The sequence below is a fragment of the Calidris pugnax genome, unplaced genomic scaffold (assembly GCF_001431845.1).
Source record: "Calidris pugnax isolate Ruff unplaced genomic scaffold, ASM143184v1 scaffold54, whole genome shotgun sequence".
NCBI lineage: Eukaryota > Metazoa > Chordata > Aves > Charadriiformes > Scolopacidae > Calidris > Calidris pugnax.
Genome location: NW_015090864.1, coordinates 134,544 through 206,632, shown reverse-complemented (window position 1 = coordinate 206,632; position 72,089 = coordinate 134,544). Strand labels below are relative to the sequence as shown.

The 72,089-nt window shown below is 45.3% G+C and overlaps 2 long non-coding RNA genes across 2 annotated transcripts in view; one reads left to right on the top strand and one right to left on the bottom strand.

Moving 5' to 3' along the window:
* The window catches only part of LOC106889746, a 2,440-nt gene extending 2,410 nt beyond the window's left edge, over positions 1–30 (top strand). The window contains exon 2 of the long non-coding RNA XR_001412390.1: positions 1–30. This exon is cut by the window's left edge and continues 1,096 nt beyond it. This is a non-coding gene — a long non-coding RNA (uncharacterized LOC106889746).
* Positions 31–17,111: 17,081 nt separating this feature from the next.
* LOC106889688 lies at positions 17,112–53,159 on the bottom strand. The gene is made up of 5 exons (XR_001412381.1): positions 52,972–53,159; positions 42,486–42,585; positions 39,193–39,364; positions 20,944–21,364; positions 17,112–17,214 (listed from the first exon to the last, which is right to left on the bottom strand). It is a non-coding gene; the product is annotated as an uncharacterized LOC106889688 (long non-coding RNA).
* Between the last annotated feature and the right edge of the window lie 18,930 nt (positions 53,160–72,089).

Here is a 72,089-nt window from a genome sequence, read left to right as displayed (position 1 = left end):
ATAAATTCTGAACGAGAAAAAAAAAAAAAACCTAGAAAATTACCTCGCCATCCCCAAAACCTTACTTGCCAACCATATTTTAGGGTGACCTTTTTCTTTAGAGCAATTAAAAAACAGAAAGCAGAGATCAAGAGGTAGAGGATTGGCAGTCTTCTCTCCTGAAATGCTTCCCAAGTGACAACATCAGACTTTTGTATGGGTGTCAGCTTCTACATGAGGGGATTTAGGATGTGGTAGATATTTGGCTAGAAAAAGACACAGGATTAAAATGTTTGAGATAGACGGGATAAGCGTGCACTGGGTTTCCAAAATGCCTGGGCCTACATCCTCTGAGATAGAGATACAATATCCACTTGAAAGATGCTTAAAACAAGCTTAAACGAAGAGTGTTCTCCAAATAGGCAGACCTCAGGTGCCTACAACAGAAGACAAAACAATGACTTCACCAGAGAAGCAGCATCTATTTAAACCAGAGCATTACGACAGGCATGAGCCCTTCTAAATATAGAGTTGGGTGCTTCTTACCAGGCCAAGCTTTTACCTTTTTATTTTCCTCTGTCAAAATTAATCATTCTTCCTTGAGAGCTGCAGGGAAGGATGAAAATGAAGCCATTTGTTGTTAGAGGTGGAATGTTTTAAAGGACAGGTTGTATGAGGTAGAGCTGGCGGGAGAGGGAAACCAGCTGGTGGCAGAAGAGGAAGGACAGGAGTAGCCAAGCACCGTCACCCAAACCCATCCCCATGGCCCATCCCCGGGTTCAGAAACGCTATGTTGATGTCTTGACATCTGCATGAGCTGGGGCCTGCACGAAGAGACAGATCTGCTGCTAAAACTCATTGCTTCATCTCAGCAACTTCAGGGTGACCCAGCCACGGTGGTCACCAGAAGTGATGGGGTCTGGGCATTAGCAAAAGGACTTAGCCATTCCCAGAGGTCTGCCAGGCTCTGTCCAGGGAGTCTGTTTTTAAGATATTAGCTCCTTTTTTTCTAGTCTGAGGAGGAGGCAAAGGAGATGGGGTGCGTTCTACCCCCTCTGACATGAGCGCTTTCACAGAAGTGGTTTTTAAGGCCTTGTTTTACCTCAGAAGAGGGACAAAACTGAAAAACTAAAGGACGAAACTGTGATTTCTTTCTATGGGGACATTGCGGAGACATTGCCTTGTGTGTGTCGTCAGGCAGGCATTTGGTTTACATTCCTCCACTTCTGCTTTCTGTATGGACCAAAGTAACAAGCGGAAAATGATAAACCACAGGTGTATGTAAAAGGGAATTAAAATAAAAAGAAACCTTTATTGATTCTCATGAAATGGTTCTTCTGTGTCTTTTCCTCAGAATGGGACTCAGAGCCTTTAAAAACCCTTCAGGGGCACCCTGAAGATCATTGACTTCCAACCCTCCTGTCATGGGCAGGGATACCTCCCACTAGACCAGGTTGCTCAACGTCTTCAACATCAGCATCAGATAACATCCAGGAGAGAGAATGACCACCTTGCAGAAGGTGTTCACCCTTACAGAGCTCCTCACACTCATCCCAGGGAGATGTCTGCACTACCACTTTAGTGTGATGCCCCAGAAGGTCTGACTCCCATCCCATTCCCATTGCTTACACACAAGCAGATGTCACCCACAGGTTCTAACCTGAACTCTGGATCTGGCTAGAGATATGTGGGGTATAATCCAAATCTTTGCTTTCAGCCAGGCTTTCTTTCATTTGAATGGAGAGGAACAGAGCACACTGCACCTCTAGGTGTCCTGGCCTCAATTCTTTCCAAGCACAACATGGGTGACTTCAGACCCAGTACAAACTGGTAAATGAATGACCATGTGGATAACAGTTACTCAGACAATCAAGCTCAGTAAGTTTGAGTCTTAATCTCACATTAAGACTGAGTGTTGGCATTAAATGTCACTGGAATAACAGGGGGCATGGCATCTCTCTGGCCGTGGCCCTAAACGTCAGCTGGAGGATACAGCAGAAAATTGCAGAACAAAAATAAAGCAGTGGCAAAAGGCAAACTGGGCGAATCACCCTTTTGTCTCTCCCTAGTCCCGAAGCACCGCGCGCCTTCTGGCTCCGTTGTTTGACTGTGGTGACAGTGGCTATTTTGAAGGATGCTCTCATGCCACCCGACACGCTCACGGTATCGGTGTCACGGGGGAGCTCCTCGCTGCATTCACAGCTGTGCCATGCCTTCATCCCGCACAGCACAAACAATGTGGGGTGGTTCCTTGGAGCCCTGCCCTGGCCCAGAGAAAAAGGCTGTAAACTGGGCACGAGCAAATGCTGCTCCTCGTGAGCGTGAAATATAATCACAGCCAAACCTAACTGGTGGAGACCTTTGCAGAATGTCATCTCCACCGGCTAAACTGCGCAGTACTTCCAACCACTCTTGGGAATTCATTCCTCCTGTAACCTTTCCCCTCTCGTTTAGCCCTTCCAAAACCAAATGGTTCCAGAGTCCACAACTAAGCACTCAATTTTTGTTATACACAAGGCCCAAGTTAGTGGCCACTCTTGCTTCATGCAGCCCTACATGAGACTGGGGCCCTCCTGTGCTCCACAAACAAACTGTGGATTAAACCAGTTGATGCCAACTGCCACCATCCTTCATTGCTGGTTCCACACAGCTGCTTTCCTCCCAGGTCCCACACAAGCCAGAGAAAATGTGACTTTTTGCACCATCACGTTCTGAGGCACCTTGGGTAACAGGCTCACTACGCTGGGCTGTTTATGGGCAAAGGGTGAAGCAAGGGATGTTGGGATGTTGGCATCTCCTATGTTGGTCACATGCAGGATGTCAAATTACACAGAACCGTTTTGCTCATGAAGCAGGAAAGAAGATGACCAACACAGTGAGCAGTTCTCCTGCCATGGACTTCTGGTGCGAAGAGCTGGCAGAACAAAGATGGGTTGGATGCGTTCAGCCTGAAGTTGGGCCGAACCATAAATGTAACCCTCTCCCAGCGAGCACCTAAGCATATCTCTAGATACTCAGCCATTCTACTCCCACCCATGCTGCCAGAAGTGTCACTGTTAAGATGGTTTCTCTCCTTCAACTCTTTTCTGTGCTTTGAGCCAACAGTTGAACACAACCAGGGGCAGATTATCATGGAATCACAGAATCCTAGAATGGTTTTGGTTGGAAGGGACCATTAAAAGCCAACTAGTCCAATCTCCCTGCTGTAAACAGGGACACCTTCAACTAGATCAGGTTGCTCAGAACCCCATCCAACCCAACCTTGAATGTTTCCAGGGATGGGGCATCTCCCACCTGTCTGGGCAACCTGGGCCAGTGTTAGATTAGACCCAAATGGTCTTAGATGCAACCTAGGTGAACCCAGGAAGGGAGGTAATGATACCGAATCAAAGACAGGTAAAAAAGCCAGATCTAGATTGACACAGAAACATGCATATTTTTTCCTCCATGAAAAGCAGAACTCTCGGTCTGCTGCTGGCTGAGCAGTCAGCAGTTCCAAATCTCCTCAGTTCTCTCGAAGAACAAAAACTTTGCAAAGAATTTTCCATTTCTCCGTGCTCCGCTGAATGCCACAAAGATTAACAAGTAATATTAGCTCCACTGAGGCACCTTCATCTGCCCATGGAAAACAGAGGACATCTAAGCAGCCAAACTTTGAGCAAGAAAAAGAAATTAAATCCAAACTATGTCTGTTTGGAAGCAATCCCCTTTTGGAGAAGAGAAGGATTGATATGTGCCAAAGTGCTAACAGCTGGTTTTTATATGCAGGGCTGTTTAAATTTTCTGTAGGAGGAACACTGGATGCAAACGCTGGTGAAGGATTTATCTGAAGCAGCAGGTGAATTGCAAAACCACGTTTCAAGCTGGTTTGTGCGTGTGGGGTGAGCAAAGAGGGCTCCATCGAGTGGTAAATAGCGGCCACCTATGCAGCAGGATGTGAGCCAACCGGGCTACTCAGCGAGTCTGGAGTACATCTATCAGTTCCAGCATCAAAATAGCTCATGTAATACTTGTTGAACGTGCTTTATGGCCTGCTTGGGAGATAGCAAACTAGCCAAATCACCATCGTAAAGCAGGAACCTGTAACTCTCATTTTTAAAGGCTGCTCGTTCCCGCTTGACGTCCAGTTCCTGGTAGTTTGAGAAAGAATTAAATAGAGGATTCCTTCCAACCTTAAAATTCAAGCTTGATTTTGCAAGGTTTCTATCCAAGTCTCCCCCAACATTGCTGCAGTCCTTCCTCTCTCCTGAAGGAATAAGCAATCCTGGAGGACATCTTAGCCCATCAGAAGCTGAACAGACCAGCCCTCATTAACCTTTTTGGAAGAACCATGGTGTCGTTCTGGATATAAAGCCACACTTTTAAGCAATACAACCTCCAGTGGTCCCTTACTGTGGAAAGAGCCCAGATGTTAGGCTGTAGCTGGGAAATGATTCCTACCCAACTCTAGGAATTACTTTTTATCCATGACACCTCCAGACAAGACAAGACAAGCCAATCCTCTGGCTTCTCTCCCTTATCATGACCTTGTAATCTACATCTGAGTAGTAAACACTGAATATCAACCATTTCCATCACACAGTGGGGTCACAGAACAGGAAAGAAACCCTGATCCTGAAAACACACGAGACACCGGTCTTCTGAATAGAAAAATGGGAGCCATGTCTGAATGGGAGAGATGCCACCAACCACACCCAGCTCTTCCTCATGGCTTTGTTTCCTACTTAACAGGAGATAAACACAGATACACTGAGAGCTCAGTTAGAAGACAATATCTGCAAACTCTGAAGGAACCTGAGATGGGATCAAGAAAGATTGAGCCCACACGTGTAGTAAAATCTCTGAACGCAAGAAGCATTATAATACCGAGGTGAGATGAAGGGGGGCAGGAGAAAACATGCAGAGGAACTAAGTGAATAAATGTCCAGGGTGAGTCTGCTGGAACAAGAAATGTTTTTAGCAAACATGAGCTTCTCTAAAATGTCAAGCGCCATTTATTCACTTATGCCTAAGCCTGAGGAACATCTTGTTTAAATCACACACAACAGCACGGACAGACGCTGCACGCAAGTAAATCAACACAATGCCACTGAGCTCCAAGGGATGATGTTGATTTACACAGGCATATCACAATTTCAGTTGGTGGGGAGATTCTTAGGCTACAAGCCAGGATATGGTGCAGGAAAAGAGGGACAAGACTTAAAGGATACCACAAGCTGGAAAAGGTCTGTGACATGAAACAAGGTCCTTGCTGCTGAATGTAATCACGGCAAATGAGGATTAAGTGAAATCTTGCTGAAACTCTTCCCTCCTGTTTTTGCTGTGGTCAGCACATCAGCAGCTCCTGGGTGCACTCTGGGGATCTTCCTCCCATTTTTCAATGTGGAAGAGGTCCCTTTCTGCCCCAAAGCTCTTCTGTTGCCCACAAAGTAAGGTTGCAATGGGACAGGTATACCTGGAGGTTAAGCAAGCGAAGGCACTCCCAGAAGGTACACCTGGTTGCTGGAGCTCAAGGGTATCAATGAGTTTCATAAGCCTCAGAAGGGTTTTCCTCTCTATGTTTATCCCTACTCACTTTTCTAGACCCACTTCCTAGAGGTGCAGCTGGATGGGCATGGTCTGAAATTTCACCACCTTTTGATTTCAACCTGCACCTTCATAATGATGCTCACTCCCCCATGTGCTCCTCCGTGCTGATGGTCTTTGCCACATGCTCCACCTACAAAATCCCAGGCCTCCTCCTCCCTCTCCTGAAGGAACCAGAGAGGTCCCTTTCTGCCCCAAAGCTCTTCTGTTGCCCACAAAGTAAGGTTGCAATGGGACAGGTATACCTGGAGGTTAAGCAAGCGAAGGCACTCCCAGAAGGTACACCTGGTTGCTGGAGCTCAAGGGTATCAATGAGTTTCATAAGCCTCAGAAGGGTTTTCCTCTCTATGTTTATCCCTACTCACTTTTCTAGACCCACTTCCTAGAGGTGCAGCTGGATGGGCATGGTCTGAAATTTCACCACCTTTTGATTTCAACCTGCACCTTCATAATGATGCTCACTCCCCCATGTGCTCCTCCGTGCTGATGGTCTTTGCCACATGCTCCACCTACAAAATCCCAGGCCTCCTCCTCCCTCTCCTGAAGGAACCAGACTCTGGAGACATTCAAAACCCGCCTGGATATGTTCCTGTACAACCTGCTCTGGGTGGACCTGCTTTGGCAGGGGGGGATGGACTAGATGATCTCCAGAGGTCCCTTCCAACCCCATGTGATTCTGTGATTCTGTGACACAGCAGGCAACTGCCTGCTCTAAGTGGGGGAGTGTTTACAGAAATAAGCAACACATTACTTTTCATACTAATCAAACAGCAGCTGGTATTTCATTATGAAATTATTTTTCTTCTTCTTCTTGCAACACTACATAACGCCATATCTGGAAACTGGTGCTGTCTGTACTTCCCTGATCTGTATCTCCATTGTAAAACTTTACTTTCCTAAATGGAAGGTGCTGCTGTTTCTGGTTACTTACAGAGAAACAGTAGTGACTGCTGTGAATCATGCCCTGGGAGTGCAGAAGGGGAATCTGGGAAAGGGGGGACCGCACCACAGAATATAGAGGATCTTCAGGGTTGCTATAAGCGACCCTGGTGTGCAAATTCACTCACAAACTCATCAAACACTGCTTAAAAATTAGCCAACTTGCCTGCACTCTTAATAACTGCTTTGAATCAACAATCCAGAGTCTAGTCTATAAAACATGATCTCCTATTTTGCTGTTGGGAAGAAAAAGATCATATTATATTTGACTTCAGGTTAGACTTGAGCCATGTTTAGTTTTTTCTCCACAACCATGAGGACTGGAAATTTAATTTTGGTTTTGAAAGAAAGCTGGCTTCTCTGGTAACCACAGGACTTTCGGAGTGGAGTCCTGAGAGGAAAATGCCAGCTCTTGGGAAACCTGCAATAAACTCACAAGAACCAGCAATGCTGTCTGAAGGGGAGCGAGACTTATTTGGGGGAGTGTCTGGCAATAAAAAGCTGAAGGAAAAGAAGACACGAGTCTAATCCAGAGGGATCCATCCAATCCAACACAATTATTCTTGTTTATTATTATGCACATTTTTCTGGTCAGCTCCTATCTGCCGGCATGATGCCACTGAGTCCTAATCTGCACAGTGAGGAAAGCACATCTTTTTTGCATTCTGAATCATTTCCCCAGACAAAAGTATCTGTGAGTTTCGGGGAACAGGGTCTTAAGTTTCTGCAGAGAAATCAAAAGTTAGACATCTGGAATGCTGCAAAAAGACATGCTGAAAATATATCTTTCCCTCAGTCCCCCAGCTAATTATAGCAATGGTCAGAAGTTTGCCTACTCTAGGATTTAGCTCAGTCCTGCCTTGTTCATTCACCCCCCCACCAACATCTTCTATCACCTTGTCATGAGTTTGTGGTAAAGGCAATTTCACAAATCTTCACGTGCATCTGAGATCTTCCTCGCATTCAGCCTAAAAGTAGAAATCGACCCAAAATTCATTCCACGTTGACAAACACCCACTGGGCCTCAGCCATCAGAAAGAGATGCCACTCAAAGATGAGTCCCTCAGAGAAACCCCTTGGGTTTGTCACTGCTCCAGGGCATTACCTCTGCAAGCTCAGGTGCCTTGAAGGATCTTGCCAGACTTCTACAGGTGGTTTTTTTCATGCAGGGAGACATATCTCAGGACATTTGATGCCTCAATGTACTGAGGGTATCTGCAACAGACAAGAGTCCTAGAGACTCAAGTCATTGCTAACGTTTGCATTCGAAACACAGCATGATTACAAAAAACAACCTTCATTCCACATAGACCATCCTGTCTCTGGTTCCTCTCATGTAAACATGAATGAGAGACCCAGCTGCCCCTCACAGGGTTAACAATTTTATGTCAGCCAGCTTTTCTGAGTGCTGTCCCTCGAGTATGGCCATTTCTCTTCACAGACAAGTTTTTCAGACAGTACCCATCACTTCTTTTTGACTCAAACCACACTAAACTTCTCTTGTGGTTGTTCCTGGCCGGCCAAAGTCCCTTGTACAGGATGTTACAGCTCATGCTCGTATCTGTACTATCTCTGCAGTTACACGCTCTTATCTAAGTTATGTTGTTATTGGTTTCCTCACCACTGCTCAGTCTGGTTTTCAGCTCCCTTTGACTTCACATTATTGTTTCGCTCTTCGTACTGTCTGCTTTTTGCCCGCAACTCTGTGTGGGATGAGTTTCCCAAAAACGCCTCTCACGATATTGAAACAAAGAGTGTTGTCACCCCAGACACACAGCACGGGCCTTGAGAACATCATCCCCCTCATCTCCCCATTGCCTTTGAGAGGGTGAAGAAAGAGTTTGTTAGGCTGACACGGGCATTATCACCCCAGATTTACGTTAATGCGTTGCTGAGATGAATGGGGTGAGCTGCCTCTCTCCACGCTTCTGTTGCAAGCCCTCTGCAACTGCTGGCGCGGAGCTGGATGAATAATGGGGGTTTTGGTTCAGTGGCCGAGTTGAAAATTGAGGAGAAAGGAGGGTGGAAAGAATTCAGCAGACAAGATAAAAATGCTTTGTGACAATTGCTTAATTCTGAACTTTCCAATTTGGGTCAACCTGAGAAATTTCATTTGACACAAAACACAGTATTTCATTTAATCCTGGGGTTATTCAGCCCTGCTGTTGACACTCCAACTTTGAATTTAAAGCCACTTTATAATGAAGCATTCCGCTTCTGCAAGGCAAAAGCTGAAAAAGTTCTATTTTGGGATGGCAAAGCGACACAGCAATTTTTTCTCAACCCCATGTGGTGTCCCTGTAGGTCTGAGACATTTTTATTCATGTGTGCATGGGGTTTTCTTTTTTTCAGTTCAGGGCAGCCAGATACAGCCTCACCACTTCCCAGAGCAGTGTGTTTATAGCGTGAACCTGTGGGTGGGTGTTTTGTGACTTGCAAATACAGCACTAGCTGGTGTGGGCACACGATGCCTGTTGAGACAGGCACTGCAGGCCTTGTTGAGACCGGCACTGCAGGCCTGTGCCAAACCCCGCACACCCAGATGGCACCTCACAAGCCAGGCAGAGCTGAGACCCGGTAACACTTCCCATGTCTCCTACAAGTGCAAATTATCTCCCAGAAAGTGGTCTACGGCAGCACAAGATCTAGATGATGCACTTTGTTGCCTGCACAGAGCAGCCTCAGATGTGCACAGGCAGATGGCGGCCTATGATACATCATCAAGGCCATGCCCACTTGGACCAGCGCTGAAACTGGCCTCTGGTGGGTCCAGGGAGACCCTGTTCACTGGGAAATCAACCCTACAGGTCTCATGGGGAGTTCAGGAACTTGGACTTCCAGCCCCGCTTTGGGTTCAGCCAAAACACCCCCATTATCCCGTTAGTTACCCCATTAATTGCTCCATTCCTCTAATAGTCCCAGACCAGGAGGTAACGGAGTTGCAGAAAACCACAGTGAAATACAACTCTGCACTTCCCTGTGTCTGATACCAACACAGCCTCTGTTCTTCCTCCACATGACTCCGGTTATCTAATGTCCCATGTCCTTATGTGACAAGCTTATTGCACAATCCCAAAGAGGCAATGAAAATAAAAACATAAACAAGTATTTTTAAAAAAGAAAGAAAAGCCAAATCTGTCCTTTTCCCTGATGAAAAGGGAATGATCTTTAAGGTCCCTTCCAACCTAAACCATTTTATAATTCTATAATAATTCTATTTGCTGTTTCACAGACCAGAGTAAGTGGGAAATGCCAGGAAGCTTCCAAAATGTTGTCTGTAGAGGACAGGAAGATCTGGGAGCGGTTTCTTCAACCAGTCATGCACATTGCATGGGCACATACTTCAATGCCCTGGGTTCTGGAATGTTTTTATACTTTCTGCGTCAATTCAGAGAATCATAGAATTGTTTTGGGTTGAAAAAGATGTTTAAGATCATCAAGTCCAACCATTAACCCAGCACTGCCAAGTCCACCACTAAACCACATCCCTCAGCAGCACGTCTACCCATCTTTTAAATACCTCCAGGGGTGGTGACTCCACCACTGCCCAGGGCAGCCTGTTACAATGCTTGACAACCCTTTTGGTGAAGAAATTTTTCCTAATATCCAATCTAAACCTCCCCTGGTGCAACTTGAGGCCATTTCCTCTTGTCCCATTGCCTGTTCCTTGGGAGAAGAGACTGACTCCCTCTGGCTACACCCTCCTTTCAGGGAGTTGTAGAGAGTGGTATCCCCTCAGCCTCCTTCTCTCCAGGCTGAACACTCCCAGGTCCCTCAGCCGTTCCTCCCAAGACTTGTGCTCCAGACCACTCACCAGCTCCATCGCCCTTCTCTGGACACACCCCAGCACCTCAATGTCTTTTTGTTGTGACGAGCCCAAAACTGGACACAGCCCTCGAGGTGGGAACTCACCAGCACCAAGTACAGGGGGACCATCACTGCCCCAGTCCTGCTGGCCACCTGTTCCTGATACAGGCCATGATGTTATTGGCCTCCTTGGCCACCTGGGCACACTCAGCCACCTGTCGACAAACAACCCCAGGTCGTTAGCCCTCCTTTGGCTGTTAATGCCTTTATAGAAACTTCTTTTTTTATTGTCCTTTAAAGTAGTAATCAGATTAAGTCCCTTCCCCTCTCTGTTTGTCCCTCAAACTTCATCCTTTTCTACATTCATATCCTCTTTCTTCAGCTTCTAGGTAAATCTCAGAGCCCCAACAGAAAAGCTATCCCAAGATTATTGCCTCAGAGGAAGAGAAATGTCTGGCCACTGAAAAATGAAGTTCTGTGCCCTCACACATTTGAACATCCCTTTGAGACAGCACAACCTGCTTGTTCATTTTTCAGAAGATCTCAAAAGCATTTCTTAAGCAGTTTAACACCCCCCAAAAAAGTCTCTTTCACTGCTGATGGTTGAACTACTTCAGCTAAACCAAAATATTCCCTGGATTGCTTTTCCCTCTTTCGTCCCTCAACAGCTTTTATTTTATAGTGTCTGTAAAGAGAATTAACATCAAGATGAGGAAATTCGTATCTTTCTTGTGTTAGTTCAGGAGAACTACTCAGCTTTGGAGCATATGATGCTGCTGGGTGGGAAGATGAACCCTGGGGAACTGGGATGGCTCACCCAGAGTCCTGAGCCCTTTTATATCATTGGAAGGAAAAATACTTCTGAGCAGACTTGCCTGAATGATCTGAATGTGCTTTACAAGCTGTGTTCTTCCAATACAGCTGCAGCTATGTGGGCTGTGATAAACAGTGTGTCACTCACTGTGTAAAATTTTCAAGAAAAAAATTAAATTTGAGGGGTCCAGATTCAAGTTTGTAGGATCTGAATTACCTTCTTAGTCTTGCCATGGCCTCTGTGGGTGATCCCCGTCTCCTGCATCTTGGTTCCTCAGCAGTGAATGAGGGTCCTGAGCAACAAAGCTTAGTAGAGGCAAGAGCCTAATGGTGCAAGAGCCATCTCCAAACTGTTTATCAGGTACTTAGAACAGGTGAATCCCAACTCTGATTGATTGGTGCCAAGAAGCAGGAGAGAAATCAGTCTTAATCTCCTATGGAAAGCAACAAAGCAGGCCTCCATTTTCTGAAGTTCCTTCAAAATGACCTTTACAGAGTAATGAACTTAATTTACCTCAGAAGGATGAGCTGTTTCTTGTGTGATTCAAAGCTACAACCATGGGGATTACTGCCAAGGCAACTGCATGCATGGGTAATTCAGTAATTCCCTCCACAGCCTGCCTGTGAGCTAAAGTCCATGTGAAGACTCCGAGTGCCACCGAGGTGTGTGGCGTTGTGGACTAACAGCATATTTTATGATGCCACTCACCTACTGGAGATGCCAGGTCCAAGCAATGGAGAGAATTCAACAATTCTCAGTGTGATGGCAAAAAAAAACCCCAACAAACAGCTTTACTGAATGCATCCAGCTTGGGTTCAGGGGTCATTCAAAGTCAGATGAAGATGCCAGCCCTTTCATGTTCTGCTGGCTGGGAGGTGGCTTCTCAACCAAAATCTTAGGCATCATCACAAAAGAAGGGGTTTTTGGCAAGAGGCAAAAAGCTGAGAGCCACTGCAAGCCCCAGTGGTTTGCAAAAACAATTTGATCAGAAAATAAGGCTTGTGTTTCTTCCAGTCTCTAAACTGACCACAGAGAGTGCACTTAGTTAAAAGCCAGGAAGATTCCTAACAGAGATTCATTTTTAATGATCTCATAGAATACTATAAAAAAACTGAGAAACAATTTTTATTATTATCATTATTATTACTTTCAGTACGGCATCAAACTCTCCGTGACTCTAAATCAGTGCAATTCTGGGAACTTCAGCTACAGAAGTGACTCACAGATTTTAATAAGACTCGATATCCTTCCAGAAGATTTATTGCCATCAAAGCCAATGTAATAGAGTCAGCGCAGAGATGACTGTGAAACTGGAAGGACAATGGCAAACATGAGGTCAGATTTGAAGATCTCATTATCCCATCTCCCTTTAAACCCTACAAATCTATAAAAGGTTATTTGGAGGTTCTTATTATAGAGACATAACACTATTTCTTTCTTTATTCTCTGCCCAGACAACTCTCTTACAACAGGTGATAAACAACCGGCCTTCATTATCATTTGATTGCATTACCCTTTGGATCAAATCCAATTATATGAGCATCTTCCTTCTCCAAACATCTCTGATCAGTTTATTCTTTCTGAAATTATTCATTTCCTCAACTAACGTCCTCTTCCCTGGTAAATAGTATATATTTACATACATCTTCAGCCGCATTAGCCTTCCACTGGCCAGGAGACACTTGTTCACCATCCAGATTTAAGCACATGTCAAGGGATTGCTCTCTGCAGTAAAGTGAAAAGCCTTTGTCATCATTCCCAGTCCTTTGTATACCCAAAGATCTTTCCAAACAGCTCCCTCTGTATATCTCTTTGTGCTGAGTGCATTTCTCTGTTTACATCAAGCTCAATCCATAGAGGAGATTTCGAAAAACAAAGCAGCTAAAGTCCCAAATCCCTATGAAAGCTTGTAGAAGTTAGTTGTTTTCTTTGCACCATTGAGATTTCCCCAGAAAAAAAATATTTACTGATGACATTCCACCAAGTCCTCTTTCTCCTCATACACATCAATCTGCCAAGCTGCTTGCATGAGCACCAGCTACTCTTGTTTCTGAATAAGTCTATAGAAGGTCAGCCCAAAAAGCCAACTCCATCCTGGGATGAATCCCCAGCAGGGCAAGGGGGAGGATTCTGCCCCCCTACCCTGTTCTGGGGAGACCCCCCTGCAGTGCTGCCTCCAGCTCAGGGGCCACCAACAGCAGAAGGACATGGACCTGTTGGAGTGCAGCCAGAAGAGGCCACGGAGATGCTGGGAGGGCTGGAGCCCCTCAGCTGGGAGGTTGGGCTGAGAGAGTTGAGGGGGTTCAGCCTGGAGAAGACAAGGCTCCAGGGAGACCTTATTGTGACCTTTCTGCACTTAAAAGGGGTTTATAGGAAAGACAAGGATAAACTTTTTAGCAGGATCTATTGCAACAGGATGAAGGGTAATGGTTTTAAGCTGAAAGAGGGGAGATTGAGATGAGATCTGGGGCAGAAATTCTTTGCTGTGAGGGTAGTGAGAGCCTGGCCCAGGTTGCCCAGAGAAGCTGTGGCTGCCCCATCCCTGGAGACCTTCAAGACCAGGTTGGAGGGGGCTTGGAGCAACCGGTTCTAGTTGAAAATGCCCCTGCTCATTGCAGGGGATTTGGACTAGATGACTTTTAAAGGTCCCTTGAAACCCAAATTATTCCATGATGATCCCATGATTCTAAGCAGTCAAACCTAATGCAGACCCGGCCATATTTCCCTGGGCATCTTTGCATTGTCCAGGACAGTGTTAGCTGGTTTGGGCCAAAACCATGCCAGATCATGCCAAAATTTGTATAATATGGGAAAGTTCTTAGGACTGTGTTCTGGCTTTGTTTCACCAGCGTTAAATGCAGTCAGATCAGCTGGGAGTGTAATTTCGTCTGCGCTGACCAAATAGCAGGTCGGGACTCAGATCTTCCCTTGTGTGACTTAACTTGCAGCCACGTTTTAAGGCATTAAGTCTGATGTCCACTGCAAAGCACTCTGCAAACAGCTAATGGAAAGCGCTCATGGAGGAAGCTTAATAAAATCTCAGCTTATCACAGCCAGGAATAACACTCTTCTTTTTCCCCAAAGGGGGAAATTCTAATGCTTTTTTATTATAAAACATATCTTGGCAAAAAAAAAAAAAAAAAAAAAAAAAAAAAGAGGATAATTACGTGACTGTAGTTGGGGAGTTTGCAGATAAAGAATAGAGAAAAATATTTAGAGCAAATGAAGAGCCAATTAATGGCTAATTTGTTTGTATCATTTAGCAAGCCCTGCTGAGCACCTGGGGGATGCTATTGCAAGGGAAGCCAGGGACGAGCTCTCATACATGTAAGCAGATTAACTTTCCTTTGCCTAAACCTCATGCATTTTGCATTACTCCCCAGGAGGAGAGATCACGGGTTCATGTCCCTAACTTCACCTTGCCTGGCAGAACGTTGTCATCCTTCAGGAGGCAAAGGAAAAGAGGTTTGTTTGTTAAGTATGATCGGTCTCCCACCGAGATCCTGGGATTCATCCTGCGGTCGAATTCCCCCCCCTGCACACAGAGCCAGGGAGGAAGAATTCACCCAACCTTCCTTACAGCCAGAGGATGGGTCTCGGGCACATCTGTCATCTCCATCCCTCTCCATCACATCTCATGTATATCAATGTTCTTATATCTATCAGCTCTGAGACAGCCTTTCTGCCTGCGCCCATCCATTCTCCACATTTGTTTGTTCTTCAAGGCGTGAAAGTGCTGTCTTTTAACTGAATAGTTAAAATAATAGTTTCTTTTTCTTGTCCTGAAGCCCCATGCACAGTCTGGATCCTTCATGTTCTCCCACACACGCTGTGTTAGATGCTGTATGAACCCAGAGAATAATGACAACGCTTCGCCCAGAGATGCTGGGCTCCAACAGCCAAATGCACCGGTGACAACACAACAACTGTAAATCAGAACGTGGGTATTATAACCACCAGCCTCTCATTTTTCCACTCTGTTGATAAGGCCCTTCAATATGGACTCTTGATCAGGGAGGGGAGTGAGAGGACAAAGTGGAATGGTTTTAAACTGAAAGAGGGGAGGTTTAGATTACATATTAGGAAGAAATTCTTCCCTGTGAGGGTGGTCAGGCATTGGCCCAGGTTGCCCAGAGAAGCTGTGGCTGCCCCATCCCTGGAGGGGTTCAAGGCCAGGTTGGAGGGGGCTTGGAGCAACCTGGTCTGGTGGGAGGTGTCCCTGCCCAGGGCAGGGGGTTGGAACTCAATGCTCTTTAAGGTCCCTTCCAACCCAAACCATTTTGTGATTCTATGACTCTTGGCTCTTCCCAAATATTTGCATTTCCTCTCCCAGCAAATTAGGTTTCCCCAAGCCCCTTCCACGGTGACAAATCTCATGAAGTCCCACAGGTGTGTTCTCTTCTTCAACCAGAAGACTAACTGCACTCAGACACTTGGTCTGAACTCAAGCATAGTGCCCTTCAGCAGTTTATGTGCTACTTTCCTGACAGTCATCTCTCCCTTCTTGAGACGTTGCCAGAGTCTGGTGAAGCAGCAAAGCTTCCTGAAAGCATTTGTTACACCCTCAGCAAGAAGCACCCCAAAGTGACAAGTGTGACTCGTTAGATGTAAGACCAGCAGCCAGAAATGAATGCCTCTTTCCCAGGGAAAAAGAGCAGTGAAAACAAAAGAGAATGAATAAAAATGAGAAGCGGGGATCTAATGTAGTCACTGAGTAATTATAGCAACAAAAGCGTGCACCAAGCTGAGAGCTTCCATGGAAGAAAAAGCTGAATACTGAGGAAAGCAGATTTCATGCCTATTTGCTGCAGGTCTCCGTTCTGCTGGGTATGTAACCTGCCCAGAATGTCCCATGTAAGAAGAAACCACATACAGGCAAGTCTTTTGCATTTCTCCAAAGCCCCAAGAAACCACTCAGATTCCCAAAATATGGGCTGATTGCATTCAGCAGTCTACCTCCAGCTCAACCTCCACCCACAGCAGGGTATGAAGGCACAAAACCAGAGGGAACTCTGCGGGGACCACACAGTAATTTCACCTTCAGATTAATTGCCTCCCTGAAATGGCCATTTTCGGTTGCCAGTCTCACCTTCCCAGCTAAATTTCCACCGATTTGATGATGCTGCAAGCATCCACCTGGATTTATGAGTTCCAATTTGAGAAACATAGTGTTACTAATCCAGTGAGTATAATCCCTTTCCTTTAAGTCCCGCTTGGATTAATAATAATGGAATGGAAAGAAAGATATGAAAGTGAATGGGTTTTTCTTTTGGTGTAGTTATAAAACAGAGTTTCTGGCTGTTAAATGCTCTACAACTACTTCCTTTTTTCTTTTGTTGCAAAATTCACTGTCCTGTCTTTATTCTAACTTCATTAATGACACCGTAAAATAACCTCAGAGGTGAAGGAGTTATATTAGTTGCTTTCAGCTCCCATCATGCTACCTTGCCATGCACTGTGAAACACCATATTTCACCCCAAAACTGCTGCTGCTTTTCAAAGAGCTGCTGTGCCTCTAAAAGAGCCCTCATTATCTGAGCTTTCTACCAGCTGAAGTCAATCAATCCCCCTTTTTTTTTTGACAGGTATCGCACGTCTCAGATTATTCAAGAGAAGCAGCAGCCTTTCCTTCAAATCAGTTTAACATTTCGAGAAAAATTCTGCTGCCAAATTGAAATTCACTGAGAATGAGACATGTTGTTTGTGTGGAAAATAATCTGGCTGACTTCATCTCAGGAGGAAGCCACGGTGCTGGGGTATGTTCACGTGCAGCACGAGCCACATGAAGCAGAGCACATCCTTACCTGATCAATGGCTGGAAAATGGCATCATGCAGAGCCAGTGCTGGGCTGTCTTCTGAGCTCCAGGGTATTCATCTGGTGGATTTCTCTCTCATCTGGGGACAGTCCATAACTTGCCCTTGGGTAGCACCTTTCCACTCTCTTCGTCAAGCAGCATGTCCAACCTTCAACCAGGAGAAAAACTCCAGACGTGTGTTTTGTGCCACGCAGAGAGCCTTCAGGACAACTGTTGGGTGAACACCCCTCATGTCGTTGCTTCCAGGATCATCAACTCTTGGATTTGGAGTGCTGGTTGGGGTGGTGGGAAGAGAAGAGGTGAGAAGCAGGGAGAGAGGAAGGGGTGTCCCACAGTGTCCCGGGATACCTGGTTAGCAAAAGTACTGCCATCCCACCAGGTCCTTAACCATAAGAGGAATAATTTAGTTGTCTGGAATGGGACAGACTGAGTCAATTCTTGGAGAGCTGAGGAAAGCAAGTGAGATATTGTCAAGGAAACAAGGGCAGAGGTGGTCGATGGGGAGACCATTCTCAGCACAGCCAAGCACCACGGAAGACAGCATCGTGATGAGAGAGGGGAAACATCAAAGGACTGCGTGACAGTGACCATTAAATCCTCTTCCTCCTTGGGGTGAAGTGACTTTATTCATCCTGCCAGGAAGGGAGCAGGAGAGCATCAGCTTTTGGGGTGGAGTGAGACACACCCAGCTGAGAATTAACCTCAAAGATATGACTTTGAAGGGAAATATGGAAAAAATAAAGTAAAATGTCTACATTTATAAAGTGCAACGGAGCTTGGAAGAAAGGAAGGTGCAAAAATCAATTTATTAGAGGGAAATCAACATTAAAAAGTATCACTTGCTCTAATTTTGAAGCAAAGTCTCTGTTTCCAGGTCTTTGCAAGAAACTAGTGGGTCTGTGCCCCACCACTCCATTTCTAGCCTGACACCTTAATATAAACTCATCTGATGGCTAAAACAAAGATATTGATGTGATCTGAGATGCTTTGGCTGCAGGTTCAAGTGACATCCTGGCTAAACTCCTAGGGGCATAATCGTCCAGGAGAGGGCTTTATGGGTCACTGTTCTCCTGAGCCTTCAGAGCTTCATCCTCCAGAAACTCCGTGCCCCCACCACAAATTATATCAATGATATCACTTCAGATTTGATGGAGCCTCTCTGTGCAAAAAGCTTTCAGCTTTGGCAGTACGGTTAAAAAAAAAAATGTACAAAAAAAGATTACCACCTTATTTTATTGGATTCCAGTTGTATCTTCAGGGTGAAAACGTACCTTGTGAAATTGAAAGGCACCGATTTGATGTAAAAACTTAGTGGAGGCAAGTTATTGTATTTTTTCCCTAAGGGTGCTGTGTCCAGCCTCAGGCAACTTTATCTCAGATGCTAAGGAGTGAAAAGCAACCTGTGTCTTCTCTCCTTCAGAGCTTCAGAGTCAGAGAGGTATTGTTTAAAATATGTTGGCATTTCCATAATAATCTCTGGTTTCCAGCACTGCTTTCACGTGACCTCTATATTTTGTATACCCATAGTATTGTTTTGAAGTGAGAGTGAATCTTTCTAGTTCAGTTTGTTTATATTAGCATAATTTGTGGATTCTGGACTAAGAGGATTCAGAAATGCAGCACGCCGCATCTGGTCTAGAAAAGAGTGCACATGCAGAAGGTTTTGTGATGGATAACAGAGACTTTCAGACTAATTAAAAACAATACCTAATATACAAAATATTCTAATTGAAGAGTGAGCTTCTTTCTTGCAATTAGCCCCACAAAAAAAAAAAAAGGATTTAAAAAAAAAGAAGAAAAACCCACTTGTATTCGCCACTCATTTAATTGGGAGGCTTTTTTTAAATGCAAGCTGCTGTGCATTCTAGATCTAAGGCCTCTGATTATCTGCAATTACACACAATTACTTGATTAGATGTGAGGCAGACGTAGCCTTTTACTGGAATCACAGCTTTCACGATTCACAAGGTTAAAATGAGTATTGCAAGTTAAACAGCATTAATCACTTCAGACCAGCTACTCAGAGCAGGAAAAATTGACCCAGGTACCTTGACTTTAGTAAAGCTGCACTGGTTTATACTGGGTGGAGAATCCAGTACCGGTATGATAGCCTGATTAAAAGTCATCTGATACATAACAAATCAGAGGCTCTTTGGTCTACTGTGTTTAGGCTTTGCCTGCCTTGAATCTGCCTCATTGTTTATTATCAGAATGATATAATTAAGCTTATTGGATTACCAGATAAAGTCCTCTCTTGCAATGAGCTGGAATAGCTAAACCGTCTGCCTGGTAGTATTAAATGAGTGTGCTGAGTCATATATCTGCATTTGAGCATGCAGACCATTACAGAGACATTACAAGGTCTCTTTTAACCTTTCCACTGATTTAAGATTTGTTGTCCTATACTCATGGCATTCATAAGATGAAAAAAAGGCCACGGAGCGAAGCCCAGGTGACGGGTGTCTAAGCAGCACATTTCCATGACTAATCCTCACCCAACCATTGTTGGAGACACCTCAGGTTGTGGAGGCACCCAGCTTGGTGGGGTGGCACCCACACTAAGTGGTGTCTCATTTACCCCACGAATTCCACCACACTTGCAGGGTGAGAACCCAGCTTTCATGTTCTGGTTTGTCTCCTGGAGAGTCCTACTTGTCTGTCCAGGTGCTGAGAGGAGTCCAGCCTGGGCTGCAGGAATAAATGGGCACTTCTACAGCCATGTCATTATCATCTCACTTGCTACTGAAAGGCAACAACCTCCGGAGGGAGAAAAATGCAACTGGTTCAATCATCCCCAATCAACTTCATTCAGAGCTTTGGGTGGGGGAGCAAAATGAAGTGACAAGCTGTGAAATACCGACCCAAAAAGTAAGAGGAAATTGCACTCAGAGGGGAAATATAACTCTTGCTTTCAGGTGGACTTGCTGGAATAAATGAGCTGGGAAAATTTAGCCTTCTCTGTACCTCATTTGTACAAATGAGGTATTTAAATTCTTTTTGGTTGAGCTTTAGGGGTGCCTTTTTTGAATGCAGTCAGTTTCTGAAGGCCTTTTGCCTTGGGGTCCCTGAGTTATTTAGCTCTTCGCTAGTTTTTAAAGGGAGGATTAAATTTATGCCTGTCTTAGTCAAAGAGCCTTTTCAATCTCCTACACATTGTTTTCCCCATAGCAATGAAAGGAAGGACCAGGCAGCCCACAAGGTCCAGTCCCTCCTATCACAAGCAGAAGTACCCACCATCCTTTCCAAAACTGGTTGAGCTCCATGTGACCATAATCTGTCCTTGGTTGCTTCTGTCTGAACCTGTTCCAAAACATCCATTTTCTACCTTTTAGAGACCTTCTAATTTCCCCTCTGAATTGATCTGTGCTTAGTTTATCTTCATTTACCCTTGTTTTGATGTTATCTTTGAGCTTAAATAATTGTTCTTTCTCATAGACCTTCATATTGAAAACCACAGTTATATCCCCACTCTGCACTGGTTTTGCTACTCAGAACTGGTGTCATTCTCAGTTTTGACCTCCCCTCTTTTGCCAGATCTTATGTTGTCGAATCTGATCACCATTCCTAATTCAAAGGCATCTTCCTTGACCACAGAAGACAGCAAGGACAAGAGACAGGAGTCCCAAACACTTCTTTCTCATACAACACAGGTCTTCAACAGATGGATACAGTTCACCAATTACTAGATTATGTGGATTGCGTCAAAAACTATGAGGACCAGACAGAACCAGGTTCACCTCAGTCTTTTGTGTCCCACCGTCATCACACAAAACACAGAGGTGGTCTCACCACGCCAAGCCTGAGCTATGGCTCAGCAGAAGGACCCCAACCACGCTTACATGGCTGTCGGGCAGCTCAGACATGGCGATATTCCTTCATGGCTGACCACCACCTAGAACTTGGTAGAAAAAGCCAACAAGCACATCCAAACATGGCCTCCCAGTAGTGCATTGGGTGCTCCCTCAGCCCTGGCATTCACGGGCATTTCATCCCATACCTACCTTTACAGAGCCAAGCATGAACTTCTGAAGGTGGATGCACTGGTTGGGTTGTGAAGGTCAAGTCACCCAGTGCCTAGGAAGTCTTAATTCAGGGGAAAAACATTCTTTCCTGGCTTGCTTTCCATTATTTTCTCCTAGGTGTCCGTCTTATCCTCAGGATTTCCAGGGGCCCCACGCAGAAAACAGGCACAGTCAAGATTTATCAAGCTGTACTTTAATTTAAGCAGGCAAGATCCTCTCAGCTCCTTCCAAACTGGATCACACCACACTTCATTCCTCCCTCCTGGGCAGCTCTGGCTCTCTCCCCTTTTTTTTTCTCTCTCCTTTGCCTCGCATTCTCTGCAGAAGGGAAGGAACATCTGCTCCTGCCCTGTTTACAGCTTCAGCGACACTCTGCTTCATGTTTTTCTCTTGGCCAAGCCTACAACACGCCATAAAAAAAAATGAAATACGGTCAAGCGCCTTTTTCTAAACAGGACAAAAAGTACAAATCCTGTCCTTGGAGACACATAAGCACATAAAAACACACGAGAGAAGGTCAGTTGTTAATCCTGGAATTACCCCTCCTGCTCCTTAAGAGCAGCATTGTCTTCGAATTCACTAGGGATGGGTGCTGTGGCCGAGGAGATGTTAGCACAAGTTGGAAGTCAGCTGTGAGGAATTAAAAGGCAGCAGAGGCAGGAAGAGCTAATAAGCTTTCCCACAGAGGTCTTGTGGTTTTAGGCACTGGGCCCCAAATCAGCTCAGCACACGCTGTGCTCAGCACGTGCTTTGGTGCAAAGCAGAGGAGTTTGGGACATTTAACTTAACGTTTTCATGATTTCTGCAAGCGCTTTGCAGATGTGCCCTCTCAGATATTTTGTGTGTGACACTTTCATACCTGTCTTTTGCCTCTCTCCCATTTCACAGCCAGACCATTGCTTCAGATATAGACACCAGGGTTTATGTCCTCTCTTAGTCTACAATGCAGCTCAGTATGGGGTCACCAGGCCCTCACGTCGTCAGAAAAGGGTCCAGGTCATGGTGAGGACACATCACTGAGTCAGAGCTGTGGTAGAGAGGAGCAGATCTGCACAGCACCACCATGGTCTGAAGCATCAAGGAGAGTCCTTGGTCAAGCCCATAATGCTTGAGGAGCATTTCCACATCTTCTCTCAGGTGCTATCTAGACCGGTTGGTACCAAAAAAACCATCTCCATTGAACTTGAAAGTCAAGGATGTGCCCTGAAGCTCTTGTTTACACTGGCAGATATTAATCCTAGTTCCTGATAGGAGTCCAATCTTCCCTCAGCTATGCCGACGTGCCCACCCATAGATATCCAAAGGGCCTCAGCAACTTACCCTGACCTCCCCCTGGATTTGAAGGGACATGTCTGTTTAGGTGAGACCAGGAGAAGAGTTTGCAGTAGCAAAAAGTCCCCATTCATGAGGGCACTGGGCTTTGTCCATGCTAGGAATTCCTCCAAGCCATGCTTTTAAAACCACGTACCCTGCAGGAAGCAAATTCTTTTTAGCAGTTCTTTCTTTCTCCTGGCTCATTTTCCTTCACGAGTTCTCTTGCATGAACAACTAACTGGAACAAATTAATAGACTTTTTTATTTTTTTTCCTAAGGCAACAAGGGACCATTAGATCATTTGAGATGATTGATTTCCCATATAACACAGTGTCACAATACAGGGGTCTCCTTCAGCAATCAGTTGGCTCCCTCCTACCCATTTCTTGTCAGAGGCACTGCTTTATGCTTCCTGGGAGAGCTTCTCTCTTTTTCCTAATATTTGACATAACTAATCTCTTTGGTAATCTTTGTACATGACTGTGAAATAAGCCTCTCCGCTTCCCAAACTTTTTTGGGCTTCTGGAACCCCAAAAATGGGGAGAGATGAGGGATGAGGGCCAGGTTTGGGCAGCCCGATGCAGACCTTGGCCATGGCTGTTGAAAAGAGTTCAGAGGAGGCCATGGAGATGCTGGGAGGGCTGGAGCCCCTCTGCTGGGAGGGGGGGCTGAGAGAGTTGAGGAGCCTGGAGAAGAGAAGGCTCCAGGGAGACCTTGGAGCTCCTTCCAGTCCCTCAAGGGGCTCCAGGAGAGATGGGGAGGGACCTCTCTTGAGGTCCTTGCTGCCAACAAAGCAAAAGTCGCCCTTTGATTTCAGTGAACTCCCAAGTAGGTTCTCATGACATGGTTCCAGAGGCCAGCAAAAGTGGTAAACAGCTTGCAGGAACCAAAAAAAAAAAAAGAGGGGGTAAAAAATACACCCAAAACCCCTATCACCAACTTGAAGTGTGAACCCTTGTTTACATATAATACCTTGATACCCAGAGATCGTTGTCTCTGGGCCTGGAAAGAAGATGGGAAGACAGCTTCTTCCCATCCTTAGAGATCCTGACTTTCTCAGCCACCATCCCAGAAAGCTCCCTTCCTGGCAGCAGTCCCTGCCCACCTAGGAGTGCCAGGAAATAGTGATTAATTAATCATCACACTTCATGACTGTGAATGGTGTAAATCCTGTGAGTTTGCAGCTCTTTGCTCCCATTTCCTTATGACCCTCAATTTCCAGATCAACCAGAAGTCCCTGGGAAAGAAACAAAACACCTAGAGCATCTCCCCTTAGATGGGGTACCCCCCATTCTTGATAGTTTTCTATCCATTCCCTTTTTAACTGCTTCGTGCCCCAGGATTCTGAGTATCCAGTAACTGAGGAAGATGGATGAAGATTTACCTGCGTCTCTACTGCTCTTCTACCACCCATCCCCTCCAAAAAAGCCCCTTGTCCATGTTAACTGCCTGTACTGAGCTGCAGGAGCTGATGGGGAGAGCCAGAGCAGCCAATGCTCACCAAGTGCCACACACTGGTGTGGGGGGAGGTAGATTTGGGCTCCTGACCCAGACAGGCAGCAGTTCAGCCGGGCTAATTTCTCTATAAACACTTCTATTTATGCAGTGATTTCACCTAAAGGGCCTAAAAGGTGATCACCTCACCCAAAGAAGACATGGAAAACAGGAGAAATGTATGGTGTGCTGAGAGTTTCTGTATTTCTTTACTGTCTACAGAAGGAGTCCAGGTTGACAAGCTCAGCTGGAAATGTCTGGACTGAGAAGAGATCAACCTGATCCCAAATGATCAAGTTCCACCAACACCTGGGCTTACATGGGCTGTGTTCCTGAGGCAGCTGGAGGGCACAGCAGATCTCCTGAGGTCTTTGCAGCCTCACACCATGGAAAGCCTTCCTGTTCTGCCAGCTAAAGAACTATGCACCTTCCAGTCCAGGCTTTCAAGTCAGTTCAGGCTTATCAAAACTCATTCCTTTGAGGCAGCTTTTGAAGAAAAGCATCCAGTCCTTTTTCGTATCAAATTCCAAGGTATCCAGCAGCTAAAAGGACACTTTCTCTATTGTTCCAAGACACATCAAATCAACCTGGTGAGATGATCACCTCCTGACCTCTGGAGGTTGTTCCTGCAGAGAAGAGCCTTTGTAAAGCTGGAGGATTGTTGCTAGTGGTGTTGGAAGGGAGAATTTGAACCCATTACTATTCCTACATACACTTCAATGCTATATAAAGTTTATAGTTTTTAAGCCTGGAACCCAGGGAAGCTGAAGGTTACATGTGCCTCTTCTCAGTAGACACAAGCTGAAGAAAAGAGAGGAAAACCTGAGTTGGAAATAAGGAATTGCCACAGTTTTGTGAAATTGAGCTTTTTTTTTTTTTCCTCAGCTTACTAAATTTGGTGTGAAGTGAAATAGAATTACTTGGCTCTACTGCTGTTCCGGCCAGTTTATTTATTTTTTTAAACCTAATATGAAGCCCAAGTCCAATTATAATCTCCTTCCCTGTGCTCTCCCCCCGCTCCCCAGCCTCCACCCAGAATAAATCACAGCCCTGGTCTTTAACAAGAATGTGAAACCACAACTCTGTTCTCCCAAACTGAGAAAAAAACAAGAAAAAAAAAACACAACTAAAAAACCCAACAAAAAAAAAAATTAAAAATTTAACAAGAATGTGAAACCACAACTCTGTTCCCCCAAACTGAGAAAAAAAAAAAGAAAAAAAAAAACCACAACTAAAAAACCCAACAAAAAAAAATTAAAAAGCTAAAACTTACCAATGAGGCAGGAGGAAAAATGCTGACAAAATTAGCACAAATGGTACCAATTATCAACCTCAGCCTTTGCCAACCACTAAATCATCCATAGAAACCAACTTCACACCTCATCTTGCTGCTGGGGATGTAAATGCAAGTCCAGCGTGGTAGCTGGAGTCCCAGCAACTCCAATTTTCCCCTTTCCAGGTCTAGCAAGTGGCCTGCACGTTTGCTCACCGGGAAGCGACAGTCTCTCCCCTTCCAGCACACCCTGGAAAAGTGCTGATGCTCTCCTCCAGCATCATTAACACTTCAGCTTGGATCCTGAAAAGCTTTCCATGCGAGGGCTGGGGAGCCTGTGTACACAAACGAGGAGCTCCACATCTGTGAAGGACTCACAGAAATCAAACGCCCAAAATATAGCTGTGTGAAAGCGTGAAGGACACAAGCCAAGGAGGGTTTTTAATAGACTTTTGGCGAACTGAACTTCCACTGAGCTTGGCAGGGTGCAAATACAGATCAGGACGGGCTCCACAAAAGGCAGACGCGTGAAAGAGACTACAAGAAGTTATCAGTCAGCACCAAAGGCAGCATTCAGTCTCGTGTGCCAACAACCCAGATGCTATCTGCCTACTGGATCAAAGCGAAGGAGAATTTTGAGGATTAATTTGATGAAACGGGTACAAAACACTTGCAGGACAAGGAATTCAGGCACGGAGCAAACACGCAGAGAGGGAATCAAAGGAATCTACATTTATCAAATATCTTTGGTTACCAAACGTGAGCTGTTCCACAGCATCTACCCGCGCAGTGATCTACCCCCTTAGCAGATGCAAAGCAATTCAACACAGGTCCTCTCTCTCAGAAGGAGTGAGAAATTACCCCATCTTCTCCATACGTGCCAGAATTAGGGGCCATCCATGAAGGAGGTCATTTCAAAGCAATAGATGTGTTAAGGCCAAGGTAAATCATGTCTGGAGCAAAGTCCATACACATAGCCTTCTATCACATTAGAAGCAATGTTCTCAAACACCATCCAGTCCTCTGGGAATTCCCTTCTTGACTGTTAATGTCGCGTGGAAGGTCCTCAGATCAAAAATCAGAGGGGAAGCTCAAAGCCAAGAATCATGAAGACACGGTATAAAGCCAAGGATCAACAAGACAGGGTTAATGGAGCATGAGAGAAAAATCATACTGGAAAACCAGCTCTCTGACCAACTGGGCACTTTCCAGCTCATATTTGAATCAAGGCAAGAAGATTTCTTGTGTGCATTTCTACAGAAGGTGTCCTTTTTTTCTCCTTCTCCCACATCTTTCAAATGACATGAAAAAACAGAAGGTCTGACTGCATTGGAAGTCCCCTGGCATTTTGTTTTTTTGTAGGACAAGAGGTGTTAACCCCACTGTCTTGGTCAAGTTCCAGCTTGAGCAACTTCACTCATCCCGTCAAAACCCACCATCCATTTCAAGGGGACGCAGTGTCCTCCCAGAGCTGTAGATAACTCACCACTTGGAGAGCTGTCCTCACATGAGGATGCTGGGTTATCTAAATTTTGCAAAGTTGGCCATAGGTCTCTTCTGTAGCTGGTGGCAAGAGACTGAGCACTGGATTAGTTTTAAGCAATTCAAATTTTATAAAAGGGAAGCTTATGGGCTGAGATACAGTTCACCATTTCAGATCTCTCATCTTAGAGGCTACATGGAAGTCCCTACAGGTGTTACATTACCTGAGGGAGTCTCAAATGGCACCAAGGAACTGTGTTGTGACAGCTGAATTACACCTTAATAACCTAAATTCCTCTTCCAGTCAATGACAATGCAGTTTATCTAAGCAGAAGTGTCTTGTGCCTTGGTCCTCTCTCCTATCTGAGGACCATGAAGTGTCTCAGATGACATTAGCCATCAGTGCTTAGGAGCTGAATCATTAACTGTCACTAATATCATTAGTAGTGTCACTAGTTGTTGCTTATATCCCATGCACAAGTAGGTGTCCTGCTGACACCTAAAATCAGCGCTCTGCAACTGGAGACAAATCCCACCTGGGTTAAATCCAGACCTTCAGGCTTCCTGCAGAGTCAGCAAAGATGGAGAGGTACTTCCAGGAGGTGTTTTGTGCACTTCTTAAGGTTCCAAGCCAGACATGTTGGCTGAAATCACCTTTGTGGGCTTTTAAGCTGAGCTGGCTGACTGCAGTGAAGGTGTGAAGAGCGCTCACTTGGACCACGAATGGTCTACAAACGAGGAGATGCAGCCAGAGAGTGAACTATTCCAAATGGACTGACAGAAGGACATCTGACTGTGTCCTAAAGTACCAGAGCTGCATGATATCCCTCACCTTTACCCTGGAGAGAAACTGCAGGGTTTTCTTTTCTGCTGTTGGCTCAGAGGGAAGAAAAAGTCAACAATTCACTGCGAGAAGGGTATATGCTGGAAGCGTTCCACTGCATTAATGTGCAAATATTTGTTTTAACTGCTGTTTCAAAGCGGATATAGCTTTTACAGGACAAAACGTCCGAAGGAAGGTGGAAACGGAAGATTTTTCAACTTTAGCAGAGTGAAACTTTCCATACGTTGCCAACACATCCTCCTCCAGCACGAGAAACCCGTTTGTGGTGGTGACACAACCCAACCTTCAGTGATGGGCCACATAACTCACTTGTGCTGGGCCACACACACATGTGAAGGTCGCCCCCCAGCCCAGTGCACCTCCCCGACAGATTTCCTATTGTTGGAGGCAACTCCATCCTTCAGTGAGGAGGGGTGAGGGTCGCACAAGAAAACCAGTGGCTGCTCCACAAGCAAACACCGTAACGTTCTTTACGACCCCTTTGGGGTTCATAACCACATCATTTCCTCTCCCCTCCTCCTACCAGCCCTGCACTGGCCTCGGGGGACGAAGCCAAACTGTTCCCTGGGAGAATATCACAATAGGTTATTGAAATGAAGAAAAATAAATGCTGGCACTTTTTTTTGGTGTGTTTTATTACTCTTTTTCTTTTTGCTTGTGTTGCGGCAAATGCTTAATTTATAGCGGGGTATGCTGCTCACTTAGAAATTCAGTTTGGGTCTCTGTCAGGGAAAGAAAATGCCTGGCATTCTCCTTCCTGGGACTAGTCAAAGATCATAGAATCATAGAATGGTTAGAGTTGGAAGGGACATTAAAGATCATCCAGTTCCAAACCCCCTGCCCTGGGCAGGGACACCTCCCACCAGACCAGATTGCTCCAAGCCCCCTCCAACCTGGCCTTGAACCCTTCCAGGGATGGGGCAGCCACAGCTTCTCTGGCCAACCTGGGCCAGGCTCTTAACACCTTCACAGCAAAGACTTTCTTTCTGAGACCTCATCTGAATCTCCCCTCTTTCAGTTTAAAACCGTTACCCTTTGAGCTACCGCTCCACCCCCTGATCAAGACTCCCTCCCCATCTCTATATAATGCATCTTGTTGTACAGGACAGGGACCTCACCTCCACAGCCACTGAAAAAAATATTTTTTTTTTCATTTGGGAGTCATCATCTTCCATAAAGGGAGGCAACGTAGAGCACAACACTCAACTGATGTCCCAATGTTATTCAAAACAAACGGATGGGACACAGATGAAAACGGGGTGCAAAAAAAATGCAGCCATCATTCTGCTTTCCAGAAATACTCCAACATTGCTGAATTCCAGCACTTTGCTTGGATAAAAATGTCCAAATGTAGAAATTTTCTGACAAAAAATTAAAACCTGCTTCCAGAGGACACTGTGTAGCTAGTAGCCCTACGAGCTCTGAAAGCAGCAGGTGTAAAAACGAGCAGCAAAGCCAGCCCCACTCGTTGGCAAACTGACTTTGCAGAAAAATCGGTCAAAAGCGATGCGTTAGCAAAGCTGGGGTAAGAGCCGTGTCGCTGAAATTTTGCTGAGCAGTTTTTCTGTACAAGTACAGCTCAAACGGAACGGCTGCTACTGAGTCCTCTTCATGCTCCAGGGAAAAATGATCTACGCTCAAGCAATCACCAGCCAACTTGGCTGAATAAAACAAGGACCTGCAAGAAAGCTATTTACAGGCAGGAAGGGCAGCAAAAGTGGTCTGTAAATTATTCCTGAGCCCTACTTTGCCTCGTCTTAATGTTTTTCCTGATGCTTGTCAGTGTGTTAAATATACCAAATCCCCACAAAAATAGGCTACTTAGAGATGTGAAACTGGGCCTCGGGAATTCCCACCTAGTTGCTTGTGGTGACACAGCCTGCTCAAGGACATCAGTTGTCCAAACTGGGCAACTGATCAGTTGTCCAAACTGGACAACTGATCCAAGGTTCAAGGACTGTCCCAAAACCATCCTGTTTAAGTCTTATCACAGACCCTGGCAGAGTTTTTTGCTCAAGGTATCAAGCATGGGATTGCCCATGCCAAGGGCTGTTCCCAGTTGAGAGTGGGGATGAGGCTTTTTCATGGGAGGGAAGGTGTTATCATAGAATCATGGAATTGCAGAAGGGTTTGGTTTGGGTTGGAAGGGACCCTTAAAGGCTATATGGCCCAAACCCCCTGCAAACTTCTTAGATTCATAGAGTAATATGGGCTGGAAGGGATCTGTAGATGCCTCTGGTCCAACCTCTGCCCAAAACAGAGCAGGTTGCTCAGGACTTTGAAGCTGAGTGTTGAATATCTCCAAGGAAGGAGGTCCCAGAAAACTTTCCAGGTGCCTGTTCCGGTATTCGACCACTATTATGGCATAAAATATTTTCCCAATATCTAATCTGAATTTTCCTTCTTGCAACTTGAGTCCACGGCTCCTCATCCATCCGCTATACCCTTCCCAGAAGAGTCTGGATCTCCAGCCTGTGTCTTCTCTTCTCCAGGCAGAAAAACCCAGGTTCTGCAGCATCTCCCCATACATCCCGTGCACCAGCCCTCCAACCATCCTGGTAGCCCTTCACTGGGTTCGCTCCAGTGCATCCATGCCTTTCTTAAACTGGAGAGCCCCAAACTGGGCAGTGCTCTGGCTGTGGTCTCACAAGTGCCAAGCAGGGGAAGGATCACTGGCCCTGCAGTTGCTGGATACAGTATTGTTGGTGCAGCACAGTTTGGGGTTAACCTTCTTTGCTCTGAGGGCACCGCTGACCCACATTCACCTTCTTTTCCACCAGGACCCCCTCGTTCTTTTCCATAAATGTGTTTTCCAGCTCAGCTGGCACCCAGTCTGTGCTTTTTGCTATTACAAATAGAATAATTACTTGTTCCAGTTTTGTTCTCAGAAATCTCAGTTAAATTGACTCATCAATAATTCCTTCATTCATCTTTCTCTCCCTTTTTAAAGATAAGTACCGCATTACACCTTTTCCTGTCTTCAAGTACCTCATCCATCTTCTATGTGCTTGCTAGAATAGTCATTACAAGCTCTGCAATTCCACTGTCTGCCTCTTGAAATATTTAAGGATGAAACGATGGCATCCAATTTGAAATTCTCTCATGCGTTTGAGTGTTGAAAGTGGCTGCTTCCTTATTCTAGACCGAGATCTCACTCCCTTATCCCTGGCTTTAACACTGCTCTCTGGCCACAGCCAATATTTTTAGAACAGACTGCACAAAAAGGGCACTTCAGCCTTCTCAGCATCATCCATCAATCTCTCTTCTGCACCACTGGGTGCAGAAGAACCAGCTGTCTCTCAGATCTTGGCTTTATTATGGCAGTACATACAGAACCATGAAAGCAGCTGTGAAAGCCCACATGTTTGTGGTATTCCCTCGGGGGAGACACATGCCCCTTGACTTCACGAGGTGTCCTGCTTTCTGAATTTGTCCCTACACCATTCAGGCAACGCACGCTGGAGGGATGTTCTCAGCTAGAGCTGCACCAAACGCTTGGGGGTGGAAGAGGCAGTGCTCTCCATCTCCACACCAGATGGGACACAGATTTGAAATATCCAGATTTAAAGTACCAAGCCTTCACTGAATTCTTTGTTGTGTTTGCTTGTTTTCTTCCCCCCTCCCTCTTCCCCAGAGTGGAGATATAATTTAATAACCCAGTACGTAATTAGGAACATGGCTAAGGAGATTTTGGGTATCCGAGTTGCATCATGGTGATGTTCCCTTGAGCAGAGCTCCTGCCATCCTTTTCAAGTCCTATTGCTTCATCCTCGCTTTGGTTATTCACATGGCTCTGGAAATTCCCATTGGCTCTGGTCACCAAACTGCACGACTCAGCAGAAAGCTTCTGGAGCAGGTCCCACCATTCTGTTTGTCCATGCATTGTGATGGTTCCCATGCCACCAGCGAGCAGTAAGTTGTCACTCCTGAATTTATTCTCCATCTGCCTGCCAGTGGGGGAAGAGCCTGGCATGCCCATGTGTGCACAGACACAACTGAAACACATGGGACAACAAGGTGCTCCAAAAAGTCTCTCTAAAGCAGAAGAATCTCAGAGGGGAGAGCCAGCAGCACATCAACCCCAGAGCAGCACCAGGACACCAACCTGGGACATGACAGAACTTCTAACGTGAACCTCAGTGGAGACATGACCCCCACATCTTCCACCTGAAGACCCTTCATAAGAAAGAGACATCCTTGCAGCCAAAATTCATTATCCTGCCAACCTCACCACACACCAGCTGCCACCCAGGAACAGGTTTCTTCAGCTAATTACTTCTAATTGCAATGTTCCTGGTTCTGCTTCTCACTCTGTATCCTAATAAGGATGCATGGAGTGAGACAGAGAGGTTTCTCACATGTCCATGCACAAAGATGTTTAGCCACCCTCGAGAAGATGCTGGGAGGTTTCCAGAACCCAACAAGAAAACTAGGTCCACAACTGAGGACTTCTCTTCTTCCAGAGCCTGATTGGTGAAAAAGGACTCATTTTAAACTTAAAGGGATCACTAAAACCTCAACTGCTTAAGCAACATAAGAAAATGGAGCTAATGGTTTTGGTGCTTAATAAGCTATTTTTCTCCTCTCACAAACAAGAATTCAAGATTTCAGAAAAAGTTGGTGTTTCTATCAGAAAGAAAAAACATCCACCTTTTCTTTCATCAGAAAAAAAATAATAAAATCTGGCCCAAATCTTACTGGATGAGCTGCTAACGCTTCGGTGTGAGCGTGAGCCAGCCTCTCCTTTCTTTGCATCAACATTCTCTCCCTCTCACACACACACACACACACACACGTGTCCTGGCTCAGCACCACAGTGGGTGGGCTCGTACAGACCCAGAAGATGAATGCAGAGATCCAGACCTCAGAACAAGCCCTGCTTACGTCTGTGTGTCTCAGGAAAAATACTGAGTGGCTCTTGATCTAGAAATGAGATTTTCCTCTTTCTCCTCACCTTTCCAGCTGGCTTTTGCAAACCAGAAACCTGAGCTGATCTGTTTGTCTTCCTCTCAGTGTACTTGTGCTTACCCCCTTCTTTTCCTTGAAAGCTGTATCTCAGATGTTCCCTCGTAAAAGGTGTTCTGGGATGTTCAGCTCTCTGTGTGCTGATCCTGCTGTACAGGAGGTAGAACATGATTGCCCTCCAAAATCAAATGTGCAACAGCCTCGTGGTGGCTCTACATCATGTCATCATGTCAAACTGACTGCATTTACCAGATATACATCTAGTGCCATCTAACATACCTTAGGATGTCCTCTTTAACCTCCAGCCAGCAATATAAAAGGGAACAGAAGTCTCATAAGTCCTGTGTCACATTTGCTGGGCCCATATAGATGTCTGAGATACCTCAGGGCATCTTAGAATGGTTAGAGTTGGAAGGGACTTTGAAAATCATCCAGTACCACCTGCTGCCCCGGGCAGGGACACCTCCCACCACACCAGGTTGCTCCAAGCCCCATCCAACCTGCCCTTGAACCCCTCCAGGGATGGGGCAACCACAGCTTCTCTGGCCAACCTGGGCCAGGCTCTCACCACCCTCACACCACAGAAGTTCTTTCACAGCAAAGAATCTAATCTAAATCTCTCCTCTTTCAGTTTAAAACCATCACCCTTTGAGCTACCACTCCACCCCCTGATCAAGACCCCCTCCCCATCTCTCCTGGCTGGAAGGGACTCTAAGAACTCCCCGGAGCCTTCTCTTCTCCAGGTGGAACAAACCCAACTCTCTCATCTTAAACACCTCCTGCTGCCCTTGTGTGGACAAGTGAAGAGAGCCCCAGGCCTTAGCTGGTGAGAGACCTCTCCCTGTCTACCAGCAATGGGAGATGATTGGCTTCCACGTGGTGTCGGAAGCAGGAGCTGAAACTCACCCTACATGTCTCCTAATCTCCGTGGTGTCTTTACCCCTTGTTCGCTATTGTTAAACGTGCTGACACAGAACCAGGGAGGGCAGAGTCAAATTTGATGTTATTTACTGTCAAAGGAAAACAATTTCATGCAACTCCAATTAAGCTGTCATAGTCGTGGGGAAAAAAAAATAAAAAAAAAATAAAAATAAAAAAAAAGTCTCGCCTGTTCTGCTCCAAGTCAGAGACAAAATCCTCAAGCACTGTCATCAGCAACAGAGTGAACTGGGAATCATTTTTCCCTCCTGCTGGCTCCTCTTTGATGCTTCTGGGAGACGGCAGCGTGGAAGCCGGGTGGAAACCCCTCTGCTTGCCGCAGTTGGTAAATCAGATATCTTAAAACTGCAGCTGGAGTTGCAAATTCGGGATAGCCACTCTCCTGGCTGCGTTCTGATTATGTCAAATTGCATTTGTCACTCTTTAATATCCCAGGCCTGCTCCTTTCCAGGCTTGAGCTGGCTGCTTTATCAGCCACTGCAGGCAACGCAGTTTTAACTGCAGTTGCTCTCAGTTTGGGAATTTTCTTGTTTAAGGGGGTAATGAAAACATATTTAATGTAACAGAGTGTCAGATGGTACAACCAGGCTCACATCTTCAGAAGAGCAAGCTCACTTTACCCCATGGAGATCTATTCTTCCTTAGGGTATTGTGAGTATTTTTCTCCCATTAAGTTAAAATATTAAGAAGTGTGAATTCCAGCTTGAGTACCCTTCCCCATCAGTGATGTCTTCCCTTTCAGTGGTGTGGTTTGACCATTAAGGACAGTGAGGCATCAGAAAAGGTGCCCAGAGAGGTCGTGAAGTCTCCATCCTCTAGAGTTTTTCAAGACCCAACCAGGCAAAGCCCTGAGCAACCTGGTCTGGCCTCAGAGCTGACCCTCCATTGAGCAGGAGGTTGCACTGGAGATCTCCTTTCTGAAGCCCTTTCCAGACTGAATTATTCTGTGATCCCTATGCCCTTGTTTTGTGAACGTTGTCCTGGAACAACCTGCATCCAGTCACCTCTCCCAGCATCTCCTGACCTCCCTTTCCCCTCTCTCTCCCCCATGCAAGAGTAGCACACTTGAAGGGCCAGTGCCACGCTGCCTAACGAGGGCAAGTATATGAGGAGAAAGAGCTTTAGTGCCTTCCCTGGAGAATTCCCCCTTTTGTTCAGACTTTAAGAGGTGACAGTTTTGTCCCAAATGGCCAGGATTCGAGACCTTTCTGAAGCAGGCAACGGGCAAGTGCAACCAGTCTGGGCTCTCCTGCAGGAGAAGAGAGTAGGCATTCTCCTGAGGTTCATCCTGTGCCAATGATTATCTTCCACTGAAGCACAGGCTTAATTTTAAGCACACAGGGAGCTTCAAAGCAGGGACACTTTCCCAACACCTCACTTTTACTGCAACGTCAATAAGAGACCAACATCTGAAACTCCTCGGGAGTCACTAGGTCATCTCATCAGCCGTCTATGAGACTGGCTGTGAAATCTTTAATATAGATCTATGAGACTGGCTGTGAAATCTTTAATAGATCATAGAATCACAGAATCCTTTGGGTTGGAAAGGACTTTAAAGGGCATCTAGTCCAACCCCCCCTGCCATAACCAGGGACATCAGGTTGCTCAGAGCCCCATCCAACCTGGCCTTGAACACCTCCAGAGATTGGGCAGCCACCACATCCCTGGGCAACCTGGGCCAGGCTCTCACCACCCTCACTGTGAAAAATTTCTTCCTCATATGCAGTCTGATCTATACTCCTTTAGTTTAAAACCATTACCCCTTGTCCTATCACAACAGGGTCTACTAAAAAGTCTGTCCCCATCTTTCTTATAAGTCCCCTTTTAGGGACTGGAAGGGGCTCCAAGGTCTCCCTGGAGCCTTCTCTTCTCCAGGCTGAACCCCCCACAACTCTCTCAGCCCCCCCTCCCAGCATCTCCATGGCCTCCTCTGGCCCCACTCCAACAGGTCCATGTCTCTCCTGTGCTGAGATCAGTTGGCCAGGGTGGCATCTACCTGCAGAATCAGCATCTCATCACACCATCCAAGTGGAACAATAGCAGGAGAGTTTCTGGGTGGTCCCTCCTATAGGACACAGTAACCGATAGGAGGAAAAGCTGCCAAGCTTTGGGAAAGCACAGACCCTGCAGGAAGCTGTTGAAGGCTCTGTGGTGAATACACATGCCAGCTGAAATTTATGTCCTGGGTGGATGGGATTTATTACAGCAGTGGTACTGATTAGGTTCAGAGAAAGACAGTGGTGCAACTCACACGCCTCCTTCCCGGAGGAGGGGAAGGACCAACACACCGCATTCAACGACCAGCATCCCAGGGAAAGCAGGCACATTTCTCCAGGGCAGAGGGATAAGGGACTTGAAGGGAATGAAAAGGTATGAAGCACACCTTGGATCACGGCTCTTCACCCTCCTCTTCACAGTCTGTCCCCAGATCTGTTTCAGTCCTCAGCAATGTCCCACAAGGTCTGCACATGAGTTAGGGCTTCCACAGCCTACTCCATCACCAGTAATAAACCATCTCTCTGTAGAGGTGAAGAGGTTGTTGTAGGGACTTGCTGGTGGCAAAGTTAACAGATCATGCAGAGCCAGGGCACTGGAATACCCTCCTGTTCCTGTGCTGTGCCACCCTACCTGGCTTCTGCAGAGACAAAGGCCAAGTTGCAGACACATCAGAGCCAACCACAAGCCAGACCACTCTCAGCATCCAGTCACCCTTGGTTTTTGATGTGTGTTCCTCTCCGTTCTGGTGTTCCTTGTCTGAAATAGTGATGAATTTGGACCTGCCTGATGTTCAGAGTTTCCCAGGACTCAGCTCTCCTTCTGCAGTAGGGTCTTCCTCTGTCCTTTCCCAGAATCTAGCTCTCCTTCTGCCCTGGAGCCCTCCACACTAGGAACATCACATTGTATTGTTTACCTTACCTGTGATGTGCCTGCTCATATTGCCAGCTACATGCTGGTCCAAGCTGGACCACCCTCTTAATGTACCTGCCCCATACCCAGCCAGCCAAGCCCGTGCCACAGAGCTCACAAAGCAAGAGGAACATCACCAGCAGTCACCAAAGCTTCTTCTAACCCATCCAGCTGCATCCATCCTGGCCCTGTGATGCTCAACGCGTTACTTTCTGGAGCTATTTGTTCATCCTGCACCCTGTGCTTCATGTCCTTCCTTCCAACAAGCTGTCACTCTCAGGCTGCCTCCGAAACAAGGCTGTGAAGCAAGAGGAACCCAGCTTTGCCCTCCTTCTGCTTTGACATTTAGTTGACTTGTTTGCCCTTAGCATCCCATCATGTGACGAGGAGCAATGTATAGCCTGTCATCAGAGGGAGAGGGGAGATCCTTCAATACCCTCCTCTTCCCTTTCGCTCCCACTGAAAGCCACCCATGTGGATTTTAAGACTCATTTCCCTTCAGCTCTGCAAGCTATCAGTCGCCTATGCCCATATGAACATTGTTCTCTCTCTCAAAGAGGGGAATAATTGAAAGCCAGAAAAGGGAGGAAAAAAAAAAAAAAAAGAAAGAAAGAAAGACTGAAGGGAGAACTACACAGTCTCAAAGGGATTCACTCGAAAACAGGCATCCCCCTCCAGGGCTTGGACTCCGTCCCAGACACGAGAGTGGGGACTGGAAGCCTACCACCCAACAGGATGGTGGCCTGGGTTTTGGAGCACCCTATGAGGGACACCACGACTCTTGGACTGATGGGCTTTGTTCTGAGATCCCAGGCTGCATCCCGAGGCATCGAGGGAAGGGGGAAAGAGACAGGGTGCTGGCAAAGCAACCAGATTTTAAAACCAGGGGAAGCAAAAGAAGTGGGAAGCTCTGCGTTGCCTGGTGTAGGAGGCTCAAAGAGTCCCTATCAAAGACTATGCAGCCACAACCTCAGATGTTCATTAACATATTCTGCTAAATCATCAGCATATGCTAACTGCCAGTAAAAGCACACAACGTGCTACGCACCAGGAAAACAGCTGCTTCTTTTGCCTAATCTTCCTCCAAGCCCAGAGATACAGCAACGATGTTGGGATATCTGTAGGATCTCCCTCCCCAGGGGAGTTTGCCCTGTTTCATCCCTTCATTTTCTACTTCCTCCATTGAATGACCAACAGTTTGTGCCTGACTTGGAAGTCCTTCTTCAACCCTAGGTGGACATTTGTGGAGCTCCCACAATAGACACAACCTGTTTCTACCTGTTCCTGCTTGTGGCAATCTCCACACCCATTGTCCAGGCAGGAGTTTCTGCTACAACCAAAGTGGTGAGCAAAATCTGGTAAGAACCACACTTGGTGGTGGTGGAGCACCATGCCTGTGTCCTGGGTGGCCACACAAGACTCCCCTCACCCAGAGGATGCTACCCATCCAGAAGGCAGGGGCTGGTACTCACCCAGAACATCACCCCTTATCTTCTAAGACTTAGAAAGTGGGATTTGCCTCGTCTGCTTTTAAGGGAAGGATGTAATTGTCTAAATAGTGCCATAGTGACATGTTGGGGTGTTTGCAACTTCTCCATGGGACTGTAAATATGGCTTAAGACCAAAGGAGGCCACTGCCTTTCCAGAGCCATAGCTGAAGGTCAGGAGGGATAAGGCACTTGGATACCCTGAAGGGCTCTTAGATTCCTTGTTTTGGCAACTGAACGAGGTCTATGGGGTAACATTTTTTCTGCCAGTGACACTGGCCTCACCCTAAAGTCAGAGGAGGGAAATCAGCACTTTTAGAGTGTGATTAATTAGTCTTATTTCCAAACATTGACATTAAGATGAGACAAATCATATTATCTACTCTATGATTCCACCAACTCAAACTCTGAAAGGGAGTGGGGCTCCTCATCATTACTGATGGAAAGGTCTCTATTCCACATGTTTTCCTTTCCTCCAACAAATACCAACCCCAACTCCTCAAACCACGTCCTTAAGGAGAACCCCTTTTTTCATTAATTTCTGCTTCATCCTACACAACACACAGCTTCTTGCTCAGGACAGGTTTAATTTCCAGAGGTCATGGGCAGATGGTGACCAGCATGACATTCAAATTTTCTCCACCCCAATCAACACCTTCTTTACAAACCTCCATAAATACCAACCCCAACTCCTCAAACCACGTCCTTAAGGAGAACCCCTTTTTTCATTAATTTCTGCTTCATCCTACACAACACACAGCTTCTTGCTCAGGACAGGTTTAATATCCAGAGGACATGGGCAGACGGTGACCAGCATGGCATTCAAATTTTCTCCACCCCAATCAACATCTTCTTTACAAACCTCTACAGAAATCTACTTTTGGTTTACTATGGTCCCAAATATCATAATTCATTTTAGGATGAAGAAAATGTGGGGTTTTCAGGATTGTGACTGGGAAAGGATAGGACAAGGGGAAGCTTAAAACATTGTTTCTTTGGTTTTTTTTGTTTCTGTCACCAGAAACTCTGAATTTAGGTCATCATGAGCCCCAGCTGAAAACATGTTTGCAACCTGAGGACTTCTTGAGCAGAGGGAGCAGCTCATGTAACCTGGTTCATCTGGCATTTCACCACGGCTGAAGTCAATGGTTGGCATATCTGGTGCTCAGACAGAAAAGCCTCTTGCCAGGAATGCACATGAAGAGATTTTTTGTTCCTTGTAATAAAAATTTAAAAAAAAATAAAAAAAAATCCAAACCTCTGAAACTTCTCAAATGTCAGCTCCACGGTAGAGGCTGCTGTACCACCATAAAACAGAGCAGCTTCTCAGGAGACAGAAAACAATTAAAAGAGAGAGAACTACATTTTACTATCTCCCACCAAAGGAAAATAATCTCAGCCTACAACAGATTTGTTTTGGCAAACTGTAGCACAAGAGGAAAAAGAAAAGAAAGAGAAATGGGATAACATACAGAGAAGTCTTAAGTGTTTCTGAACAATTCTGCTTTCATCTTAGCCCCTACCTTCATGATGCTGGAAACCTGGAGTGCATCCCCCTCTCTCTTCTCCTCTCCGGATTGAGGAGTCCCAGGCTTTTTTAGTCTCTCTTCATGGAGAAATGCATCCATCCTCTTGAGCACTGTAGCTCTCTATTCTTTTTCTTGCTCCACTGCATGTAGGTGTGCTCTGGTCCACCTGTAGAGACCAGAATTGTGTACTGTAGCAATGGCAGGACATCTCATAGCAGTAAATGAGGACATATAGTCCACCTTCTATCTCATATCCCCCCCTCTTCTGTCTACCATGGTCATGAAAACCTCCAATTACAGAAGTTTCTCTGTTTTCCCAGCTTCATATCAGTTTAAGGTTCACCTCTTTATTGCTGTGAAGTGTTTCCTAGAGTCTGCCAGATGTCCTCTCTACTGCAGCTTTGGACCATCACTTACCAGGAGACATGAGTAACAATTCATTCCTTCAATCTCTGCAGCTGCCTCAGAGGTGTTTGAAGACCGTTTACACATCTTGTTCTTATGTCATACTTTCTATACAAACCAGCCCTTCAGCTTTTACTCCTGCTTCAAGTTTTCTCTTCTTTGGGATCTTCCCTGGAGCAGGATGTTTCACAGCTTTGCAGCCCTGCAGATTCTATGTATTGCCATATATTCCATCTCCTGGTCCTTCATCGCTTTTTACAGATAGCGGCTACTTGGATGTGTCAAGACGAGCAGCACAATGACAACTGCAAGGTCTAAGGTGACCACAGATTTGTTACAATAATCACTGGTTCAATCACCATTTGTAGGATCCTTGAATTACTTGATGGCTGCTGTCATCAGCTCCCCTCGTCTTCCCAGGGCTCTTCAAAGAGGACACAAGTGCTAAGCTCTGCATGTAAATAAAGGTCTGGGCACATAGTGTCTGTAATAAATATCAACCATTACAAATGATCCCTTGTGTGAAACAGATAAATACATATACCCAGCCAAGCAAAGATAGACTATTTGGAAGACTGAATCTCTGTCTCCGCGGACAAACTGACAGACAGTACATCAAAACCTCTACCCCTTCATCTGTTATTCATAAAATAATTTATGAGAACAAGACTCTCGTCTACAACGTGCTTTTTCATTGCCACTTCATGAGAAGTATTCAGCATTTGACCTGTTTTGACTGGCATGATTGACCCCATCCTACCAACCCAGCTCTTGCAATAAGCGAGCAGTAATATTTAAACTCTGATGGGATCGTAATGGTTGTCCATTAAACCTTAGCAACCAGTTAAGGATCTGACCTGCCAGTATTGTAAAGAAACGGCAGGAAAATATTTGTATTTTAATTCTTTTTATCGCCCTATGTTCTGATTGATGCATTTTGAGAGTGTCTTCTACCGCGTCGTGACCTCTGTTTAGTCAGAAACTGAGAAGAAAAGATTCAGTAGCACATTTCTTCATAATGAATAGTATCTTTTTCCCTGTGGTGACCCGCTGAAGTTAGTGTTCTGGAGGGAAAACATCAGAACCTGGTGCAAAACAGCTATACAATCTGTTTTACTCCCACTGAACCATATTCAACCCAGATGAAAGGCAGCGACATTATTTCAGAGATGCATGAGTTCTCAGAGAACAGTCCAGGCTCTGCATAAGAGTTGAAGACCTGGCCGGGCAACATCTGTAATGTAGAACAGCTGCTCTAAAAAAAATGTTTTGCTTGAAAGAAAGTGACGGAGCAAAGAGTGAATGCATTGAGCAGAGCCCGACTTGAAGTTGCTGCCTTCGTCTACGCAGGAGCCAAAAATCTTTCAAAATCGCTCTTGATGGGGAAACCACTGAACATTTTCACTCATTCATAAACCCAACAAATTTCTCTGGGGCTTGGGACCCACTGAGAAACGGCTTCTCCTGTTCCAAGCACTGACTTCATTCTCTACAGGCAATTATAGTAATACGGCAGTTAAAAAAAATACAGATCAATCAAGTTTGAATAAAAGTATGTTAGTCCCGCTACGGTACACATCCAGGCTGTTCTGAACAGACCCAGAAATCAGCACATTTTCCCCTAATTCTTTGGCCCCCATGCCATGCCATTGCCATCACAGGATTGAAAAATTAATAATGGACAGGTAGGTATCTCTAGGGCACATTCTCCATATCCATTTGGACAAAAAAAACCTCAACAAAAAGCAACTAAAAAAATATAATTTTTAAAATACCCACATAAGCAACATAATTTTCATAGAATCATAGAATGGTTTGGGTTGGAAGAGACCTTAAAGTCTCCACCAGTGCCACCCCCTGCCCTGGGCAGGGACACCTCCCACCACACCACGTTGCTCCAAGCCCCCTCCAACCTGCCCTTGAACCCCTCCAGGGATGGGGCAGCCACAGCTTCTCTGGCCAACCTGGGCCAGGCTCTCACCACCCTCACACCAAAGAAGTTCTTCCCCACAGCTCAGCTCCGTCTCCCGTCTTTCAGTTTAGAATCATTCCTCCTCAAGTTCTTCCCCACATCTCATCTCAGTCTCCCATCTTTCAGTTTAGAATCATTCCTCCTCCTCCTCTGGCTCCCCTCCCTCATCCAGAGTCCCTCCCCAGCTTTCCTGGAGCCCCTTGAGGGACTGGAAGGGGCTCCAAGGTCTCCCTGGAGCCTTCTCTTCTCCAGGCTGAACCCCTCCAACTCTCTCAGCCTGTCCTCACAGCAGAGGGGCTCCAGATCCTTGGAGCATCTTTGTGGCCTCCTCTGGACCCACTGTTGCCAAAACAACTTCTCCAATCCATAGGTTCCCTGCATCCTGCATCCATGGGCAAAGAAACTCCTCAGGAGGGATCATGACATACAGAACTGGCACTGGGAGACCCATTGAACCGTCATTTTTGACATATGGGGAGGACCCCTCACTCTCTCTCCATGTGGGTTTGTTTGTGCTTTGGGTTTGCTTTTTTTTTCTAGGGTCAATAGGATGGAGGAATTTAAGCCATCCAGGCAGTCACAGCTTCATGGGGCTGTAAAATGATGAAGTCTGCAAGGCAGAAACGGGAGGGATTTAGTGCTCAAGCCTCTCAACAGGCTGAGACCACAACAGAGACGTTATCCCGGACAGAGGAGAAAGCAGTGGGTAAGTTGCTCCCAGGCACAACCATGAAGCAGCAAGCTCCAGGATTGCATCTGACAGGTCCGTCCATTCTCCCTCCCAGAATCAGCTTTTTGTACACATTTTCCAAACCAAAACGGACATAAAAACTGGAAGAACACAACTTTCATGAGACCTCAGTAGCTGAGTGCTTCTCCAAGTTGATCTTGGTCACCTCACACCTCTCACCTGGCTGTTGGATCAGGCCTTGGTTTAGTCAGAGGAAGGACCAGAGCAGAAAATGCAACCACAACCCGGTTCCTTGGTGCCACACACACATCAGCTGTGTCTGGAAAAACAAAGAAAGCAAGGCATGAGCTTGAATTCTTTCTCTGATACCTCTGTACTGCTTAACTGGCCACCCTCAGACCCCAAATTATATTATATTATATATTATATATATAGCAGAATTGTCTGCTGTAATGATAGAATTAAAATCTTAAAAATCTAAATAAAAGAACAAAACCACACCAATAAAACCATACCATGGGCATGCTTTTTTTTTTTTTTTTTTTTTGTAAAAAGAATATTAACAATTCAGTAGTATTGATCATCACAGCTCAAGAGTGGAGCCCGTGGGTTTTTGCTACCACCGGGGCAGCTTTGAAGAGGCAAACACCAAGCAGAGCTTCCCACTTTGAAAACCAGCAGGAAAGAAGCCCCAGGAGACAGGAAACGAGATGTGTTTGTAATAAAGGCAGCAGAAAAAAGAGCAGCAGAGCCATTTCAATCTCCTTTCCACCCTGAACATCCCTGCTCTCCCATGGTCAGCAATCACAGCAGCCAGGAGGAGTTTTGCAACTTTCCCACTCGGTGAAGCAGGACCAGGGAGGCATTTTATGGAAATCTCCTGACTTTCCCATTGTGCCTCTCCATCACCCGTGTTCAACAGGTCGTTGGAGAGAAATAATCCACGGAAATGGCTGCTGCCCACTCTCTAAATGGATCAAGATAATAAATAATGCACATTGATTTCTGGTGTTGTTTTGGCTTTTATTGCATCATCTATTAAAAATAGCTTGTCTCTGTATTGGATTTGTCCCTTCAGATATCCCCCACGATTAGCTGTTTGGACTGTGAATTTATACCCCGTGGCAGAATCACTGTCTGGAGAGAAAATAGACAGGTAAAAAATACTTACTCACGAAGTACAATGATGTATTAAAAAATATTGTAAGCTGACACAAATACCTTCTGTAGGTGGTAGTCAAACTTGAGCTGTGGGGTTTGGTGTTTTACTGCATGATCCACGGTGCAAGAAAAAGACTGTGAGAGCAATGAATCTTGCACCCTTGGCTCTGGGTGGGGTTAACTCTTTATCCACCTTTCTTATGCCTTCATTTATAGATGCTGAGGTTCAAAAAGCAGAGTGATCTTTCCCTCACTGACACAGGACTGAATTCAGCCACCGTGATTCCTCACGCCAGAGTCATTTAGCAAAAGTGTGAAGCACGTCCCTGTTAAAGCAGGGGAGGGAGGCTGCTGTGTCAGCACGTCTTAGAAAGGTCTAGTTTAATTATCAAACAGGTTCCTGGAGAGGAGGTGATGACATGCTCATCCAGAGCTCAAACTGAGATGTTTCTACTAGGGAAAAAACACAGAAGGAAAAATATCCCAGAGCATCCTTTCCAGTTCATTAAATCCATAGCAAAGAAATAAAACGTTGGTACGATCCTGCCCACTGTCCCCAAGTCCTGTTTTGAGACAACTTGGAGGGTCATCAGCAGACCTGTGCTCTCATTTAATGCACCGAAAGCACCCCAAAAAAAACAGTGTTTGGCTCTGTCCCAATTCCCACCCGGTGGCACCGCTGAAGGGGTGGGGATGAGTGTAGAGAGAAAACCCAGAGTGCTGTGACCACAGAAGACATCTGGAGGGCTGCCATCAGCCTGTCCCCATCTGCTGGTGGCTGATAGTGGAGATCCCAGCACTCCCGCTGCTGGAGACACCCTTGGGGGCATTCTGATGAGCTCTCAAATTGTTTTCTTCCCCTCCAATTAATTAAACAGCTATCTATGGCATCCAGAGCAGCAACATTTTTAATCTAGCATGTCAAGGCAGCCATCTGTCCTTCCTCCCCGAAGCTATTGGAACTTGTCCTGTTACAGATAGGGTAATGCAATCACGGGGAGACACTATCAAATGGATAAACACGTTGCTGCTGTGTGTTTGGCTCTTCCCTCCCTCCTTTCTACTCTCTCAGTCCCTTCTGCCATTCTGTAATTGCTTTCCCAGGTTTTTCCCTTTCTTTCCCCTTCCCTTCCCTTCCCTTCCCTTCCCTTCCCTCTTCCCTCTTCCCTCTTCCCTCTTCCCTCTTCCCTCTTCCTTCTTCTTCCCTCTTCCCTCCCTCCTTTCCTTTCCTTTTTCTCCTCTTCTCTTCACTTTGCTTCACTTCTCTCTCTCTCTTTTCCTCCTTTTTATTCACTTTTTTTCCCCACTTCATTCAGGCATTTCAGCCCACTCCCTTGTAGTTCCAATTGGGAAGTTGGCACTTCCCAATTCTCCTCCATGGCCAACGCTCATCTCTGCACTCCCAACACCTATTTTCCCTGCTCAGCTTCTCTGGGCAATTTCTTTCCCATCTTCCAGGGGTTCCTCCACTCTCTGGGGAGAGGGGGTGAGTGTCACTATATGGAGCAAAGCAGAAAGCACGATAACCTGGCTCTCCATTGCCTACAGGAAGGGTCCAGATGCCCCTATTCCATCTCCTGCTGCAGAAACTCCTGTACGATGGTGGTTTTTTGTTTCAGCTGAAGACCAAGACTAAATAAAATTAGGAGTATTCAGGTTCCTGTCATGGTTCATTTCTCTCCCTGTCCATCTCATCTCAGGTGCTCGAAGGGCTGATGATTGACTGCATGAGTTATGCAGTCAGAAAGACTGATGTTCCCACATCACGTCCTGCTATCCCCAGCACAAGCCTAAAGGTAGTTCTCCCAAAGACCTAATTTTTGGCATCGCTGACTGCACGACTACGTGAACGCTTGATTTTCTTACATCAAAGTCTGCTGTCACTTTTAAGGGTATTTTTCATCCTCATGCTAAAATGCTTAAAATCAGGTATCCTACACGAGCAATATCCATCAGATAGACTAAGAACACCATTCATGTATGTAATTAAGTACATAAGTCCCAGTAGGGACAGGACCACCAGCAGTGGGGTCCTGGGCTCCCCACGTGAGATGAAATGGTCAGTACAATGAAAGCTTTAACAAAAACCAAAACGTGGCCTGAGTTAAGCCAATCAAATATTTTTTTTTTTTCAGCCCTGGAAAGAGAAGAGATTCTGAGAAATTAAAAGGATGTTTCAATGAAGCTTTTCCTTTGGGCAAATTCCTCCACGTCCTGACCTTTTCCTTAAACACATTTTAACCAATTTGCAGCTTCTGATGTAAAATTCTGCCTGGAATTTCCCCCTGCAGGTCTAATGGAGATAGACAAACTCCATCCTACTGGTGGAAAAGCAGTAACATCCCCCTCCATTTTATACATTAAAAATACAGAAAAAGGGAGATTAAATCTGTGTTTACTTTGCCTGTTAAGACTAGTCTTGATTTTGAAGCGGGGAGCATATGGACCCACTGCTGTAGGTTCCTACTCCAATGGGTGTCTGGGCTGGTAACAATGGTAAAACCCTGTCCCATGCCTGGAAACTTCTCCTGAATGTTCCAGCCTCCAAGAAAAAAAACCCCATCTGCATGACGGATAGACCCAAAATAGCCTTTACCTCTCCAGCCTGGCTTTAATCATAAATTCATAGAATCATTTAAGTTGGGAGAGATCTTTAAGATCATTGAGTCCAACCATTGAGTTGTAGAGACCGAGAAGGTCTCCCCTCAGCCTCCTTTTCTCCAGGCTGAACACCCCCAGATCCCTCAGCTGCTCCTCACAAGTTCTCCAGACCCTTCTCCTTGGTCTCCAGACCCCTCACCAGCTCCGTTGGCCTTCTCTGGACACGCTCCAGCCCCTCAATGTCTTTCTTGTTGTGACGAGCCCAAAACTGGACAAAGCCCTCGAGGTGGGGAGCTGAAATGTTTTGGGGTCAGACTGAGCAAGGCACTCAAGCCTGAATTTAAGGTTTTAACAATTTGGAATGAGGGGAAGGCAATTTCAACATGTGTTTCAGAGGGGGTTAGTGTTCCCCCGCCCTTATGCTATCAACTTTCCCAGCTACTGCAACAGTAAAAATCATATCCAGACTGCAGAGGAAATCATGCTGGTCTTTGTATGCCGGACCTTAATTCACACGAAGTGTGAAGCTAGGTGCAGAAAGATGGTCATGAACTGAGTTTCTCAGGAAGCAAAGAAAATACTTCTGGGGATAAAAAAAATGATAATGGGAAAAGAAAGGAGAGAAAGTTCTATCAGGAAGGAAAGGGGGAGACCAGGAGATGGAAAGTGAAACACGATCAATTAAAATTTCCCCTGAGAGCCCCAACCGCTCTTTCCCTGGAGTAGAAATTGGAGCTAGGGGCTGCCTTTTAGCTTGCAAGCCTTGGCTTTCCTTCAGCTCCCTCTATGCAGCCCTTGTCCGATTTATTGCACTTGTGGAACTGATTAGTCCATAGAGGAACAACCGTCTTGAAAAGGGTTATTTGAAACTCCAGCAATAATCACCTTATTCTGAATTCCTCTATGACTCCGAGAGGGCAATTGCAGGTCTCAGCACAGGGAAGGAGCATTTTATACACTAATAGCATCAACACAAAGCAGTCTCACCAGGTGATAGGGTTCAGTGGATTGGGCACATGGAAGAAAAGAGGTGAGCCATTTTACTAGCAATAAGAGTGGAGGGATGATAAGTACTTCTGGAGCTCTAAAAACCTAACACGGTGCTTCTGCTAAAAGGTGACACTGCACATGGACCATCACGTGGGAGCTGCAAATCCCAAGTGTCACAAAAGGCACCCCCCTTCCTTCCTTGTGAAAAGTCCTGGTCCTGGAAACCCTGGGCGTGAGGAGGGTGAAAGAAATAGAGATGACCCAGATGACCTGGAAGGCTCCAGCAGAGATGATCTTTCATGGTCCATGAGCAGCTCTGAACAGAGCACCTCCCAGCCAGTTTTAGCTCTGGGGCTGACAAAGAGACTACATGTGGCCACCCAACTTGGCCTGACAATATGGATTATTGTCTAAGGCAAGGGGGGGCCATTCTGGTCACCTCCTGTCCACATCTGCTGGGTCCTGACTCTCTACATCATTTCAGAAAATAGCTAAACCCATGAAAAAGGAAGCTACAACAGATGATTCATATGTAGCCTGGCTCTTTAGTTGTCCTGATGTGAACACCAGTCTCTGCAGGGTTCAGTCAGAAGGTTTTCCTTCTCCATGATATTGCTCTGTGTTCACCCCCTGCATGCCCTCTGTAAAAACAGGTCCATTCCAGTGTGAGAAACAAGATAATTTCTAGTCAAAGCTAGAAATCACCATTTTACTCCCTTCACTGACAGGGAAGCAGAGGGGAGGGAGCTTTGGCCCTTGTTGCTATTGGCAGACGGGGTGTTGCTCCGAGTATCAAAATTCAGAATAAAAGCAAAATTAAAAAAGGGAGAAAAAAAAAAAAAAAAAAGAGGGAGAGAAAAAAATGCCCATGATTGATTGGAGTGATAAAAATCAGTTAATTTGAAACTTGGCCTGCCTTTGTGTCATGCCTGCTCAGAAATTCACCCTGGGTTCGCTCCAGCCCCAGCCCAGGTTTGTTTGAAGTGCAATCCAGTCCTGCCCGGGACTCGACCAAATTAATGTGGAACTGCACAGATTGGCCCTGCACCACTCGGGTTTTGGCCCAGGTTCATTTGAAAGCCACTCTGATCTCTAAGGACCTGGGGGAGGCTATTGGGGAGGGGGGAGATGGGAGAGGAGGCATCACCTTTACCTGCTGCAAGCCAAAACAACCAGCCTCATCCAGCTTTATGTTCATTCTGGAGGGTAACAGAGATGCCTTTTGGTTTTTTTTTTTCTTTTTTTTTCTTTTTCTTTTTTTTTTCTCCTTTTTTTCTTCTTTTTTTTCTTTTATTTTTGGTTTTTTTTCCTTTTTTTTCTTTTTTCTTCTTTTTTTTCTTTTTTTTTTCTTTTTTTTGATGGAGGATAAAGGGAAGGGAATCAGTTTCAAACCCCACATGGCAAAACGATGACATACTCCTTTGCAAGAAGTTAATTATTTTTCCCAAAGCCTCCCATGCTTTCCATTGGCACCGCTCTGGGCTCTGCCCTCCTGCTCTTTGAATTGCCATACCTCCTTGATTAACTCTGTCACAAGAACGAGCTCAGCTCCAAAGCTGGGGAAGTTAAACCGGCTGGATTTCATAAACACTTTCGCAGGCTCACAAATCTTTCGCCGGAGCTCAAAGGGAAATTGATTTGTTACATAAATCTCAGGATAAGCTCGGCGTTTGGGAGGCTTCCTGCTTTCATTTTATGAAACGGGGCTGGGCAGAGGCACAGGTTGGTCTCCTGGGACAAAGGCTTGTTGTGGAAACCCATAAGCCGTTCTAATTGCATTAAAGCACCTGCCTTCAAAAAAAAAAAACCATCAGAGCTGAGGGATCAAACACTTAAAATTTAGGAAATGCCAAAACTAAGGTCGCTGTGCAATAATGTTAGGCAAATAGGGATTATTGGTTTTTTGCTTTGCTTGCCAAAGTTAAAAAAGAAAAAAAATGAAGTCCAAATGAAAACAGATTATTTGTTTGACTGGGAGGGAAGGGACTGAAATCAATCCCTTGAAATGGGTTAATGAGATTAAAAATAAAAGTCTTAAAGACTTCATTTGGGATCAGCTTGGAACAAAAATTAACATATTGCAGAGTTATTGAATCTTCCCAAAATAATGTCTAGCTTTGAAACAGAAACATTGCTTCCTCCTGACATTTTTCTGTTTGAAATGGCTGAAAAATCTTCAGAATTTTTCAGCTGATTTATCCCGTGTGCGTCCCGTGTCCCGTCTTCCATTTACTCACAGACACCCCCACAGACTGCAGTTTCCAACCAATTTGCTATTTACATCCCCAATGCATGTGGTTTTAATTGCCAACATCTATCTTCTGTGTGAGTGTGCATCGCAGCTTAACGGAATAAGAGGATTTTATGCTCCTCTGGACCAACATTTGGGGCTCATCACCTATTTTTTGCAGAGCAGGGATAGGGCTTGCTAGAGAAGAAATTGTTAGAAGTGTCCTTTCTTCTCCTTGTTTGTTGTTGTGACACTTCTTTTTTGTCACCAACCCATCCCTACTCTGAAGATGGAACACCTGGGTCTTCCCAACATCCCTGCAGCACTTGTTATACTGATGCCCGGGCACTTTTAAAACAGGAATCCATCATCATGATGCTCAGGAGCAGAAAGGATGCCACCGCAGCATCCTACAAACCCAAGGTCCATCCAGTAAACCTGAGAGCATCTGCTGGCTTGCAACAGATGAGAAAGGGAAATCTACAGGTGCTCCAGGAGGGATTTCTCTCTCTGAAATTTAGATACCTTAAAATTAGCTGTCAAGTCAGCCTGTACAGACTCCCTCTGCAATCAGCCAGCTATTTGAGAGGACAATCATACCTTTTGCATGAGAAACATATTCTACGATGAGAAGAAAGACCTTGTTGCATTAAGAAATGTGAATATCTAGGCTAGAATCACAGAATAATTTAAATTTGAAGGGAGCCGTGGAGGTTGTCTAATCCAACCCCTTGCCCAGAGCTGGACATGCTGTCAAAGGTACTTCATGTTCATGTTCCAAAGAGTCTACGTAGTGAAGACAAGAGGGAAAAGGGGTATTCTCCATTATACCCAGAGCAGAAACAAGGATGAACGTTGCAACCTGCCTGCAGAAAATGGCAGTTACATCTTAGTTATAAAATTCTCCCTTTATCATGCAGGCAATACCAGGCTGGAACAGAACCAGGCTGCCTGCCTTTCATGACACAGGCAAAGACAGCCTAGTAGGTAAAAAAATTATATCTTAATAGACATCATAATTTAACTGGGGAAAAAAAGGTGAATTTACATGTACAAGAAGCCATTTTTAGATCGGAAAAAGTACCAAATGTCCCAGCTAAATTCAAGTTAACAAGTTAATGAGCTGTGGATCCCTTAGACCGTCTTACGGAAAAGATGGTACCTGCTGAGAAGAAAGGCAGGGAGCACGATGGGGAGAGGTGGGAGCTGATCATCTTCCTTGAGGAAGGAAGGCATGAGGAATTCATGGCACGTGGAGAAGAGCATTTGATGGAGGAAGAAGAAGATTATACCTCAGATGGCAAAGCTTTGTGTCCAGATCCTTCATGAGGAGAGGATTTACACCTAGGGTCAGGACAGAGGTCAGAGCCCCCTCATTCTTTTGTGAGAAATGTTCCCTCAAAGGTCATGGGTTGTTTCCGTCCCCTCTTGGTGGAGTTGGCTCATTGTCCTGACTGATACCACACCTTCTGCCTTCAAATGGCCATTCTGCCTCCCTTTGAACAACAGCCTTGTGCCATGTATATGGCCATTAGGATTTGGAGTTTGGCCCCACGCACTTCACAGTACCATTTCTCCAGATGGCCAAAGCAGGAAGGTTCAGGTGGTTCCACTCCTTTTTTGACATCAGTGGGAGCTGGTGACCTTTAGGGAGGTGTCTTCCCTACAACAGGACGTGATGGAGGTCATTAGAAAGCTTAGATCACTACTTGAAAGAAATTCAGCCTCTTGGCAGGGGGATTTCCTTCCAGGCACGGGCTGCGAGGGCGATAAATATTTTTACAGCTACAATACGTTGAATGGCTCCTCCTGGAAGAGACCACGTGATCTTCTAAGCAGACCCAAACAAGAGAATAAGCATCTTTTTTAGAGAACAAAAGGTCAAAGGAAGGCAGGGCTGTGAGATCTGAGCCCGGAAAAACAGACCCTTTACCATGAAAGAGTCGGGGCAGCACACGGAGACGTCACACGCGTTGGGAGGGAACGAGCCTTCCCGACACAAAAAGCCATGTTTTCTATCACATGGAAACAATAGCTCGGTCCCGTGTGAAGGCATCTGTTTCGGTGCGTGGGAAATTGATTTTTCTCACTGTCCATGGGTTCAAGGCATGAATTCTCTGGTGGTCTTTGGCTTTTTTGCATCTCTCTTTGCTGGTGAGAACACCACACACCCTGCCACCCCCATTGCACACCTGAAAGGGATGCTCCAGCACCAACCAGGATCCAGCCTTTGGTCCAGGGAGTCTCAAACCTCCTGTCACACCCCAGCTCTCCTCACGCTCCTGTTTAGTCCTGGAAATTCTAGGTCCCTACCTGCTAGAAGATTTCTCTCTTCCCCAAGAGCCTTGGAGATTTTGAAATGAAACCGAAAACCACGCAAAATGCTCTACCTTGCAACGATTCCCCCCCACTTTTTTTAGCAAGTTTAATAATAACATTTCCTGGCAATCACATGAGCCATCTGGAACAAGAGACACCTCGTAACCAGAAAGCTGAGGACAGCTTGATTGTCTGTTTGCTATTAAACTTCTATTTTTTTTTTTGCTGTACAAGGAAGGGTGGGGATAGGAATGCTGTATTTATCAGCCTGCTGATGACCCTGGCTTGGATTGCTCACCTCCCACATGCTTCACAGTTCAGCAGACAGTGAAATGCCTCAATCATGTACCTGTTTCCTTTTGCAATGCCTTCAGCAGGGAAGGCATCGTGACCCAATGTTGTCTTGGACACACATAGCTACCGGCATGTCTGGTGTCCCCACAAGAGTAGCTGCTGCCAGTGATGGCAGTGCCATTCTTGATGACCTCCACTCCACTAACAAAGAGGACACGGCTTGGCTGAACCCCATTTCAGGAGCTACAGCTGTCTCCTTTCTTCCCACCACTGGGATTAAAGTGCACCAAGCTGCCCTTCATCTGGTACATCCACATAATGTAATGAAGGCCATGAGCTGAGCTCATGAGAAAAACTATGTCAGGCACCACAGTCTGGCATCTTTCTCTATCAGAGGGCAGCAGAAAGGTCTTCTCCCCAGAGGTGTGTGTGTGCTGAAGGAGAGGAGTGTAGGCGAGGAGAGAAATAAAGCCCGTGGTGTTGGCCAATCTCCATTTCCCTCTGTGTGTACACACAGCAATCTGCTAATTCTGGAGGAGGTTACACAAAAGGGTCTGGTGTTGGGATGCCATCCAGGTGACATCCTCACCTCTCCTGGCTCTGGATTCGTCCCACCCGTTACACACCCTCCAGACAAGCTGAGGTCAGAGCAGCCCTTCGGAGAGCAGAGCAGTGGGTTCACCCAGTGGTTGAGAGTACATCCAGAGGGCAACTGACCGCTAAGTTGTGTCAGCTCAAAACATGCTAAAGTATCCTTCATGACAGGTGATAAAGCTCCCTAGACATTTAGTCTTGGAGGAATACCTTTTCTGGATGCAAGCAAGACCTTGACAGCCTCCCTCCAGGCACTTTGCACCACCTGCCCCCCCCAAAAAATGAGAAAAATACGTGTCCAAAGGAGTTCTGGAGATGGGTCCCTGGATGGATATGGCAAAGCAATTCCAGCCTGTGTTTGTAAAGTCAATGGTGTTTGTAAAGTAAACACTAACCACATGGTTCAAGTTCAAGAAGAGCGTAATGAACTCATTCATGTAGTGAAGCCACCCATGGGGACAGATAAATGTCAACCCCCAGCTAGAGAAATAATGACACGGGAGTTAAAGAACGAACTTACATCTGGGTCGCAGTCCTGGTTGTGGGCACCATCTCCTCATCTCACAAAGCCTGAAGCTTCCTCTGCTGGATGTTTTCCCTCTGGGCTGGGACTCTCCAGGTAGTCCAAGGGCACGGGCTTCCTGCACTCACTGCAACCTTTCTGCTCATCCCAGGTTTAAGCATTTGGACTGTTGTTCCGCTTGTTTTCTTCTGGAAGGAGGTGAAGAGAAAAGAGAGGGGGAGAGATTAGCACACCCATTGTGAAATCCTGAGATATTAACTCAGAAGCAACACCAGCGAGGGGGCCAGATGAAAGAAAGAGAGAAGGAACCATGTTGTTACAGCTCACAAGATGCCTTGGCCCCGCAGGAAAGCAGAGTAACAGCATCACATCCCACAAATTCCTTCTTGCTGGTTATTTATTTGCAAACACATTTTCTGGCCAAGATAAAGCTGGGTGACAAATGGAATCAATCCCCTGACCCCGAATGACTCAGAAATATGCGGGTAAAAATACAGCTATGTTTAAAAACAACTGCATTTATTTTGGGAGAGCGGCTGTCATGTTGAACAGCACGGAGGGTTTTCACGGCACAGATGAGCAGAGTGGCCATGTGTTAATAATAACCATTAACTCTGTAGGGCTTTGTTCAGATCACAAAGTGGCCTGGAGGAAGACATGTAGCATGTGAGAGACCATGCAACGGAGGCACAGAGTGGGAAAAGAGTTTATCCGAGACCACACAGTCTGGAAATAGTCACTTCTGTGCCCTTTGGGGCAAGCGGTTGACTTTGCCGAAGCAGAATTCAACCAGTAGTGATTGCTTATGAAATTCCCGTTTTTAATTAAAAGCAGGCACAAATTCGCTGCTGATATTTTTATTAGCTGTGTTGTTCCAGCCACGATGATCCAGAAACACAGCGCATTTCAAGATCTAAGCAGCAAGGTAATTTGTTATAATAGACCAAAGTCAGGTAAGATTTCCTGCCTGTGATATAATAGACCAAAGTCAGGTAAGATTTCCTGGCTGTGTTTCCACCTCAGTGAAAAATCCCATGGAACGCATCCCTGTCGATCAAACTTGGCTTTTGTTTCTTTTTCACCCAAAACTTTCACAAGTGAAATCTTCTCATCGAAGCAGCTGGAAACCAAAAAAAAAATAATTTTAGCCAAAATAATTTAGGCAAAAAGAGACCAGGGGAGGGGGGAAAAGAGAGGGTCTAGCTGACAACTTGAAATTTTCCGCTGAGCGTCTTGCCAAAGAGGAATGTCTCATTTCTGTTTAAACGCCTTCCAAGCAGGTCTGCTCTTAATATATACAGCTTGCAGTGTGCCCCACAGAACTAATGGTCATGCCAGAGCTCCTCTTCTCCCAACATCTGCTCGTAATGGCCCCAGCTGCGTCAAGAAGCGGTGAGGATGGCCTCCTCGGAAACCCATCCTGCAGTGTGCATCTTCCCCACTGTGACTTGTGCCATCTGGGAGGCAGGGACCAGCAGCAGAGACGTAGGACAGGGAGGAGGAAGCTCTGCTAATCCATGTTGCCTTTCTCTGAAGGGTTTTGAGAGTAGATTGCAGCTTGTGAAGGTCCAAGCGGAGCAGGAGAAAAAGGTCAGGTCAAGTATCATTGACCCAGTGGAGCTCTCAGGTTGATTAGTTTGTCTGGGGGTGATGCTCCAGCCTTCCCAGCATCTTCTTCCTGTGTTAACACCACATTCTTGAACGATATTACAAGTAGATAAGGATTTCAGCTTTCCTTCACCATCAAATTAGTCTCCTAGTGATTAGTTTGTCTGGGGGTGATGCTCCAGCCTTCCCAGCATCTTCTTCCTGTGTTAACACCACATTCTTGAACGATATTACAAGTAGATAAGGATTTCAGCTTTCCTTCACCATCAAATTAGTCCCTCAAGGTCATTTTGACCAGCCTACTTGGAAGCCCCTTCAGTAAACTGCATGACCTTCCAGGAGCTCTCTAAATACCAAATTGAGTCCAGATTTGAGCTCACCCATTACCAGTGTTGTTTATACAGGTGGTCACTGTCAGGCACGGGGTTAGCTTGAACCCTCTGGTGGGGAAGGAGCAAAAACTCACTCATCACCTTGCCAAAAGTTCTCCGAAAAAAGCTCAGCACAGCCAGGATGAGTCAGTTACAGGAGGAACTTACCCTGCCACATCCTATTCCACCACCTGAGCACATCAGGGACAACCCAGGGTGGATTCAGCTCCAAATGTCTCCAGGGTACATGTTGACATCACAGCCCCCATGGAGAGAAGTGGGAAACATTAGGGGCCAACTCATAGGTCCTGCTTGAAGCGTGTATGCGGGATTGAAAGCCATCACACCCTTGGCTTCATTAAATATGTTGATTAAGTTTCAGCAAAGGGATTCTAGGGTGGTTAGCTCAGGAAGAGGCGTCTGTCTTGTCAACATCCAGCTTTGGTGAGGATGGATCCCACCCATGAGCTGTGATCTACGGGGCCGGCAGCGCAGGCAGAAGAAAACTCACAGCCCGCAGGACTCGGCAAGCTGAGATACCCACGCTCCATCCTGCTATTTGCTTTGTGGTGTAGACATTCCTCCCATCTGGCATTTGAGAGGAGGAGGAGGGGGGCGTCGAGACGGGGCACCACCCATGAGGTCCCGTTCCAACTCTCCACGGAGGCTGTCACGCAGGAGGCACTCGCCAGCCTCAGTTATCACTCACACACACTCATCACTTCTCCTCTTCGCGAGTCCGCCGAGCACCGAGCAGGGAGCACATCTTGCCTCCAAATTTTTTGGTGTTAGAAGCAGGGTACATCACATCCGACGCAGATGTTCTTTTCAGAAATGAAAATCTGCTGTGGTTGGAGGACTCTGCTCCTCTCTTGCAGCTTGCGTCTATTATCAGATTCAAATTCCTCTCCTTTATTGTCGGTTTTGGATGCAAGCAGGACCCAACATCAAATGCAAAGGGGCCAGCACTGGGTTCTTCCCCTGTTCCACCAGTTTCTTTGCGTTTTGGCAAAGGCAATTGGCAAGGTCACTTACACAGATGGTATCAGAGTTGCCTCATTCAAAATACTACGCCTTAAAAAGAGGGACAGGGATGAACGGGTACCGCAGCCACGTCCTAGTGATGCAGGCATTGGCATGGACCTTCCAGTTATGTCTCATATGGTCTTGCACCTGCTCATTTGCAATTATCCAAATCCAACCAGGAAGCATCAACTGAACAAGTTACATTAAATTCACGACAGTTATAGGCACTGATTGGCAGCTCTTGAATAAACACTCACATTGTGTTTTAGGCAGATCATGTCTCATAAAGCCAAATCCACTGATTGGCAGCTCTTGAATAAACACTCATATTGTGTTTTAGGCAGATCATGTCTCAAAGCCAAATTACAGTTCCTCTTCTTCCATGGGTTTTATGTTCTCCTGGATTTAGTTGGCTCAGTCAGAAGATTCACACCTAAACTATTGATCTGGTTCCCTTTTCTGCCAGAGCTTGCCCACATGGCTTCAGACTAGTCTTTGAGCACCCATGTTTTCAATTACAGGTATCCAAAGAGGAGATGCGTGTCTACTGGGGTCACCACACACTCAGATGGTTTCATTTCTTTCTTCTTTCTCCTTTGGCTGAGTTTGGGTAACTTCAGTTACTTAAATATTAAAGGTGAAACCACTGTAGTCAAGGGGAGATTTTAAAATGTAGATGCTTCCAGCTGACCTTGTTTAAACTCCCTTTTAGGTCAGTAGATACCAGAAGCACTCTTCAGACAGAGTTCGACTCATGCTAAAATCTAAAAGAAGTGCCTGCTGAGTTTAAGGTTGGGTGGGAAGCGTCCCATCTTGAGCATCTCAGCTCAGCTACCCATGTCAGTCCCCTCCACGATCAGGAGAGGTCTTCCCAGAAGGTGAGTCATCTCAATGGTGTCTGGCACCTAAAGCAAGTAGGGACAAACCCAAAGATATATGTCAGCTCATGGAAGACATGAGCTGCAGACTGCTTGGAGGAGGAGAGGCTCTTAGATGGTCCCAAAGCATCTGCCTTCATCTCTGATCTTGCCATGGCATCTGCTGATGACCAGACCATAGAGGATCCTGGCCAAGGGAGCATTTGGCCTGACTTGGCACAAATCCTTTGAGGTCCCTGAAAGAGAGAGGTGCCTCTCTCTTTTGAATTTGGCTGGAGGATGAACGTGCTCAGACTGCACACCCAGCTTTTAGCTGGGGAAATAGTAAAGAGGTCAGCTATTACTGACAGCTGATGGGTGTCACAGCTATATACTTCTTCAGCATCACCATTTACAGGAGATAGTTGAGATTTCTGCATGAGATATAGAAAAAAAAAGGAAAAGAAAAAGAGAAAAGGAAAAAGAGAAAATATAAAAGCTGAGATTTCTGCATGAGATATAGAAAAAAAAGGAAAAGAAAAAGAGAGAGGGAAAAAGAGAAAATATAAAAGAAAAAAAAAAGAAAAATGAAAAAAAAAAAAGAAAAAATGAAAAATAAAAGAAAAAGAGAAAAACAAAAAGATGACAAAAGATTTAAAAAAAAAGAAATATTCACCACCTTCTTAGATCCACAGGCAAAACCAAGACTGCATTTAGTCTATCATTCAAAGAATAGCACCAGGGAGAGAGGAGGAGGAAACAAGACCTATCGGAAAGCATTGAGGGGCTTTCAAAACCCCCAAACTCCCTCCTGGAGTTGAGTTCAGGGGGATCGATGTTTTGCCCTTCTCATTGTTAACAGCAGCAGCACCACACATTTTCTGCAGATGTTTGTGCCAAACCATGGAAGAGCTTTGACAAAGACTATCGCTTGTCTGACACAGGCAGGGAAATCTCCCTGTGACAGATTAATGGACTCCGTGATTGATAGGAGAAAAAAAACAGTCAAAGAACAAAGGAAAGGAAAAAAAAAAAGACTGGCCTGCGTGAATCAGCCCAGTGGATTGTTTATTCCAAGTTGAAATGTGGCAAAATCCGCCTCAATTTGCTCGCTCTCGAAACCCAGCCTTGATATAATCTTTGCAACTGCCTGTATCAAACCACCACGTGTCCAAAATAACCTGGAGACCAGTCCAAGCCCACTTCCCATTGAGACGCAGACCAAGTCCTTTCAGGTTTTGCCAGGCCATAATACTATATCATTTCCCATAGCTATAATAATAATACAGCATCTGAGTAGGGTCCCTGAGGATTTCTACTCTTGAAGATATAGCGTCTTCAAAAAACATGATAGTGGGAGGGGAGATGGACCCAGCTCTACCAACCCACCAGCCAGACTCCTGCTGCACTTGGCACGTCATAGATTCAAGATAATTTGATTCTATGAACTGATTTTAATCTGATAAACTCCCTAATTTTCCCCTTGGAAGGCATCCTAAAAAATGTGGGCGTACCACACATGGACCTCCCCTTTCCCCCCATCAGCTCAAAGACCAGAAAAGCAAGGATTTTTACGACGTTACCACAAAAGTAGTAGGAAGTTACTCAGCTCAGCGCCTAACGGGACTGAGCTCTTCTACGTGACAAGGAATGAAGCCATGAGGAACCACAGACAGACCTTTACACTGGCTGCCAGGAATGACTTTCCTGACTTTTTTGTTGGTGGTGGTTTTTTATATTTTTTTTACTCCCTAGGAACAGGTCACTACTTGACTCAAACCATGAATCACCACCAGAGTGGATTTTTTTGGGGTGAGAAGGTGATTGCTCTAAGATGATCCAGCAAACCCTGGATATGCAAATCCCATTCTCATCCATAATTAGTCCATCTACCTGTAAAGAGCTCCAGAACTTGAATGACTGTAAAAAAGGAAATTATCCGTCTGGTCACTGAAGGTCAAGGGTGGAGAAACACCATTTTGATTTCCACTCCTGCATCTGATCAAGCTGTTATTTTTAGTGATCTTTGGCTACTTTCTCCTAAGTTAACTGCATGCTCTGGAAAAAGAGTGACATTAATAACAAAAATATGGCATCAAGGCAGCATGATGTTGTCACTACATGCCTTAAACTTCTGTAACACCATCACTTTACACTGTCCTAGCAAATGCCACCTGAAGACTTCACCACTAGATATTTTCTTCTTCTCTGATTGCTTGAAAAGTGGACATCCCCCAAGTTCAGTAGCCCCTTTGAGTAATTAGGATTGTTGACCATAGAATCCTAGAGTGGTTAGGGTTGGGAGGGACCTTGAAGATCACCACGTTCCACCTCCCTGTCCTGGGCAGGGACACCTCCCACCAGACCAAGTTGCTCCAAGCCCCCTCCAACCTGCCCTTGAACCCCTCCAGGGATGGGGCAGCCACAGCTTCTCTGCCCAACCTGGGCCAGGCTCTCACCACCCTCACACCAAAGAATAAAAAAAAAAAGACTGGCCTGCGTGAATCAGCCCAGTGGATTGTTTATTCCAAGTTGAAATGTGGCAAAATCCGCCTCAATTTGCTCGCTCTCGAAACCCAGCCTTGATATAATCTTTGCAACTGCCTGTATCAAACCACCACGTGTCCAAAATAACCTGGAGACCAGTCCAAGCCCACTTCCCATTGAGACGCAGACCAAGTCCTTTCAGGTTTTGCCAGGCCATAATACTATATCATTTCCCATAGCTATAATAATAATACAGCATCTGAGTAGGGTCCCTGAGGATTTCTACTCTTGAAGATATAGCGTCTTCAAAAAACATGATAGTGGGAGGGGAGATGGACCCAGCTCTACCAACCCACCAGCCAGACTCCTGCTGCACTTGGCACGTCATAGATTCAAGATAATTTGATTCTATGAACTGATTTTAATCTGATAAACTCCCTAATTTTCCCCTTGGAAGGCATCCTAAAAAATGTGGGCGTACCACACATGGACCTCCCCTTTCCCCCCATCAGCTCAAAGACCAGAAAAGCAAGGATTTTTACGATGTTACCACAAAAGTAGTAGGAAGTTACTCAGCTCAGCGCCTAACGGGACTGAGCTCTTCTACGTGACAAGGAATGAAGCCATGAGGAACCACAGACAGACCTTTACACTGGCTGCCAGGAATGACTTTCCTGACTTTTTTGTTGGTGGTGGTTTTTTATATTTTTTTTACTCCCTAGGAACAGGTCACTACTTGACTCAAACCATGAATCACCACCAGAGTGGATTTTTTTGGGGTGAGAAGGTGATTGCTCTAAGATGATCCAGCAAACCCTGGATATGCAAATCCCATTCTCATCCATAATTAGTCCATCTACCTGTAAAGAGCTCCAGAACTTGAATGACTGTAAAAAAGGAAATTATCCGTCTGGTCACTGAAGGTCAAGGGTGGAGAAACACCATTTTGATTTCCACTCCTGCATCTGATCAAGCTGTTATTTTTAGTGATCTTTGGCTACTTTCTCCTAAGTTAACTGCATGCTCTGGAAAAAGAGTGACATTAATAACAAAAATATGGCATCAAGGCAGCATGATGTTGTCACTACATGCCTTAAACTTCTGTAACACCATCACTTTACACTGTCCTAGCAAATGCCACCTGAAGACTTCACCACTAGATATTTTCTTCTTCTCTGATTGCTTGAAAAGTGGACATCCCCCAAGTTCAGTAGCCCCTTTGAGTAATTAGGATTGTTGACCATAGAATCCTAGAGTGGTTAGGGTTGGGAGGGACCTTGAAGATCACCACGTTCCACCTCCCTGTCCTGGGCAGGGACACCTCCCACCAGACCAAGTTGCTCCAAGCCCCCTCCAACCTGCCCTTGAACCCCTCCAGGGATGGGGCAGCCACAGCTTCTCTGGGCAACCTGGGCCAGGCTCTCACCACCCTCACACCAAAGAATCCCTTCCAAATATCTCATCTAAATCTGCCCAATACCGCCATAACATTTTGTATCACTTTAAATATAGGCTCTCTCTGCTGCCAGGGGTTTTTCTCAAGAGCTGAGTAGTTGTTTCTGCTGATTTTTTTTAACTTTTTGAACTTGTTAACAAACATTTTCCCTTGTAAAGAAAAAATCCAGGTTTTCCAACAAGAAGAATGTAAAGCAAAAGCAATCATTTTTGTTCTGCTGGACAAACGCTTTCCCTGTCTTCCGCCAGCATAAGAAAATGAAAACATTTTTTTTTTCTCTGAAGGGAAGACTTGGGGTTAAATTCTCTTCTGAGACTCATAAGCACGCTTTAAGAAAGCCCAAATGATTTCATGAAAAAATGCTAAATTATATGGTAAAAAAAAAACAAAAGGCATTCCTTTCAAACTGCTTCAGGAAATAAGCTTATCTTTCTTTGAGCAGATTTTGCTAGTTAGCAGCTGAGTGGCTAATATTTCTGTCATCACTGCAACGGTTTTAGGGAAAACGTCTGTGTCAAATTATGAATTTAATTTTACTTTGTGAACATTGATCATGATTGCAGCCTTCCTTCTGGAGCAGAAGCCTCCATTTTGTAGCCAAGGAGAATGAGAAAAACCCCACATCTGTCTCCAGAAATAGATTACATTGAAGCATTTGACACGTTTACTGAACCCAAGCAGAGGAGATTAACTGTGAAACCTAGACAGAAATTCAAGGAATAAAGCATATGAGCACTCCATAGGACAACTTGCATCTTGATATTTAAAAAAAAAAAAAGTTTTGGCATGGATTTAAATGGCAAGTTTTAGACAAATAAGAATCCACTAGAAAAGATGAAGGCAAAGATGTGAGAGAAAGCCCTGGAGAGAGATTCTGGAAAGACTGAGAACTAGACACTGAAGTAATTACAATTTGCAAGGAATGTCTTCACGCAGGCTTCCTTGGTCCTGTAAAAATGGGCAGGAAAACAATGGACAGTTCTCAAAATACTCCAAAAATAGGGAGAAAGAGAAAAAAAAAAATCCAAGAGAGCGTCCAATGCTGTCAAGAAGACGATGATGGTACATTAGGACACAACAAACACAGTATTGGTGCTTATGTCCTCCTCAGCTTTGTTTAATGAAGTTTTTTTCAAAAGGATTGGTTTAAATTCTGTCAGAAATTATTTAGGTGGAGCTGCTCCTGCATCAGGACTGCGGATGGATGGATGGATGAACCAATTTCTCAAGAATCCCCCCAGCCCCATTTCAGTGATTACTTCTCCAAGGAAAGACCATGTAGAGTGAACGAACGGACACCAGCGTGAAAGTAAATGGGACATTTAGTCCTTTAGTCTCTCCCAGTGGTCCTGGATGGAGGCCAACAGATAAAAGCACTATTTACCTGTGTTGCTTAGATAATTCTTGTGGGACCCAGGTGGGTTAGAGAGCAGACATCTCATTCAGACCCCCAGACTCAGGAAAGCAATGTTGGTGCATCCAGATGGTGACTCAACCAACAAAAGGGCAGAAGTTTATGATGGTCTTTTAATAGAAATGAATGGCACTTATTAGGAGGTTTATACGTTTACAATTGCTTTTCTTATTACTATTAACCATGAATTAATTGAAGTGTAGCATCATGGGAGAAGTGAATGATTACTTTCCCTTTGAGTTTCTCCACTTAGAGGCTGGGCTGTGAGGCACAGAAGTTTATGATGGTCTTTTAATAGAAATTAATGACACTTTTTAGGAGGTTATATTAGGAGGTTTATACGTTTACAATTGCTTTTCTTATTACTATTAACCATGAATTAATTGAAGTGTAGCTTCATGGGAGAAGTGAATGATTACTTTGCCTTTGAGTCTCTCCACGTAGAGGCTGGGCTGTGAGGCGGCATTTACAAGATACAACACAACCCACACATTTTGACTCCAAATTATTTCTGATCTGTGCAGGGTGTGGGCGAAAAAATGGATGAGGTACAAGGGCAGAAAAGAAATGTTTTACACAGGAAAATAAAATGAAAGTGCAAACACACGGTGAAGGGTGAGGGCATATTTACACCAGCTGCTCTGCAAACTCCATCAGAATTATAGAATAATTTCAGTTGGAAGCGATCTTTAAGATCATCAATTCTGACCATCAACCCAACACTGACAAAAAACACCACTAACCCATGTCCCTCAGCACCATGTCTGCCTGGCTTGTAAATTCTTCCAGGGATGGTGACCCCACCACTGCCCTGGGCAGCCTCTTCCAACACTTGACAACCCTTTCCAGGAAGAAATTTTTCCCAATCTCCATCCTAAACCTCCCCTGGAGCAACTTGAGGTCGTTTCCTCTTGTCCCATCGCCTGTTCCTTGGGAGAAGAGACCGACCCCCCCTGGCTACACCCTCCTTTCAGGGAGTTGGAGAGAGCGAAAAGGTCTCCCCTCAGCTCCTTGTCTCCAGGCTGAACACCCCCAGCTCCCTCAGCTGCTCCTCAGAAGACTTGTGCTCCAGACCCCTCACCAGCTCCATTGCCCTTCTCTGAACTCGCTGCAGAAGTTCCAGAGGCTGCCAGAAAAGAGGTAACTTTGCCTTGACTTCACACCAAGGCTACACAACTTCTCCTAAATTGCATCCAACACTCAGAAACATCTTCACATGCTCCCCAGTATGAACCTGCTTTCAACTGCAGCAAGGAGAACTGAATTGTTGCAATGCTAGTGGGAAATAAAGGGGAATGGACAGGAACGATTCCACCAGTGGGGGCTGTGCTAATGGCAAGGAAACATCAATTGGTGTGTTTAATGCATTTTTCCTATTTCGTGGGACTGGAGGTAATAGAGAACAAGAGCGGGTTTGAATAATATCATTTTGAAAGGTAATGGGAACACTAATGTTATTATCAATGAAGTCTAAAATGGCACAATGTTGTTAAGGGAATCTGAAATGCAAGTTGCAATCTTTCATAGCTCAATTTACCCTGACAGTCTATTTGGAGGCCAACAATTACAGGCTCCCGTTGCTCATCAGTTACAATAACCCGCAGATCTTGTGCAAATTTGTGGTGGGCTGAGCACATCCCAAACCACTTTACCATGATCAGAAACCCAGCTAAGAGTTTGTTTCCTTTTAACTTTCCAAATGATAAGAACAAGTGATAGGAGTAAGATAAAGACCCAGAATGGATGTGAATTAAGGACATACATTTACTCTTGACTGCAAACCACCTTTCTAATGCATGTAAATAAGAATTTAATCCCCATTTAAAACTGGGCTCAGTACACTACTGAGTCTACAAATAGTAATCCACCGAGGAGGTTTAGTGAAGTGTCTAGAGATGGCTCCATGTAGATACAAAATTATGCAAACAGACACACAGATTTCCATGACTAAATACAGTCTTTACAGCATGGACAAACTTTTTCACACAAGTATCAGCAATCCTGCAAATATTTGCGAGGCTTGAAGAGCAAACAACCACCCTATAATACATATAGGAGTCAGTCCACCAGGGCTGTATGTTTGTAATTCTGCTTTCACACCATTCCAATCCCTCTGCTGTTTGGCACCAAGTTTTCATAAAGGTAAAGCCACGAATCAGCAGCATTAATACAATGACTAATCACGGATCACCAGACGTGCAATAATTTATCAACCAGCAATAACTTTGTTAAGTGTGTCCAAAGCCTAAATAGAAAGTGTTTGAAGCTGGCTCTAGAAAATTTCCCAGGAGAGCTCAACAAACTATACATAATCTTTGCAAAGCTTTCCTGGGGCCATGGGTTGGCCCACAAATTTACCCATCACAAAAGGAGACCTCTTCAAATTGGGGAAATTATCCTACCATCACAAAAGGAGACCTCTTCAAATTGGGGAAATGTTCTGGAAAGCATCCCCATAACCCTGGAGCTGGGTCACCATCTCCCATTTTCAGCTGCTCTTGGAAGGTAAATAATCATGTCCTTACGCAGGGACTTCACGCAGCAAACCCTCTTTACAGGTATTAGCCAATTATCAGAGCTTAATTAATGATAATTTATCCTTGGGAGCTACAGAGAAACCAACAGGATCTTCTGGAAACTTTGATGACTTTTTTTAGGGTCTATTCTACATCCATCTGAAAGCTAAGTCTGGGGGATTTTACAGGGTTCTTTAAATGTATTTTTATTACTTTTATTGGTCTTTATCACTGTAGGATCTTTCCCTAAAGAAGCATTTTGTGCTCATTCTACCCTTCCCAAGCCAGGAAAGCAAATCCTTAGGAGGATGGTGTTCACCTCGCCCTGCGTGACCCTCTCTATGACAAACCCCAGCTTTGTTAGTTGAGGAGGTCCCTCCAGAGCCAGTGGGGAGGTGAAGAGGCACAATGCACTTTTCTAGGAGCAACCAATGGTTTGTTCCAAGGTGAGCCATGGGAAAAAGATGCTTAGGAGGAGGATTATACCCTAGGAGGAGGACTATACCCTAAAAAAACTGTCCTTTCTGGGATGTCTTGAATAAACAGGGCAGACAGAGGGTGGGAGGGGGGATGGAGAAGCAAATAGGATTCACCTCTTGTCACTGCAACACTCATCATCCATATTGCAACAACACACCCCAGCATTTCTTTGTAGAGCCACCGATGCTGCCGAGATGCCATCCACAGAACCCATTTTACACTTCTGCTCTACTACGAAAGAAGCCCCACTCCAGAAGGTGGAGGGGACTCAAGCTGACAACTCCCAGTGCAGACATCTGCTTTATAAATGTTTTGATTCCAGTGAGATGAAGCTCATGGGGATTTTCCCATGGTCAGGCAAGCAGTACCGGTGGAGACCTGCATATCCAGAAGTAATGAGGGACAGCTGGATGATGGGTGGCCTTTCTCCACTGCAGTCTCTTCCTCTCAGTGTGTGGATATGGTATTGGGGACATTATTATCCTACCATGACTGATGGTGTGAAGAGGGGAGAAGAGGCAACACCAGACTCTTTCCAGGGAATTTCCCAATGAGATGCAGTGGCACGGGGCAGGAGGAGACAAACAAGATGGTGTCACTCTAAATGGCATGTTTCTTAGGTTTAAATAGACAGCTGAGAGATTTGCAAAATGACATCTGATCCAGACGCACGCAGAGAGACAAAATTAACAGGGTATCCCATGATGTCATTTCGAAAAACCACTTTCCTGGCTGAGACAGAGGCAGACAATTCCCCAAGTCCAAGTCTGCACATGAAACCTCATCGAGGCATCTGCTCTTATTCCTTTGCTCTCTTTATCCTTCCCTCCATTACAGCAGCTTTGCCCAAGTCCTATAAACACCCAGGTGGCAATCAATGAGGTGTGAATATTTAGTTTATAAAGTTGTTGGAGTGTGAAGGATATCCATTCAAAAAGGTTGGGAAAGCAGCAATGGAAAGTTATTTCCAGGTTTACTGTCACTGCGTTGCTGCTCTTTTGGATGCTCCTGAACTGTATCCATGCACCCAATTCATCAGAGAAGTCATGTATGGGCTCTGAACTGAAGACCCACCAGACACACTGAACCCATGTTCTTGGAAAGCAAAAAATTACATTCATCACTGGATTTTTCCTCCGTGCACTTGGAAGTGCTTCACACACCACCAGCAGTTTGGAAACCTCTGGCTCTACTCAGGCTGAACCAGGAGGTTGAGCTGCCCATGGACATGTCTACACTAGTAAATGAGATGTACCGAGGCAATCTTTGGTCCTGGATGCCCTCCATCACAGCCATCAGCTGGTATAACTCATCCTGCACCCCCTTTATTACTCTATTTTCATGTTCAGAGCATGGTGGCCACACGTTGATATGACATGGAAGTGGGCTATGTCCTCCATATGCAGGCAGCTAATGGGACACATCTAGGAGAACACGGGTTGTCATAGGTAGAAGCTGTGCAGCAGAGCCATGGAAGGAAGATGGAGATGCAGGAACATCCCAATTGGTGCAAGTGTGACAGACACGAGCTACCTGTCTCTCCAGCCAAGGCTGCAGTTGTGCAAAATGGCATAACCCAAAGTAGACTCAACCTGTAGTCACACTGGGCTGGGGTTGTTGGTTAAAACATCAGCCTCACCTCCAATTAATAGGCCTCATTATCCTCTCTGGTTCCTGTAATTCAAGTATAACTCCAGCAAAAGTTCAACAGAGCCTCAATTACGGGGAGCTGCTGGAGACTGATTAGGATCATTTCTGCAGTCCCTTGCTACAGAAATGCTGGAGCACTTCTTTAGCTTCAAGTCTAGACCTTTTCTATTTCTGCTGTGTTGTTTTGAACATAAAACCAGAGTGCAATAGTCAAGGGAAGACTATACCATCCCATTTTACATTTATGGCCTCCTGGCCACCAACCAAGTGAGCACAAATGTGTCTGATCTCAAAATAAACCTCTGCCAGCTCCTACTTTATTTTTTACGGCCATAGAACATTGAGCAGATAACTTCATTGATCTGAGCACAATGGTGCCCAAATAGAGATAACAAATAACTGAGCAAAGCCTTGCAGAAAGCAGACGAATCGATCAGGCGTGGCATGTGGAAGTTGAGACAAAAGATGATGCAAAACACTATGGAAGAACACACCATGCTGAAAATAAAAGAGCCCTCTTGGGTCACATACTTCTCCTGACGTGGGAAAGACTCCTGGAGAAGCAATTCAATCATAGTTTACATGAAAATGCAACAGGAAAAAGATTTACAATATAGAGGCAGAAGTGAGCTCCAGCGAGGTGTGGAAGCGGAAGATGAATTTAGACACGTTCAAAGTAGCTACTCAGTGCACCTTTTTCATAGGTGTAGAGAGGTGGGGGTTGGTCTCTTTTCTCAAGTCACAGGCGACAGGACAAGAGGAAATGGCCTCAAGTTGCCCCAGGGGAGGTTCAGGCTGGATATTAGGAAACATTTTTTCACTGAAAGGGTTCTCAGCCATTGGAATGGGCTGCCCAGGGAGGTGGTTGAGGCACCATCCCTGGAGGGGTTCAAAAGCCGGGTTGATGTAGTGCTGGGAGGTCTGGTTTAGTGATGATGCTCCTTGTTTGTTGTGTGGGTGTCTATTTTTGTCAGTGAGGTTGACGGTTGGACAAGATGATCTTTAAGGTCCCTTCCAACCTAGAAGATTCTGTGATTCTGAGAGAAAGAAGGGAAAACAGGTTTAATATAGAGACTAATCTTCCTTTAACATCCAAAGTGGAAAAAAAAAAAACAAACAAACAACAACTGGGGAAGGTAAGGAGTAAAAAAAGTACAGGAGGAGAGAAAACAGAGCGTGAGAACTGCTCTGGCTCTTCCTGAACACTGGGGGATTCAGAAAGGGCCGAAACCACAGCAAAGAGCCCAAGGTGAGGAAAGCCACAAGCACGTTTCGAGCACGGCCAGCTCCACTCGAAGCAGATTAGCAGCACCAATAGATAATTGCAGAGTGGAACGCCTGCCGTGTGCCACAAGACTCAAGCTTCCTGCTTTGGGGCTTTTTCCAAAAAAAAAAAAAAAAAAAAGAAAAAAAAAGTCCAAACGAGATGAGCTACAATGTGCTGAGCAGGAAAAGAAGGATTGAGTCAGATCTCGGACCCTCCCTTAAGGTAAGAGGACCAACAGTCCACACTGAAGAAGATCATCAGAAGATGTTGAAAGAAGAATGATGTTTCAACAGAAGAATGTTGAAAAACACAGGAAAAAAGGACTGGGAGGAAGAATGCAGGTATAAAACGGCAGCAAAATTTGTGCCAAGGTAGCAAAATTTGGGGAGGAAAGAAGAAGGTCTTTCCACCACGTGTTTTTTTTTGTAGCTTCACAATTCAGGTTTAAGTCCCTGCTCTGTTTGGCCTGGTGCAAGCCAAAGGTGATCAGGCACCAACAACGACAAGGTGCTTCTTCAATTTTTGGGCTAATCTTTTGTTTATGTTTCCTGAGACTTTCCGTTTTAGTCTCCAGGAAGGAAATGGAAACATTGCAACTTGCCTAGCCTCTGAACGTGATGAAAACGTCCTTCAACCAGGCTAAGGAGGAATCTTACATGAAAGAAAAAGGCGTTGAATGGAAAAAATGCACAAGCATACTTAGATTAGGATCTCTGGGGGCTTCTGTGAGATTTCCTAAGTGCTTGGGAGCTTGTTTTGAACAATTTCCTCAAAGAAGAGAGCTCCCCTGGCCCACCACTGGCTCGCTTCACCCTCCAAAAGGTAATTAAGATGGGTGGAAGGATGGTGTGCTCTGCAGTGATGCCTTGCTCAGCAATCCAGCTGCTTCTCTCACCACCTCCAGCTTCTGAAGCCTGGAGGGATCTTCTGCAGAGACATTTTCTCTGCGTTGCACATTTGGGATCTGGATGCGAGGGCCCAGTTCCCAGCTGTGTCAGAGTCTCTGGGGGGGGGCACCTTGAGGGTTGGTTATAAAATAAAATTCTGCAGAAGCAGAGTTTCTCCACAAACACATCTTTGGGTACCCCTGGAGGGGAAGAGCCAAAGCATATGCGTTTTTTCAGCCGATACCCCAATCTCAGCTATTTCTGAGCACACAGGGTGTTCCCATCAATGACCAAATAAATGAAAAGTGCCCCCAACAGGCCCTTTAAAACCTACCTAGGAGCCATCTCCTTGCCCTGCCTGGAGAAGAGGCTCAGGGACTGGTCCAAACACTTAATAGAGCAAGACTCATTCATTTTGATGTCTTTAAACCATGCATGAAGTCCTTCTGTGCATCACTAACCCGTATCCTAATTGCTTCCTCCTTCATTTGTTAAGTCAGTGGTTTGAGTCAATTCTTATGGCTGATTTCAGCAAATGTGAAGGGTGTCTGAACAGGACATTTTGCTTTGTCCTGAAATACCAAGTCCCTGCTGGTCTGTACCTACACCTCAGCTATCTGTAATACAAACATTACATACCAGCTCTTAAAATTACTCTTCCAGTCCTGTGACCCAAATACTGAGTGAGAAAAACGCTAACAATATGGGAATTAAATATACAGGTAACGTTTCAAAGGATGCAAATAAGCATAACATCAGGTTCTTTCCATAAAGACCCGAACAGCTTTACCAAGTTTCTATATTTAATAACAATAGAGCTGAAATTGTCGATGGCCTATAGAGTTACTGACATCATTGCTGGAGGGTGCAAGAACACGTTAAAATGACATCTTTCAGGAGTGATTCACAGAGCTCCCATCCTGCCTGGAGCTCAGAAGTTGGCCCACACGATTGCTGAAGGTCCCTCCTGGTCCTGTTTTCTCTGAGTCTACAAAGTATTTGTAAAACTGTTCCGACACATCATTTTTTCATTTTTTCCTAATGAAAAACGGAATTCAGCTTGAAACAACTCCCTTGCTGGTAGCAAATTTTAGATCTCAATTCAGGAACAGAAAAATGTGTTTCTATCAAAGTTTGGAGTGGGTGGATTTTGGTTTTCTCCATTAAAATCCTCCCAGTTCATGAGCCAACCCTCTGGATATGAAACTCTTTGGCAACACTATATGGTCCATTTAGAGCACATGCCAGTCCACCAAAAGCTGTCTTTGCTCTCTCTGCTTTTACTGCTACTTTCTTTTATTTTCGTTCTGTTTACATTTCCTGTAGCAATACAGGACTTTATGAGGTGAAGGAACGACAGAACAGTGATTTTTTAATTGCATCCCTCTTTTTCCTTTCCTCTGTTTCTCTTTTTGTTTTACTTGCCTCTAGACATTGGATACTTTTTATGCCTGACGAGACTGAAAAAAGGGGAAAACCAAGAAATAGAATTTCTTAGAAAAAAAAAGTATTTTGAAACCCAGTCTATTTTTAAATGAAGTCTATAAAATCACCTACAAAAATAAGCTAAGATAGGTAATGGAAATAACTTCTAGACTTGCCACAAAATGAAGTTACATGGAAGCTAGTGAAGGTTGTCACCAATGCATGAGGCACAACCTGACACCATCAATAATTACTCCCCTGAGTAATTAGACAGCTGTGCTGTCTCACAGGTAGGCATGTAACATTGTCTGGAGCTCAGGTACTCCTCCAAATGGAGAAGTCAGTCAGGGGAAACATCAGACTGATCAGGATGGATCCATCAACCTCAAGGAGACATGGGATGGCTTTGTCCCTCCTCCTGCAGGAGTGTTTGAGCTATTTTATCTTCCAGAGCTTTGCCATACAATTATCTCTGGTCCTCAGCCCACCAGAGACACATGCCCAGTGGTGTCAGATAGACACACCAGTTTTCTTTCATGAAGACATCCCAAGATACAGACCCCACCTCTGCAAACCAAGGGCCTGTACCTGAGGTGGACCCTTCTGTCTCTCCAGCAAGGAGAGGACAAGCCATTTTTCAGACAGGGCTACTTTTTCCTAGTTTAGACCAAAAGCAGAAGGCTTTGAAGAAGTGGACAAGGGCCTTCCATTTCATGTGAAGTGTTTTGAGGTCTTCAACAGGAAAGGTCCCAAGAAAGCATAAATAGGCTTGGTATGACTTAATCAACACACAAATACCTTCATCTTAAAGCAGTAACATCTTCAATAAAGCCAAACCTTCTTTCCAGAAACTAATTTCAACCTTGATCCAGGAAAAAAAGGACCAAGAATAAAAGGCAATCAATACTTATCTCATAGGCCACAAACCAAGAAAATAATTCATTTCACTTACTTTTTAAATGCAACCGCATGAGTTGGGGCTCTGAACTGTCCTGACAGCACCAGCTCTCATCTCCCCTTCTCCAGTGAAAAGACACCACCACCAACAGATGCTCTTCTGCATTCCTGGCACCTGGGGAGCAAAGCAGAAGCAAAAACAGGACCATCAAACCAAGGTCAGGAGGACTGCAGTGGTGTAGATCAATGAGAGAGAAGCCTGGGTAGGAGGGCCCAGGAGAAGATAGCTGCTGATCAAAGCCACACATGGATGTTCCACCTTGGGGAGGACAGATTTAGCTGGGAAGTCAGGGGTGGCTTCGAAACAGGGAGCTCTGTCCTGGCTCCTGGTAGGAATGTGCAGAGAAAGACAACAGGGACATAATTCTGACCAGGAGAAAAAAAAAAATAAAAGAGAAAGAGAAAGAGAAAAAGAAAAGGAGAGAGAGAAATAAAAATAAATGTGTTTGCTTTCCATGACACTCTTAAAATGAGAAACACCAGTCATTTCTTATCTTAAGTGCAGGGTGGTGTTGTCTGTGGTGTAATACCACAGCCTGCTAACTCTTGTTTTATTAGGAGCTGCTACATTCCACCAGCCTCCCTAGGATGTTGTATAAAGGTATCTTTATATAAGGTATATAAAGGTATATATAAAGTTATCTTTAAAAAAAGATACCCTGTGCGAAAAGCAAGTTTGCTTGGCTAAGCCCCACAAAGCCAGGAAATGC